The sequence below is a fragment of the Leptopilina heterotoma genome, unplaced genomic scaffold (genome assembly GCF_015476425.1).
Source record: "Leptopilina heterotoma isolate Lh14 unplaced genomic scaffold, ASM1547642v1 Lhet_803, whole genome shotgun sequence".
Classification (NCBI taxonomy): domain Eukaryota; kingdom Metazoa; phylum Arthropoda; class Insecta; order Hymenoptera; family Figitidae; genus Leptopilina; species Leptopilina heterotoma.
Window position 1 is genome coordinate 1,481 of NW_025111183.1, and position 72,089 is coordinate 73,569.

The window sequence follows — 72,089 nt, forward strand, 5'->3', positions numbered from 1 at the left end:
AAATTTTTTATTTTCCTATAGAAAAAAAAACGAGAAAAACGACGATTTTTAAATTTCGAAAAATTTTCAAATTCTTTTAAAAACTTGTTTTTCGAGTATAATTTAGATGGAAAATGAAAAAATTTCATAAATTTAGGCGAAAATCAAGATTTTTAAATTTTCTGTACAAAAAAAAACGAAAAAATCGACCAATTTTTATTTTTCAGAAATTTTTAAAATCGTTCAAAAACTGATTTTTCGAGTAAATTTCTGTTTGAAAATGAAAATAAATAACAAATTCAGTCGAAATTTACAATTGCAAAAATTTTCGGAATCAAAAAATTTGAAGAAATCGACGAAAATCAAAATTTTTTATTTTCCTATAGAAAAAAAAACGAGAAAAACGACGATTTTTAAATTTCGAAAAATTTTCAAATTCTTTTAAAAACTTGTTTTTCGAGTATAATTTAGATGGAAAATGAAAAAATTTCATAAATTTAGGCGAAAATCAAGATTTTTAAATTTTCTGTACAAAAAAAACGAAAAAATCGACCAATTTTTATTTTTCAGAAATTTTTAAAATCGTTCAAAAACTGATTTTTCGAGTAAATTTCTGTTTGAAAATGAAAATAAATAACAAATTCAGTCGAAATTTACAATTGCAAAAATTTTCGGAATCAAAAAATTTGAAGAAATCGACGAAAATCAAAATTTTTTATTTTCCTATAGAAAAAAAAACGAGAAAAACGACGATTTTTAAATTTCGAAAAATTTTCAAATTCTTTTAAAAACTTGTTTTTCGAGTATAATTTAGATGGAAAATGAAAAAATTTCATAAATTTAGGCGAAAATCAAGATTTTTAAATTTTCTGTACAAAAAAAAACGAAAAAATCGACCAATTTTTATTTTTCAGAAATTTTTAAAATCGTTCAAAAACTGATTTTTCGAGTAAATTTCTGTTTGAAAATGAAAATAAATAACAAATTCAGTCGAAATTTACAATTGCAAAAATTTTCGGAATCAAAAAATTTGAAGAAATCGACGAAAATCAAAATTTTTTATTTTCCTATAGAAAAAAAAACGAGAAAAACGACGATTTTTAAATTTCGAAAAATTTTCAAATTCTTTTAAAAACTTGTTTTTCGAGTATAATTTAGATGGAAAATGAAAAAATTTCATAAATTTAGGCGAAAATCAAGATTTTTAAATTTTCTGTACAAAAAAAAACGAAAAAATCGACCAATTTTTATTTTTCAGAAATTTTTAAAATCGTTCAAAAACTGATTTTTCGAGTAAATTTCTGTTTGAAAATGAAAATAAATAACAAATTCAGTCGAAATTTACAATTGCAAAAATTTTCGGAATCAAAAAATTTGAAGAAATCGACGAAAATCAAAATTTTTTATTTTCCTATAGAAAAAAAAACGAGAAAAACGACGATTTTTAAATTTCGAAAAATTTTCAAATTCTTTTAAAAACTTGTTTTTCGAGTATAATTTAGATGGAAAATGAAAAAATTTCATAAATTTAGGCGAAAATCAAGATTTTTAAATTTTCTGTACAAAAAAAAACGAAAAAATCGACCAATTTTTATTTTTCAGAAATTTTTAAAATCGTTCAAAAACTGATTTTTCGAGTAAATTTCTGTTTGAAAATGAAAATAAATAACAAATTCAGTCGAAATTTACAATTGCAAAAATTTTCGGAATCAAAAAATTTGAAGAAATCGACGAAAATCAAAATTTTTTATTTTCCTATAGAAAAAAAAACGAGAAAAACGACGATTTTTAAATTTCGAAAAATTTTCAAATTCTTTTAAAAACTTGTTTTTCGAGTATAATTTAGATGGAAAATGAAAAAATTTCATAAATTTAGGCGAAAATCAAGATTTTTAAATTTTCTGTACAAAAAAAAACGAAAAAATCGACCAATTTTTATTTTTCAGAAATTTTTAAAATCGTTCAAAAACTGATTTTTCGAGTAAATTTCTGTTTGAAAATGAAAATAAATAACAAATTCAGTCGAAATTTACAATTGCAAAAATTTTCGGAATCAAAAAATTTGAAGAAATCGACGAAAATCAAAATTTTTTATTTTCCTATAGAAAAAAAAACGAGAAAAACGACGATTTTTAAATTTCGAAAAATTTTCAAATTCTTTTAAAAACTTGTTTTTCGAGTATAATTTAGATGGAAAATGAAAAAATTTCATAAATTTAGGCGAAAATCAAGATTTTTAAATTTTCTGTACAAAAAAAAACGAAAAAATCGACCAATTTTTATTTTTCAGAAATTTTTAAAATCGTTCAAAAACTGATTTTTCGAGTAAATTTCTGTTTGAAAATGAAAATAAATAACAAATTCAGTCGAAATTTACAATTGCAAAAATTTTCGGAATCAAAAAATTTGAAGAAATCGACGAAAATCAAAATTTTTTATTTTCCTATAGAAAAAAAAACGAGAAAAACGACGATTTTTAAATTTCGAAAAATTTTCAAATTCTTTTAAAAACTTGTTTTTCGAGTATAATTTAGATGGAAAATGAAAAAATTTCATAAATTTAGGCGAAAATCAAGATTTTTAAATTTTCTGTACAAAAAAAAAACGAAAAAATCGACCAATTTTTATTTTTCAGAAATTTTTAAAATCGTTCAAAAACTGATTTTTCGAGTAAATTTCTGTTTGAAAATGAAAATAAATAACAAATTCAGTCGAAATTTACAATTGCAAAAATTTTCGGAATCAAAAAATTTGAAGAAATCGACGAAAATCAAAATTTTTTATTTTCCTATAGAAAAAAAAACGAGAAAAACGACGATTTTTAAATTTCGAAAAATTTTCAAATTCTTTTAAAAACTTGTTTTTCGAGTATAATTTAGATGGAAAATGAAAAAATTTCATAAATTTAGGCGAAAATCAAGATTTTTAAATTTTCTGTACAAAAAAAAACGAAAAAATCGACCAATTTTTATTTTTCAGAAATTTTTAAAATCGTTCAAAAACTGATTTTTCGAGTAAATTTCTGTTTGAAAATGAAAATAAATAACAAATTCAGTCGAAATTTACAATTGCAAAAATTTTCGGAATCAAAAAATTTGAAGAAATCGACGAAAATCAAAATTTTTTATTTTCCTATAGAAAAAAAAACGAGAAAAACGACGATTTTTAAATTTCGAAAAATTTTCAAATTCTTTTAAAAACTTGTTTTTCGAGTATAATTTAGATGGAAAATGAAAAAATTTCATAAATTTAGGCGAAAATCAAGATTTTTAAATTTTCTGTACAAAAAAAAACGAAAAAATCGACCAATTTTTATTTTTCAGAAATTTTTAAAATCGTTCAAAAACTGATTTTTCGAGTAAATTTCTGTTTGAAAATGAAAATAAATAACAAATTCAGTCGAAATTTACAATTGCAAAAATTTTCGGAATCAAAAAATTTGAAGAAATCGACGAAAATCAAAATTTTTTATTTTCCTATAGAAAAAAAAACGAGAAAAACGACGATTTTTAAATTTCGAAAAATTTTCAAATTCTTTTAAAAACTTGTTTTTCGAGTATAATTTAGATGGAAAATGAAAAAATTTCATAAATTTAGGCGAAAATCAAGATTTTTAAATTTTCTGTACAAAAAAAAACGAAAAAATCGACCAATTTTTATTTTTCAGAAATTTTTAAAATCGTTCAAAAACTGATTTTTCGAGTAAATTTCTGTTTGAAAATGAAAATAAATAACAAATTCAGTCGAAATTTACAATTGCAAAAATTTTCGGAATCAAAAAATTTGAAGAAATCGACGAAAATCAAAATTTTTTATTTTCCTATAGAAAAAAAAACGAGAAAAACGACGATTTTTAAATTTCGAAAAATTTTCAAATTCTTTTAAAAACTTGTTTTTCGAGTATAATTTAGATGGAAAATGAAAAAATTTCATAAATTTAGGCGAAAATCAAGATTTTTAAATTTTCTGTACAAAAAAAAACGAAAAAATCGACCAATTTTTATTTTTCAGAAATTTTTAAAATCGTTCAAAAACTGATTTTTCGAGTAAATTTCTGTTTGAAAATGAAAATAAATAACAAATTCAGTCGAAATTTACAATTGCAAAAATTTTCGGAATCAAAAAATTTGAAGAAATCGACGAAAATCAAAATTTTTTATTTTCCTATAGAAAAAAAAACGAGAAAAACGACGATTTTTAAATTTCGAAAAATTTTCAAATTCTTTTAAAAACTTGTTTTTCGAGTATAATTTAGATGGAAAATGAAAAAATTTCATAAATTTAGGCGAAAATCAAGATTTTTAAATTTTCTGTACAAAAAAAAACGAAAAAATCGACCAATTTTTATTTTTCAGAAATTTTTAAAATCGTTCAAAAACTGATTTTTCGAGTAAATTTCTGTTTGAAAATGAAAATAAATAACAAATTCAGTCGAAATTTACAATTGCAAAAATTTTCGGAATCAAAAAATTTGAAGAAATCGACGAAAATCAAAATTTTTTATTTTCCTATAGAAAAAAAAACGAGAAAAACGACGATTTTTAAATTTCGAAAAATTTTCAAATTCTTTTAAAAACTTGTTTTTCGAGTATAATTTAGATGGAAAATGAAAAAATTTCATAAATTTAGGCGAAAATCAAGATTTTTAAATTTTCTGTACAAAAAAAAACGAAAAAATCGACCAATTTTTATTTTTCAGAAATTTTTAAAATCGTTCAAAAACTGATTTTTCGAGTAAATTTCTGTTTGAAAATGAAAATAAATAACAAATTCAGTCGAAATTTACAATTGCAAAAATTTTCGGAATCAAAAAATTTGAAGAAATCGACGAAAATCAAAATTTTTTATTTTCCTATAGAAAAAAAAACGAGAAAAACGACGATTTTTAAATTTCGAAAAATTTTCAAATTCTTTTAAAAACTTGTTTTTCGAGTATAATTTAGATGGAAAATGAAAAAATTTCATAAATTTAGGCGAAAATCAAGATTTTTAAATTTTCTGTACAAAAAAAAACGAAAAAATCGACCAATTTTTATTTTTCAGAAATTTTTAAAATCGTTCAAAAACTGATTTTTCGAGTAAATTTCTGTTTGAAAATGAAAATAAATAACAAATTCAGTCGAAATTTACAATTGCAAAAATTTTCGGAATCAAAAAATTTGAAGAAATCGACGAAAATCAAAATTTTTTATTTTCCTATAGAAAAAAAAACGAGAAAAACGACGATTTTTAAATTTCGAAAAATTTTCAAATTCTTTTAAAAACTTGTTTTTCGAGTATAATTTAGATGGAAAATGAAAAAATTTCATAAATTTAGGCGAAAATCAAGATTTTTAAATTTTCTGTACAAAAAAAAACGAAAAAATCGACCAATTTTTATTTTTCAGAAATTTTTAAAATCGTTCAAAAACTGATTTTTCGAGTAAATTTCTGTTTGAAAATGAAAATAAATAACAAATTCAGTCGAAATTTACAATTGCAAAAATTTTCGGAATCAAAAAATTTGAAGAAATCGACGAAAATCAAAATTTTTTATTTTCCTATAGAAAAAAAAACGAGAAAAACGACGATTTTTAAATTTCGAAAAATTTTCAAATTCTTTTAAAAACTTGTTTTTCGAGTATAATTTAGATGGAAAATGAAAAAATTTCATAAATTTAGGCGAAAATCAAGATTTTTAAATTTTCTGTACAAAAAAAAACGAAAAAATCGACCAATTTTTATTTTTCAGAAATTTTTAAAATCGTTCAAAAACTGATTTTTCGAGTAAATTTCTGTTTGAAAATGAAAATAAATAACAAATTCAGTCGAAATTTACAATTGCAAAAATTTTCGGAATCAAAAAATTTGAAGAAATCGACGAAAATCAAAATTTTTTATTTTCCTATAGAAAAAAAAACGAGAAAAACGACGATTTTTAAATTTCGAAAAATTTTCAAATTCTTTTAAAAACTTGTTTTTCGAGTATAATTTAGATGGAAAATGAAAAAATTTCATAAATTTAGGCGAAAATCAAGATTTTTAAATTTTCTGTACAAAAAAAAACGAAAAAATCGACCAATTTTTATTTTTCAGAAATTTTTAAAATCGTTCAAAAACTGATTTTTCGAGTAAATTTCTGTTTGAAAATGAAAATAAATAACAAATTCAGTCGAAATTTACAATTGCAAAAATTTTCGGAATCAAAAAATTTGAAGAAATCGACGAAAATCAAAATTTTTTATTTTCCTATAGAAAAAAAAACGAGAAAAACGACGATTTTTAAATTTCGAAAAATTTTCAAATTCTTTTAAAAACTTGTTTTTCGAGTATAATTTAGATGGAAAATGAAAAAATTTCATAAATTTAGGCGAAAATCAAGATTTTTAAATTTTCTGTACAAAAAAAAACGAAAAAATCGACCAATTTTTATTTTTCAGAAATTTTTAAAATCGTTCAAAAACTGATTTTTCGAGTAAATTTCTGTTTGAAAATGAAAATAAATAACAAATTCAGTCGAAATTTACAATTGCAAAAATTTTCGGAATCAAAAAATTTGAAGAAATCGACGAAAATCAAAATTTTTTATTTTCCTATAGAAAAAAAAACGAGAAAAACGACGATTTTTAAATTTCGAAAAATTTTCAAATTCTTTTAAAAACTTGTTTTTCGAGTATAATTTAGATGGAAAATGAAAAAATTTCATAAATTTAGGCGAAAATCAAGATTTTTAAATTTTCTGTACAAAAAAAAACGAAAAAATCGACCAATTTTTATTTTTCAGAAATTTTTAAAATCGTTCAAAAACTGATTTTTCGAGTAAATTTCTGTTTGAAAATGAAAATAAATAACAAATTCAGTCGAAATTTACAATTGCAAAAATTTTCGGAATCAAAAAATTTGAAGAAATCGACGAAAATCAAAATTTTTTATTTTCCTATAGAAAAAAAAACGAGAAAAACGACGATTTTTAAATTTCGAAAAATTTTCAAATTCTTTTAAAAACTTGTTTTTCGAGTATAATTTAGATGGAAAATGAAAAAATTTCATAAATTTAGGCGAAAATCAAGATTTTTAAATTTTCTGTACAAAAAAAAACGAAAAAATCGACCAATTTTTATTTTTCAGAAATTTTTAAAATCGTTCAAAAACTGATTTTTCGAGTAAATTTCTGTTTGAAAATGAAAATAAATAACAAATTCAGTCGAAATTTACAATTGCAAAAATTTTCGGAATCAAAAAATTTGAAGAAATCGACGAAAATCAAAATTTTTTATTTTCCTATAGAAAAAAAAACGAGAAAAACGACGATTTTTAAATTTCGAAAAATTTTCAAATTCTTTTAAAAACTTGTTTTTCGAGTATAATTTAGATGGAAAATGAAAAAATTTCATAAATTTAGGCGAAAATCAAGATTTTTAAATTTTCTGTACAAAAAAAAACGAAAAAATCGACCAATTTTTATTTTTCAGAAATTTTTAAAATCGTTCAAAAACTGATTTTTCGAGTAAATTTCTGTTTGAAAATGAAAATAAATAACAAATTCAGTCGAAATTTACAATTGCAAAAATTTTCGGAATCAAAAAATTTGAAGAAATCGACGAAAATCAAAATTTTTTATTTTCCTATAGAAAAAAAAACGAGAAAAACGACGATTTTTAAATTTCGAAAAATTTTCAAATTCTTTTAAAAACTTGTTTTTCGAGTATAATTTAGATGGAAAATGAAAAAATTTCATAAATTTAGGCGAAAATCAAGATTTTTAAATTTTCTGTACAAAAAAAAAACGAAAAAATCGACCAATTTTTATTTTTCAGAAATTTTTAAAATCGTTCAAAAACTGATTTTTCGAGTAAATTTCTGTTTGAAAATGAAAATAAATAACAAATTCAGTCGAAATTTACAATTGCAAAAATTTTCGGAATCAAAAAATTTGAAGAAATCGACGAAAATCAAAATTTTTTATTTTCCTATAGAAAAAAAAACGAGAAAAACGACGATTTTTAAATTTCGAAAAATTTTCAAATTCTTTTAAAAACTTGTTTTTCGAGTATAATTTAGATGGAAAATGAAAAAATTTCATAAATTTAGGCGAAAATCAAGATTTTTAAATTTTCTGTACAAAAAAAAAACGAAAAAATCGACCAATTTTTATTTTTCAGAAATTTTTAAAATCGTTCAAAAACTGATTTTTCGAGTAAATTTCTGTTTGAAAATGAAAATAAATAACAAATTCAGTCGAAATTTACAATTGCAAAAATTTTCGGAATCAAAAAATTTGAAGAAATCGACGAAAATCAAAATTTTTTATTTTCCTATAGAAAAAAAAACGAGAAAAACGACGATTTTTAAATTTCGAAAAATTTTCAAATTCTTTTAAAAACTTGTTTTTCGAGTATAATTTAGATGGAAAATGAAAAAATTTCATAAATTTAGGCGAAAATCAAGATTTTTAAATTTTCTGTACAAAAAAAAAACGAAAAAATCGACCAATTTTTATTTTTCAGAAATTTTTAAAATCGTTCAAAAACTGATTTTTCGAGTAAATTTCTGTTTGAAAATGAAAATAAATAACAAATTCAGTCGAAATTTACAATTGCAAAAATTTTCGGAATCAAAAAATTTGAAGAAATCGACGAAAATCAAAATTTTTTATTTTCCTATAGAAAAAAAAACGAGAAAAACGACGATTTTTAAATTTCGAAAAATTTTCAAATTCTTTTAAAAACTTGTTTTTCGAGTATAATTTAGATGGAAAATGAAAAAATTTCATAAATTTAGGCGAAAATCAAGATTTTTAAATTTTCTGTACAAAAAAAAAACGAAAAAATCGACCAATTTTTATTTTTCAGAAATTTTTAAAATCGTTCAAAAACTGATTTTTCGAGTAAATTTCTGTTTGAAAATGAAAATAAATAACAAATTCAGTCGAAATTTACAATTGCAAAAATTTTCGGAATCAAAAAATTTGAAGAAATCGACGAAAATCAAAATTTTTTATTTTCCTATAGAAAAAAAAACGAGAAAAACGACGATTTTTAAATTTCGAAAAATTTTCAAATTCTTTTAAAAACTTGTTTTTCGAGTATAATTTAGATGGAAAATGAAAAAATTTCATAAATTTAGGCGAAAATCAAGATTTTTAAATTTTCTGTACAAAAAAAAAACGAAAAAATCGACCAATTTTTATTTTTCAGAAATTTTTAAAATCGTTCAAAAACTGATTTTTCGAGTAAATTTCTGTTTGAAAATGAAAATAAATAACAAATTCAGTCGAAATTTACAATTGCAAAAATTTTCGGAATCAAAAAATTTGAAGAAATCGACGAAAATCAAAATTTTTTATTTTCCTATAGAAAAAAAAACGAGAAAAACGACGATTTTTAAATTTCGAAAAATTTTCAAATTCTTTTAAAAACTTGTTTTTCGAGTATAATTTAGATGGAAAATGAAAAAATTTCATAAATTTAGGCGAAAATCAAGATTTTTAAATTTTCTGTACAAAAAAAAAACGAAAAAATCGACCAATTTTTATTTTTCAGAAATTTTTAAAATCGTTCAAAAACTGATTTTTCGAGTAAATTTCTGTTTGAAAATGAAAATAAATAACAAATTCAGTCGAAATTTACAATTGCAAAAATTTTCGGAATCAAAAAATTTGAAGAAATCGACGAAAATCAAAATTTTTTATTTTCCTATAGAAAAAAAAACGAGAAAAACGACGATTTTTAAATTTCGAAAAATTTTCAAATTCTTTTAAAAACTTGTTTTTCGAGTATAATTTAGATGGAAAATGAAAAAATTTCATAAATTTAGGCGAAAATCAAGATTTTTAAATTTTCTGTACAAAAAAAAACGAAAAAATCGACCAATTTTTATTTTTCAGAAATTTTTAAAATCGTTCAAAAACTGATTTTTCGAGTAAATTTCTGTTTGAAAATGAAAATAAATAACAAATTCAGTCGAAATTTACAATTGCAAAAATTTTCGGAATCAAAAAATTTGAAGAAATCGACGAAAATCAAAATTTTTTATTTTCCTATAGAAAAAAAAACGAGAAAAACGACGATTTTTAAATTTCGAAAAATTTTCAAATTCTTTTAAAAACTTGTTTTTCGAGTATAATTTAGATGGAAAATGAAAAAATTTCATAAATTTAGGCGAAAATCAAGATTTTTAAATTTTCTGTACAAAAAAAAACGAAAAAATCGACCAATTTTTATTTTTCAGAAATTTTTAAAATCGTTCAAAAACTGATTTTTCGAGTAAATTTCTGTTTGAAAATGAAAATAAATAACAAATTCAGTCGAAATTTACAATTGCAAAAATTTTCGGAATCAAAAAATTTGAAGAAATCGACGAAAATCAAAATTTTTTATTTTCCTATAGAAAAAAAAACGAGAAAAACGACGATTTTTAAATTTCGAAAAATTTTCAAATTCTTTTAAAAACTTGTTTTTCGAGTATAATTTAGATGGAAAATGAAAAAATTTCATAAATTTAGGCGAAAATCAAGATTTTTAAATTTTCTGTACAAAAAAAAAACGAAAAAATCGACCAATTTTTATTTTTCAGAAATTTTTAAAATCGTTCAAAAACTGATTTTTCGAGTAAATTTCTGTTTGAAAATGAAAATAAATAACAAATTCAGTCGAAATTTACAATTGCAAAAATTTTCGGAATCAAAAAATTTGAAGAAATCGACGAAAATCAAAATTTTTTATTTTCCTATAGAAAAAAAAACGAGAAAAACGACGATTTTTAAATTTCGAAAAATTTTCAAATTCTTTTAAAAACTTGTTTTTCGAGTATAATTTAGATGGAAAATGAAAAAATTTCATAAATTTAGGCGAAAATCAAGATTTTTAAATTTTCTGTACAAAAAAAAACGAAAAAATCGACCAATTTTTATTTTTCAGAAATTTTTAAAATCGTTCAAAAACTGATTTTTCGAGTAAATTTCTGTTTGAAAATGAAAATAAATAACAAATTCAGTCGAAATTTACAATTGCAAAAATTTTCGGAATCAAAAAATTTGAAGAAATCGACGAAAATCAAAATTTTTTATTTTCCTATAGAAAAAAAAACGAGAAAAACGACGATTTTTAAATTTCGAAAAATTTTCAAATTCTTTTAAAAACTTGTTTTTCGAGTATAATTTAGATGGAAAATGAAAAAATTTCATAAATTTAGGCGAAAATCAAGATTTTTAAATTTTCTGTACAAAAAAAAACGAAAAAATCGACCAATTTTTATTTTTCAGAAATTTTTAAAATCGTTCAAAAACTGATTTTTCGAGTAAATTTCTGTTTGAAAATGAAAATAAATAACAAATTCAGTCGAAATTTACAATTGCAAAAATTTTCGGAATCAAAAAATTTGAAGAAATCGACGAAAATCAAAATTTTTTATTTTCCTATAGAAAAAAAAACGAGAAAAACGACGATTTTTAAATTTCGAAAAATTTTCAAATTCTTTTAAAAACTTGTTTTTCGAGTATAATTTAGATGGAAAATGAAAAAATTTCATAAATTTAGGCGAAAATCAAGATTTTTAAATTTTCTGTACAAAAAAAAACGAAAAAATCGACCAATTTTTATTTTTCAGAAATTTTTAAAATCGTTCAAAAACTGATTTTTCGAGTAAATTTCTGTTTGAAAATGAAAATAAATAACAAATTCAGTCGAAATTTACAATTGCAAAAATTTTCGGAATCAAAAAATTTGAAGAAATCGACGAAAATCAAAATTTTTTATTTTCCTATAGAAAAAAAAACGAGAAAAACGACGATTTTTAAATTTCGAAAAATTTTCAAATTCTTTTAAAAACTTGTTTTTCGAGTATAATTTAGATGGAAAATGAAAAAATTTCATAAATTTAGGCGAAAATCAAGATTTTTAAATTTTCTGTACAAAAAAAAACGAAAAAATCGACCAATTTTTATTTTTCAGAAATTTTTAAAATCGTTCAAAAACTGATTTTTCGAGTAAATTTCTGTTTGAAAATGAAAATAAATAACAAATTCAGTCGAAATTTACAATTGCAAAAATTTTCGGAAACAAAAAATTTGAAGAAATCGACGAAAATCACAATTTTTAATTTTCCTATAGAAAAAAAACGAGAAAAACGACGATTTTTAAATTTCGAAAAATTTTCAAATTCTTTTAAAAACTTGTTTTTCGAGTATAGTTTAGATGGAAAATGAAAAAATTTCATAAATTTAGGCGAAAATCAAGATTTTTAAATTTTCTGTACAAAAAAAAACGAAAAAATCGACCAATTTTTATTTTTCAGAAATTTTTAAAGTCGTTCGAAAACTGATTTTTCGAGTGAATTTTTGTTTAAAAAGGAAAATAAATAACAAATTCAGTCGAAATTTACAATTGCAAAAATTTTCGGAAACAAAAAATTTGAAGAAATCGACGAAAATCACAATTTTTAATTTTCCTATAGAAAATAATAATAATAATATTATTATTATTATTATTTAACCAATAAATAAATTAATTGTATTGATGCAAAGGAAGAATATAAGAAACTTAATTTTTTCATTATATTTATAAAAATCCAACTTTATTAATGTGCAATTAAATAAATTATTTTTAATAAATAATAATATTAACTTGAAAGAAAATGTGTTCAATACATAATAATACCTACAATAAATATCACATTAAATAAATATATAAAAAACAGATTATTAATTAATTTATTTATTGTTAATTAATTAATAATCTCTTTTTAATTTAAACAATATATTAAGTAATTATTTATTGACACTTTTCTGCAAATTAAATAATTAAAAAAATGTGTTGTGCATTCAAATTTCATTCAATTATTATTAATAATTACGAAATAAAATCCGTATTTGAAAATTGTTTATTGCCGCGTAGTAATTTTACAATTTTCATTTTAGCTAGTGAGACTTGAAAGCATTTAAGATTTGAGAGTTCCATGCGAGCGTAGCATAGTGGTTAGCGTGCGTGATTTCGGTGCGTAAATATTCGGTTAGGCGTAGGTTCGTACCCCCAAGCAGTGGCGTAGCAATAGACGGTTTGGGGGGTTAGATTGTCCGGGGCCCCGGTGAACTAAGGGCCCCAAAAATGATAAAATTGATTTTTTTATAAGCAATGAAATAGTAGAGTAGCATTGACAGAAGTGGGCCACTTGCCGTTTTTTGTTTTACAAGTGACATATCTGTGAACCGAATTTTTTTTCTTTTGTTATTAACAGAAGGTCGATTTTCAGTTGGTCATTAAAGCGTGCGACGTACAATCTTATAATTATAATTCTTATAATCTTATAATTTAATTATGTTCTCCAGCAATTAGTGCAAAAAATTATCTACTTTTCTTTGTTTCTCATTGTAAAAGTTATAGTTGTTTACATAAGTTATTCATCGAATTCAATCGGGTAAGTAGCCTTTATTATAGTATCAGACCTAATCTTAAAAAATTTAAAGAGACTGTTTTATATTGTTCGTAGGTGTTATGACCACGTTATTTCTCGTCAAATTATGCTTGTGGACAGAAGTGGGCCATTTTCTGTAAACAGAAGTGTGCCACTGCATTGACGTTCCGTTTCGAGATTTAGTGATTTTGAATAAACTAATAAAGTGGTTCTATGAATTAATTTGTATTATTTAGCAATCATGACACAAAGAAAGGCTAAACCGACTGACTATGAACTCATTGTCTATAACAAATTACTTTATACTATAAATCAAATAAAAATTAATAAAATTTCGAAACGGACTGCTTGTGTTTGGTTTTACAATACTATTTATTGCAAAAATTAATCATTTAACATAAACAATCATAGTGCTTGATCCTTTTATTTATTTTAAATGAAAAACTTAGGTAGCCCACTTCTGTCTACAAAATCATGATATCACAAATTTCTCTTTTTTTGCAAAAAGATGTTATATATATATATTAATATATATATATATATATAATATATTAAAATTAAAATTTTTTAAAGGACCACGCACAACTATATGGGAAATCCGGACCTAGTCAGAATTGTCTGTAACTTTAAAAATAATTACTTTTTAATATCCTGATTAAAAATTATTACAGACAATTCTAACCGGGCCGGATTTCTCGTATGATTGTGCGGGGTCCTTTGTGTTTACCTAAAGTTAGGTAACCCCTTTCTCTACAAATCAGGGGCGTAGCCAAAAAAAAATTTCGGGGGGGGTTTATGGAATTTGATAAGAGGTGTACTCAGAATAAAATTATAAATTTAGGCTTTAACATATATGTTTTTCCAAAATTTCGGGGGGGGGGGGTGAACCCCTAAACCCCCTGGCTACGCCCCTGCTACAAATAAACGCAATAAATGTTTAAAAATGTTAATTTCTGAATAATCTAAAACATGAAAACCAAAGTGTGGCCCACTTCTGTCGGTACTACTCTATATAATAAACTGGATGTTTATGTGAGTTTTAATGCTGCCTGACCGCGCAGGCAGTATGAAGTTGACCAGTTATGAATATATATTCTATTATTTTTAGTTTACTTTAATTTTCATATATATATTTGTTGTTCATATATATTTTTTCTTACAGTTAAACCTTTAAAATAAAAAATTTTAATCAATTGATTATTTTTAAAGTTGTCGAAAAATAAATTCTTGAATATTATAATATTTCATGAAGTTAGTCTTAGTATAATAAGCAAGAAAAAATAGTAAAATTGTTACAAAGAAAGATTCATTAATAAATTTCTAATTGAAATAATTAAATACAAATATATAAAAAAATATTTATTGTGCATTTGCGCATATCTCTAGAACTTTTAAACTTTATGTTTCCGTTTATTATTATATTTTAAAAATTATAAAAATAATTTTGCAGTACCATAATTTTATAAATTATTGTGCTCTTTAAATATACCTTGTGTATAATAATCGTTTTAATTAGGTAGGGAACGACAAAAGTAAGTAAAAGTTTCGAAATCGCCAGTTTCTCGTGTGTGACATTGACCGTTTTTTTCAGTTTATATGGTATAACTTTGTTAACGAGTCATTATATATTTTGTGACTTATAGTAGATGTAGTGGGGAGTATAAGGAACCAAAAAATCATTGAGACAATGATGTGCCTCAATTAAGATAAAAATGTTGTACCTTCAAACTTGCGAGACAACTTTTCTTAAATTTTGACAATTTCGCAATTAACTTGATATAACTTTTTTAACGAAGATTTTTAAGTAACCATAAAACGGGGTTACATTGTCTACATAATAAGAAGTAATTTGAACCCTTACAGGAATATGTGCCACTTATACATTTGGAATGCAGTGACTTCAAAAGTTAAATTTAAAAACGAAACTCATAATAAAAACCCACATTTTTGAAGGGCACATGTTGAATTTGACTTTTAATCACTTTTAACTTATTGTAATCTCTTCTCGTGTATTATAAAAGTATACAAAAAAATCGTTAACCTCTACACTATTCCTAAAAAGAATTTATCTAAGAAAGAATATGAGCTTCTACTGTCATAATCATTGCTTCATGGAAAAAGAAAGCATTAAACTCGCAAGTTTGCCTAAAATTTATTATTTATAGGTTTCTGGGATCCTCTGATTACAAATCTGAGGTTAGTTAAAAAAAATTTTAAATGGCGAATCCAAAATGGCGGACGAAATTTTAGAAAAATTATAAGATTTTAATATCTTTTGACATTTAAGAGTTTCCTGTTTTGCTAATTACGAATTTGAAATAATTTAAAAAAAATTTAAAATAGAAAATCCAATATGGTGGATACATTTATGAAAAATCAAATCTTTTTGCATGATTTTTTTGAACTTCTGGTTTATAATGATTTAAATGTAATTCAAAAATTGTTAAAAAAATTTTACTAGACTTTTATAGATAATAGGACTTAAAATTTTGGAAATTTTAACAGTATTAAAGAATTTTAAAGATAACAAGAATTAATCAATTTTAAATTTCATTTTATTTTTATAAGCTTAATTTAATTTAAAATTATTCATTTAATTTATTATTTAAATTTTATTCTGTTTTTAGAATTGTAAACTTCTTTTTTTCCTAAGTTTCTATGGTAATATTATTTTTAATGTGTCAAAATGTTTTGATTGCCGAATTTAGATATTATGTATTTTATTTAAATAATATTAATTATGGATAAAGAAAGAGAAGTAAAACTTTCAATTAAATGTTATTCATTTTTGGTTCATACTGTTTGTACTTTTAATATAAAATAAAACTAGAAATTTTTTTAGAATATTAAAATAATTATATCTCGTGGTTATTCATTTATTTACTTCTATTGCTTTTTAATTATAATTAATCCAAAAATATTTTAAAAACCGTATTTAAAATATCAATCATTTTTATGACATTATGAAACCACTTTTAAAATTTTTAAAAAACTAAATTCAGATTCATAATAATTAGCGACCCCAAAAACCCCTTCATACCCACTTCTGTGCAAATTAAATTATTTTTCAAATTTTCATCCGACATATTGGGTATGCCATTTGGAATTTTCGAAATCCGACTACAGAATCATAATCAGCGACCCCAAAAACCCCTAAATATCCAATGCTGTGGAATTCCATTAATTTTTTTAAAATTTCCTCCGCCATATTGGATCCGCCATTTTAAATTTTGAAAAATTAACATCATATTCATAATCAGCTACCCTAAAAACCCCAAGATACCGATTGATGTGAAAATCCAACTTTATGAAAAATCTATGCATTTAGAAACATTTTCTTGGGGTTAATCTTATACACAGGGGGGTTAACAATGTGTAGAAATGAGTATCGCAAGGTTTTTCCTACTATTTGATCAATGCACAAAACAATAAAATTCATTTCAAGATTGTGCCTTGAAAAGAAAAATTAAGTTTTCTAATACCTAAAAGTTTAAAAGTTCTAGAAATATGCCCATATTTATATAATATTTCCTACTAAAAATTTCCACGTGAGTACAAAATATAACAAAATTTTTTTAAAGTTTTAGGCTTTTGGACATTTTTTCTAAAAAGAAGCATAAAATATTTTACAAAAAAAGTTAAACGCGCGCGTCAACACGTGAATTGTTGCCGGTTATCATTATAATAGTAAATGACAAAAGAACAACATATTAATGTATAAAAATTGCAGTATATACTAAAGATTAATTGTGGGCCCCTCGAACTATTTTGTCTAGGGCCCCTTAATTCGTTGTTACGCCACTGGGCGTATACACACACTCAAAATTCGAACGAAGCGTTTAATTCGCTTGTGTGGCACTTAAATCCAAAATACGTCAATTCCGGCTTTAAAATCATCGAAATAGCGGCAAATTTGGCTGCAGGCATTTTTAATGAGGCCTATGCATCTGTACTGCCCACTATGTGGCTTCTCGACATTGTTATCGGGCAGCAATGCAAAAATTTTGCCGATAATATCGATGCGGATCGCATAACGAGAGAAAACCGGCGCTCGTCATTTTCGAGCAAGGAGGGTCGGACAGCTCGATGAGAAGAAAATCTTCAACAAAATGAGTTCTTCGAGGAAGAGGAAGGACTACTACATAGGCCAGGAATAGCTGATTTAAATTTAATTAGTGTAAGTATCTTAAAAATTGTATTTTTTGGACCTAAAACTTTAAATCGCTTTTTCTCGAATTTTCATTTTCACACGTCATAGAAAATGGTACCAGTGATAGCAAAAAGAATTTTTGTCCGATTAAAAAAAATCAAAGTCTTCTCGCTTCAGTATTAAATTATCTTCTACTTAAACTAAAATATTTGGACAAAAGTATTATTTAAACTATTTTTTTTTGCACCTTAAAGTGAATTTTTTTTTTAAAGTGAACTTTTTTCCAAACTTTGAAAAAATTTGGAATTTTTTAATTTCTTTGGTATTTTTTTAGTTCAAATAGAAAAGACACTTATAAAAAGTAAAAAAAAATTTGATTTGACTGTTTCAGATGCATCGTACGACCTCCATCACCGGCACCGATTTAAAAATACAGACTGCAGCGCTCCACAGAAATCATGGAGTGGTCTATAGCTTTAGCGCATGGGCGCTTCCTTGCGGCGAAAAAACGAACTCGTACGATTGCAGCAAGGCTCCTTACTAAAATAGGGCGAGCTCTTGCTGCAATCGTACAAATTCGTTCTTTCGCCGTAAGAAAGCGCCCATGCGCTAAAGGTATAGCCAATCCATGCTAAAAAGCCCTGATTTTTTTCTCCGTGTACTAAGAAGAATTTAAATATTTTTTTAAAATAAAAGTTGTTTTTTAAAGCTTAAATACAGTAGAATATCACCAAAAAATTTCGTTTACCGCAATCATTTCCTTCCCTTTCAAAAAATTTCCTGATAAAACGCTTTATTTTCGCCTTCTAAAGGAGACTACTGCCTTAATTCTTAGTAGGCAAAAAGACATCTTTTGTATCATAAAAAAATTTGTTTACTCTTTAGGGGAGACTGAGGCGAAAGGTTAACCCCTTGACTGTGGATGACGTATATACACATCATGAAAAAAACTGGCCCAAACAGTGGATGACGTGTATACACGTCATGGACCAAACAAGAAAACATCTTAACGTATATTCGCAAAAATTCTTACTCGGGGGTTTTTGGGGCCGCTGATTACGATTCTGAAGTCAGATTTTCAAAATAAAATTTTTCATCCAAAATGGCAGCCAAAAATTTCGAAAAATTTTAAAAGTAGATAAATTCTTTGAAAAATTCTTACTTGGAGGATTTTGGGGTCGCTGATCACGATTTTGAAATCATATTTTTAAAATAAATAATTTTTTTAAAATAGATCCAAATAAAATAACAGCACAATACATAATTTTTCATCTAAAATGGCCGCCAAAAATTTTGAAAAATTTCAAAACTGGATAAATTCTTTTAAAAATTCTTACTCATGGGTTTTTGGGGTCACTGATCACCATTCTGAAGACATATTTTCAAAATACATAATTATTCATCCAAAATGGCTGCCAAAAAATTTGAAAAGTGGATAAATTCTTTTAAAAGTTCTTACCATTTAAACTTTTAAAAACTAATAACAGATTCGTAATCAGCGACCCCAAAAACCCCCAAATAACGAATTTTAAGCGTATCCAATGAATTTTTCAAAATCGTGACTGCCATTTTGGATCCGCCATTTCGAATTTTAAAAAACTAATGTCAGATTCGAAATCAACGACCACGAAAACCCCCGTTTAACGAATTTTAAGCAAATCCAATGAATTTTTCAAAATCGTGACCGCCATTTTGGATCCGCTACTTTGAATTTTAAAAAACTAATGTCAGATTCGTAATCAGCGACCACGAAAACCACCGAGTAACGAATTTTAAGCGAATTCAATGAATTTTTCAAATTCGTGTCCGCCATATTGGATCCGCTATTTTGAATTTTTGAAAACTAAATATGGCGGTTCCAATATGGCGGACAAAAAAGAACAGATTTCTTAATTTCTATGTCTTGAGTACCTTACCCTTTTGGTTTCAAATGATCGCCGGAGAGGAGCACTTTTTCTCTTTTTTGAAGTTTTAGTCTCTGGTATATTTTTTTTAGCGTCCAACAATAGTCCGCTAACATATACTTACTCCATTTCCCTCGTTAGCGTTTCTGCATATCCTTTAAATCTTGGTGAAATCTCTCGCCTTGTTCCTCGCTGAAATCACCAAGATTTTCAGGAAATTCATCTAAATGTGAATCCAAAAAGTGAATTTTATAACTCATCAAACATCCTAGCTTTTTAAAATTCTCTACCATTTTTTCTACAATTTTTCTATGTCTGTGGCTTTCTTTATTTCCTAGAAATTCCATGCAAACTTCTTTAAAACTTGTCCAGGCTGCTTTTTCTTTAAGTTTCATCGTGTGTACAAATTTTTCCTCGTATAAAAACTTACGTATCTGAGGCCCATTTAACACACCTTCTTCGATTTTAGCGTCAGACAGTTTCGGAAACTTCTCCGCCAAATACTCAAAACATTTATCATTTTTGTCCAAGGCTTTTACAAATCTCCGATACTTTTGCCATGAAGGCATAATTTTAACCTAGAAACTAAGCCGAGAATTACTTTACCACGGGAAGGTGTTCTAGTCGCAAAAACTAATTTTAAATAGGTTAAAAAACTTTTTGAGATTGTAGTATCACATAAATGCGATTAAATTTTAGTAAAACATTTACAGTAAACCATTTCTAGATTATGAAAAATTCAGATTTAAAATTAGCGACTAGAGGAAACACCTGAGTACCAAGAACCAAGAAAATCTGAGAACAATTTCATCGTAAGTCATATTGGATACACCATTTTGAATTTTTTAAACCCAACATCAGATTCGTATTTGGCGACCTCGAAAATTCCCACGGAGTAGCAAGTTTCAATCGATTTCATTCATTTAAATATATTTTGTCCGCCATATTGGATCCGCCATATTGAATTTTTATAAACTGACATCATATTCATAATCAGCGACCCCGAAAAACTCCGAGTAACGAGTTTTAAGTAAATACGAAGAATTTTTGAAAATTTTGTCCGCCATATTGAATTTTGAAAATCTGATGTTAGATTCGTAATCAGCGACCCCAAAAACCCCCGAGTAACAAGTTTCAAGGAAATCTGAACAATTTTTTTTAAATCCACCATTTTAGATCCGCCATTTTAAATCAGCCATTTTTATTTTTTCTTATATATTCAATTCTTATGTTATTAAAGTCACTGAATTAAAAAAAACATTCAGAAGAAGCAAAAATTCAGCTTTATTTATAGAAATTAAGTAAATTCATATAAAAATCAGTTACTCAAACTTCACCCCCCATCCACCAAGCCTGTAAAAAGAGAACACGAACTAACTTTTAGGTTGGACAATGTTTTTCTCTTTAGATACACCTTAAGGAAGAAAACCTACCACATGACAGTCCTGGCAATCCAAATTTTTTTTTGTGTGCCGGTGTTATCTTTCGACCTGAAATAGTTAGAGCATTGCAATTATAAATATAGAAGGGTGTTATCACCCTAAATAAATTTCCGGAGTTATGTGACTGTTCATTTTTTGTGGTGTCTATATTTAAATTTTTTTTTACCCTACTTTTGAAAATTTTTTCGTAAAAGAAAATATCAACTTTCAAGTATATTTTCATTCCGATTTTTTTGGTCCTTATTTGGGTCCCCTGAAGAGATACCTAAAGGAATTTGCTAAATATCTTTAGTCAGATTTTTATATTTGTTGTTTAAGCCAAAAATGCACCCTGGGGCGAAAAGTTAAATGTATTTTTACATGTTTTTAAAAATATTTTTTACATTTTTCGTTTTTCGGGTTTATTTATTTAAAAATTATTTATTTGACATTAGGCAAGTACTCTGTCAAAAAACAAGACCGCTCACGTGAAATAAACCAAAATTTTTTTTTTGTTAAAATTTTAGTTTATTAATTTTATAACTGTTCTACATCTTTTGTTAAATAAACACAGATCTTTTATTAACTAAATTACTTGTTTACGTATACTTTAACTTATCTTCTACTTAACACCTATCAGCATGGGGCGAAAAGTTAAGAAAAACAAAATTTTCAGAAAAGGACAAAACATGTATTTTACGCGAAAATATCAGAAACTTTTTTATTGAAAGTTGTAGAGGACAAGTTGCCCTACAATATTGATATATAAATAATTGCATCTAAGCGTATTATATTGTCTAAAAAAATAATTTATGCAAAATTTAACCTTTCGCCCCAATCTCCTCTACTCTCGAGAATTTTTTTACATGGGATAACTAAAAAATAAATTAATATTTAGTAAAATTCCAAAAAATATTTCACAGATTAAATTTAAATAAATTCTATAAACTATGAATTTTTCCAGTAACACTATTTAGAAAATTTTAGAAGTATTTCTGAACAACTGTCAAAAAATTTCCGAAAAAAATTATTTCGGGAAATCACATACGGAAACTTTTAGGTAGTCACTTCCGAATCCGGAAATCCTTCCACATCACAGTGGTCCAGATCGCCAGAAACCTGGACAAAAGTCGAAGAAATAAATAAATCTTTCTAAAATTCGTTACTCGGGGGTTTTTGGGGTCTCTGATTTCGAATTTGATATTATTTTTCAAAAAAACAAAATGGCGGATCCAATATGGCGGACATAAAGTACAAGAAATAATTTAATTTTTATAGAAATTTGTGCTAGGGGGTTTTTGAGGTCTCTGACTTTGAATTTGATATTATTTATCAAAAAATCAAAATGGCGAATCCAATATGGCAGACATAATGTACAAGAAATAATTTAATTTTTATAAAAACTAGCGCAGTCGACGGCCGCAAGCGGCCGTCTCCTTTGCTATTATGCTATTTCTCAATTCAGTTCTCTGCCTGATTTTTAGTTAATTACAATTTTTCTTTGTATATTTGATTTACAATAACTATTTCTACATTTACTTTGCTACCTAATTTTTAATTAATTATAATTCTTATTCATTCTTGATTGATTAAAAATTAAATAAAAATAATTTAAATTTTAGTAGTTTGAATAATGGGCCGTCCATAGATTACGTAACGTTAATTTTGACCCCCCCTCCCCCATGTAACACACTGTTGCACACATTAGCGCCATTTTTTTGCTTATTGTAACAAATAGCTTCACCCCCCTTCCTCCAAAAAGCGTTACGTAATATATAGAAGATCTCTAACTAGAATATTCAATTCCTTTAATTTTAAATAGGTATTTGATGATAAATTATAATTTTTATTCTTTGTTACTATTTTCAATTACATAAAGTTTTCCTTCTATATTTATTTTTTCTAATTACTTTTTTAATAAATATAAATCATTAAATATATACCATTTTTCTGGTTTTAATTATCTGAGGCAAAAACCCCAGAGTAAGAATTTTTAAAAGAATTTATCGACTTTAAAAATTTTTCAAACTTTTTGGCGGCCATTTTGAATGAAAAATTATTTATTTTGAAAATCTGACTTCAGAATCGTGATCAGCGGCCCCAAAAACCCCCGAGTAAGAATTTTTGCGAATATACGTTAAGTTGTTTTTTTGTTTGGGCCATGACGTGACTACACGTCATCCACTGTTTGGGCCAGTTTTTTTCATGACGTGTATACACGTCATCCACAGTCAAGGGGTTAAAGCGAGGTCCAATGGACCCCGCTTTCTAGCTTACGTAATTTTTTTAGCTTGCCCGCCAAAGGGTTAATCTAAATCACTTAATATTTTTCAAGCTCATAAAAGTTTACAACAAATTCTCAAAACCATCAGACTTTCTGTAGACAAGAATCCGTAGAAACTTTGCTGACGTTCTGTGGACTTTTTTAATTGGGTTTTAAATTTCAACTCAGGTTTAATTGTAAAATTTATTTAAATGAATGAGTAAAAAGGAACAATTTGTGGAAAAATTAAAAAATCATTATGACGTATTATTTACTACTGACAATGAAAATTTATAATTAACAAACCACACCTACAAAATTGGAGAAAATTTTGCAAATAACATCATCACATTTCATTGTAATTATATATAGAGCTATAGATTGTATTGTAACTTTGATTTTTCAGTAAAAAAAAGTATCGCGAATAGGTGAACAATGATTCGTTCACAACGTTTGTTGGTCTAATGGGACTCGTGTGAGCGTGAGCGCGTTAATAAAATGAATTTTCCAATAATGGTCCAATAACCAATAAACGATGTCGGTCGTCGAAAAGGTATCTATATGTTTTTCAGGACTTTCGAATATTGGAAATGGAAAAGTGTGCACGACGAAAACACTCAGCATCAATGTGGATTCATGTGGCTCGATAAACATGAGCTTCAAAACACAAACAACCAACTCCCGAGAACAACGAACATCAAGCGTTTCATAGCGCGAAGAGAAGAAGCGGTATTTCGAGTAAGTCAAATTTCCTTAAAGCCATGGATTCTAACTTTAATTTATTAATTCAATATGAGCAAAATCGTTAATTACTTAACTAATCTCAGACAGCGGGATTTTTTCTAGTTCCGTGTAATATTCTACCCATACCGAACATAATATTTACTGAATATTTCAGTGACAGATTAAAGTATTTTAGTTCAAAGTCCTTAAGACGTTACTGCATTTAGAAAAATGTCCGCCTATGAGGAAAGATTTTAGTAAAAGTTTCATGAATATCAAACTAGTTACGAAGAAGGATTTCGACATATTAAACTTAAACTTCGACTTAAGGGGACATTCCAGTTCAAAATGTCAAAAAAAATCAATTTTTTTTTAATTTCGGATTTCTTATAGTATCAAGAATACTCTCCTAAAATATTATTGCAAAATTCGAAGTAAAACAAAAGTTATACATCCTTATTCTTCGCCATTTCAAAGATGTTTTTGTATGCGGATAAGCAATCGAATAATTTACATGTTTTCTCATTTGCATTTTTTAAAAAAGACAAACAAAAATGTATTTGGTGTTGCTGATCACAAATTAGATATCAAATTTTCAAAATTCAAAATGTCGGATCCAATATATCGGAAAAGAAAATTTTTTTATTTTCATTTTTTTTCGTTTAATTTTTTTTCCGTCCACAATATTGCATTCGCCATTTTTAATTTTGAAAAAATGATGTCATATTCGTAATCAGCGACCCCAAAAACCCCCCGTAACGATTTTCAAGCAAACCCAATGATTTGGAAAAAAAATGTCCGCCATATTGGATCCGCCATTTTGAATTTAAAAAATCTGATTCCATATTCGTAATTAGCGACCTCAAAAATCCCCAAGTAACGATTTTTAAGCAAATCCGTTGATTTTCTAAAAATAATTTCGAAACTTATGAACAAAAACTTTAAATGTGTTTATCTCAAAATGTCTTTTTTTGATCTGGTAAGAGTGATATCTCGAGTTCTTCTGAAGCGATTTTATAAAATCAAACGGCTTTTGATTTAGCGTAATCATGCCTATAAGTGGATCCTCAAAAACTGGAAAATTTCCAACTCCCTCTTTTTTTATAAGAGAAATTCTGAATTCACCTTTTTTTGCATATTTTGGGAAAAATGTACTCTAAAAAAATTGGGGGAAGAAAATACCACTTTTTTGAGGTTCCACACCTAAAGAAATATCTAAGGAAGAGAATGTCACTTCGTTTTTGATTTTATCTGTTTTAGAAAGCTTGGAATTAATCTTACCACCGAAAATGTGCATTTTAAAAAATTGCGTATATCGCCGCCATTTTGAAATAAAAATGAAAATTTTTTTTTACAAATTCTTAAATAAATTATTTATTACATGCAAAAGAAATTTTTTAAATAAATGTTATAGTTATTTTAATAATATGTACTAAAAAAGTCTTCTTTTTGCCTGTTTTGAACTGGCCCAACGGGAAGTTGCCAATGTTAACGATTGGTTCAATAATGGGCCATGCTTGGTGCCCAATGGTTTTTTCTTGGCAAAACAATTGGCAACCATCATTGGACCACCAATGGTTTAAACTTGGGATGATCACGCTACTGCCAATGATCGGTAGCCAAGCATCGGGCCAATATTAGTTGCCAAGGAATTGCCAAGGAAACAAAATCGATTTTCAAAAGCTTGATTTTTTATTGGCAGCCAACAAAAAACCAAGGTTTTAAAAATTGGTTTTTTTTAATTATTAATTAAAATTTATTTTTAAAAAATATATTTTTCAAAAATTTATTTTTTAAAAATATATATTTTTTTAAATTAATAGAACATATTAATTTAATTTGTCACCTCTGGTAAAACAAAGATGAAAGACTGATAAATTCCCTCACTTTATATCTTACAGTGGAGGGATAACTGTGAATGTCTTTGCGAGAGAGGAGCAGGTACTTATATAGAGCCAGTGAAACAGGTCACAAGCGAGAAAAAATCACTAGCATGCACTCTGGCGGCGCTTGTCGGAACTGTTTTCTGGCGCGCATGCATATCCTGACGTTATCGACACAGCGCTTGGCAACCAACGTTGCGCCACTTCCGACAAGCGCCGCCAGAGTGCATGCTAGTGATTTCTTCTCGCTTGTGACCTGTTTCACTGGCTCTATATAAGTACCTGCTCCTCTCTCGCAAAGAATTTCACAGTTATCCCTCCACTGTAAGATATAAAGTGAGGGAATTTATCAGTCTTTCATCTTTGTTTTACCAGAGGTGACAAATTAAATTAATATGTTCTATTAATTTAAAAAAAATATATATTTTTGAAAAATATATTTTTTTAAAATTAATTTTTGAAAAATATATTTTTTTAAAATTAATTTTTGAAAAATATATTTTTTGAAAATAAATTTTAATTAATAATTAAAAAAAATCAATTTTCAAAACCTTGGTTTTTTGTTGGCTGCCAATAAAAAATCAAGCTTTTAAAAATCGATTTTGTTTTCTTGGCAATTCCTTGGCAACTAATATTGGCCCGATGCTTGGCTACCGATCATTGGCAGTAGCGTGATCATCCCAAGTTTAAACCATTGGTGGTCCAATGATGGTTGCCATTAATGTTCCAATAATGGAACGGAGTTCGCCAAGCATGGCCCATTATTGAACCAATCGTTTACTTCCCATTGGGGGAATATCCCCTTAATATTAAATTAGATTTTTCTGGAAATCCAAGATTAAATAAAATACACTGTAGTGATCTAATGGAAAATATTGTGTGATAAGACAATTCTAACTTTATGTACAGTACTTTTCAATTATGCCTTCTTAGTTTGAACGTGTCCCACTCATATGTTTCCATGGAAACATGTGCGACACGTTCGGAAGAGGAAGGAATTTTTGTAACCTACTGTACCTGTATTATTTTTCTTGATCCTTAAGTTTATATTTATATTCTATGTTGACTGTTCAAACTCACATTATTCATTTATTACATTATTATTTATTATTTTTTTTATTCTATAGTTTAAATTTACACTCTATATTGACTGTTTAAACCCATAGTATTAATTATTTTTATAAATGTCCAATTTCACCAATCAATGATTATAGTCAGTTTAACCGCTCATGATTGGTCAATTAAGGATTTAATCATTGATTACCTTTTAACCCTTTAAGGACCAAATGTACAAAAATTTTATCCGAATTTTGGGAGAAATTTTTAGTATAAAAACGGATTGCTAAAAATTTTGCAATAGACATTTCTTAATGCTCAGGAACCGCTCTTTCGAATGCTGCAATAAAAAATATTTAAAGTTGACTTTTTAATAGAAAATATAATATACAGCAAGTGCACATTTTTTTAAAAACCTAACAGATTCGCTTAAAACTGGTTACTCGGGGGTTTTTAAGGTCGCTGATTACGAATATGATAATAGTTTTCAAAAATTCAAAATGGCGAATCCAATATGGCGGACACTTTTTCAAAACTTCATCGGATTCGCTTAAAAATGGTTACTCGGGGGTTTTTGGGGTCGCTGATTACGAATATGGTAATAGTTTTTAAAAATTCAAAATGGTGAATCCAATATGGTGGACACATTTTTTAAAATTTCATCGGATTCGCTTGAAACTGGTTACTCGGGGGTTTTTAAGGTCGCTGATTACGAATATGATAATAGTTTTCAAAAATTAAAAATGGTGAATCCAATATGGCGGACACTTTTTCAAAACTTCATCGGATTCGCTTAAAAATGGTTACTCGGGGGTTTTTGGGGTCGCTGATTACGAATATGATAATAGTTTTTAAAAATTAAAAATGGCGAATCCAATATGGCGGAGACTTTTTTCAAAACTTCATGGGATTCGCTTAAAACTGGTTACTCGGGGGTTTTTGGGGTCTCTGATTTCAAGTTTTGTAGTAGTTTTCAAAAATTCAAAATGGCAAACCAATATAGCGGACATTTTTTTTCAAAATTTCATCGGATTCGCTTGAAACTGGTTACTCGGAGGTTTTTGAGGTCGCTGATTACGAATATGATAATAGTTTTCAAAAATTTAAAATGGCGAATTCAATATGGCGGTTACTTTTTCTAAAACTTCATCGGATTTACTTGAAACTGATTAGGAGGGGTTCTTAGGGTCTCTGATTACAAATATGATAGTAGTTTTTAAAAAAAAAAATTTCTGAGCATAAACATTATTTAGGTTAGAAATTATAAAAATTTGAACCGTTTTTTGCTTTCAAATAATTTGTGTAAAATATAATAGTAATATTAAACTTAATAATAATAATACTTATCATAACAATTTCTTTGTTATAATAATAATACTAATAGGAACTGTTCTTTGTTATTATCTTGTTTTTTCTGTCTTTGAAGCCTCATAATTTAAGATTAATTATGTTTAAGGGGCAAATTTTTTCGAGTGTACCAAAGTCAAAATTGCAAGTTGTTGGATCGGGCTAATATTTTCACAGTATTTAGTAATATGTATGACTAATTAACCACCAAGTAATATAAGATTTTATAAAAAATTGTAGAGAGGGGAAGGGGGTTGAAGATTTTGGGTTAGTATGAACAGTGAGTTTTCTAAAAAATCGTAGCTTCTATACAATAAAGTAAAAAAAAATTTTACCTACATGTTTTTGGTATAAATTTTTTTTGATTTTTTTAAAAAGGACCCTTTTTTTCTTTTCTTTTGTACCAAAATGAAGCTTATGATGTGTACTTATGACTAATAAAAATTAATTAACAAATGAATATCATTTATAAAAATAAAGATAAAGTGTTAGTTTTTTTTAAACAATTGTTTATACAATTTTACTTTTAAAAAAATGTATTCCAGTTATTTACATCGATTGTTTAAATCCGATGAAGTTTTAGAAAAAGTATCCGCCATATTGAATCGCCTTTTTAAATTTTTGAAAACTACTATCATATTTGTAATTAGAGACCCCAAGAACCCCCGAGTAATTAGTTTTAAGTGAATCCGATGAAGTTTTAAAAAAAGTATCCGCCATATTAGATTCGCCATTTTAAATTTTTGAAAACTATTATCATATTCGTAATCAGCGACCCCAACAACCCCCGAGTAATTAGTTTTAAACGTATCCGATGAAGTTTTGAAAAAGTCTCCGCCTTATTGGACTCGCCATTTTAAATTTTTGAAAACTATTATCATATTCGTAATCAGCGACCCCAAAAACCCCCGAGTAATTAGTTTTAAACGTATCCGATGAAGTTTTGAAAAAGTGTCCGCCATATTGGATTCACCATTTTGAATTTTTAAAAACTATTATTATATTCGTAACCAGCGACCCCAAGAACCCCCGAGTAATATATTATTTATTAAAAAGTCAACTTTGAACGCCATTTTTGATCCGCTATTTTGTTTTTTTTTTGAATTTTTATTTCACAACATTTTAGGTTAGACATTTTTGACGCGATATTTTTACCTTTGAGACGTATTCCTTCGCCATAAATAATAAAAAAATTTGATTTTAAAAAAAAATCTTTAAAAAATTGTGTTTTTTGTAAATAACTGTTTGTAATTTGTTTATTTATAGATTTCCATTATTTTTTATTGCAGCATTCGAAAGAGCGGTTCCTGAGCTTTAAGAAATGTCTATTGCAAAATTTTTAGCAATCCGTTTTCATACTATAAATTTCTCCCAAAGTTCGGATAAAATTTTTGTACATTTGGTCCTTAAAGGGTTAATTGGTTACGGTGAAACCGGCTCTTAGTGTTTCATCAGATTCAAACTCGCAAATCACTGCTTTTTTTCTTTTAATAAAAATGTAACCAAATTTTTTTTTATTATTTATTCATTATCATTTTTCATATCCTTCTTTGATCTTTTTAGCAAATTGAGGTAAAATTGATTTTTCGCATTTTTCTTTTTACCACTTCTTACTCTGCGACGAGGTTGATTGTTTTTTGCTAAAAAGAACATGTATATAAATATTTTTTCAAATATATATTACAAACAGTACACATTAATACAAAATAACATGTCTTTTAATATTAAAAAATGTTCTGTCATTTCTTTTTCAAAAAGTAAACGTATTCTCTACTATCTGTATACAATTGGTCATGACGAGGTGAAAAGCGTGACTCAGGTTTGTGATCTGGGTGTTATACTTGATAGTTCCTTAACATTTAATATTCACATCTCGGATGTCATTAGTAGAGCTCTTAGATCTCTGGGGTTTGTCATGAGAAATGCTTCGTTATTTCGTAATGAACGTACTCTAAAAGTACTATTTTTCACTTTAGTATTGAGTACACTGCAGTATGCATCTGTTTCTTCGTTTTGCGGCGAGACAGTTAAATATACCGTTCAATTTTCTAGATCATAATTATGATAATTTGCGTGATCGTCTAAAAATGCCTAAGATCATAACTCGATTTTTATATGCAGATTTGATTTTTATGTTTAAATTTTTGAATGGTTTTGTAAATTGTCCAACGCTTTTGTCAAGGATAAATCTAAGTGTGCCTTCTAGACCATCAAGATACCGCTTATTAATTAAAATTAAACATCACAAAACAAACTATGTAAACAATTCAATGATGATAAGGTTGAGTAGGGAAGCAAACACTGTAAGCGATTCAGTTGAGTTCTTTAACACTTCTTTGAATAGATTTGTAAATGCAATTGCGACAATTGTTGTACCAGTATCATTAATACTATGGTCTAGCCTAGCGTTTTTTTATAACATACCTTAATATACTTATTATGGTTCTTTTTTTTCTTTTTGCTGTATGATTACAGGTAAGTACTTTTGTACGAAAGGGTTTATTTGAAACCCGTTTATGTTCAAATAAATAAATTAATAAATAAATTAAAATACTTACATTTAGAAGTTGTCATTATTCGTCACAATATGCACTTTTTCCTGATTTTAGATCTTCTATATATAGATATTCTATATACATATATGTCAAAACAAGAACAGTCAGAATGCCGGCATCTCATGCTGATTTGCCAGGGTTGTGAAGCTATGTTTACGCCGACATGGAACTGTACCTTTACGTTTCTTTCGATATTGGGATCTGAAATCACGTGAAATGACTCATCGCTGTATCTGCTTTCGGAAACCATCTTCGTTTTTTATCTTTTTTTAACATATGCACCAGAAAGAGATAAAAAGCCAAGAATGCGTGAACCGAAAGAAGAATTTCTTGAGTGTAAGAGATAGTTAGCACTATCCTTCCTACTCTCATTAAATTCATTCATCTTCTGTAATATAAACTTCTTGATTTTAGTTTTAGAAACGTTTTTTCTTTGACATAATAAGGTATTTTAAAAATTTCATGTTCTAAAAACAATTTTTAGGAAATGCATCGTTTATAATACGTTATGTTTGCAACTGTAAAACATTATAAAACGTAATAAAAAAGTTTCTAGAACAAACACTGAGAAAAAGAAAAGGTTAAATATAACCAAGATTTACTTAAAAACTACCGAGCGATGCTGTTAATATAGCACTTGCAATGTGAATTGTTTGCAGTAACCGATCAAATACGATTATAACTTTCGGTTGAAACTTGTTAAGATTACTCGGTTACGGTAGCAACTTAATCGGTTACAGTAACTAACACTTAATAATTAAGTGTTAGTTAACTTACTTGGTTACTATAGTTACTTTAAAAGGTTACAGTAATAATATAAAATTGAATACTGTATTCAATTAATACTGTTACAATAAAAAAACCGATTAATTAATTTGAACCATCCAACTAGATCAAAATACTGTTTAGGATCAATAAAATATTCCCTTGGTGAAATATATTTTCTTTTATCGGAAAGAAATCTATTCGATTAAAAAATTTTGTTTTAATTCAAAGATAACCAAAGTTTTTTATAACTTAAAATTTCTTTTTATAATCAAACAGACCTCTTTCAAATAAAATAAAATATTTAAAAATATTCTCCATTTCACTTTAGATGTTTACTCGGTTAAAATCTTACAACTCAACGTAATTACATATAGCTCGGTTAATATTAATCACATATTAGTTTGTATTCAAAAAACAGATAGGTAACAACAACTACGAAAGTTTGTTTCCATTATGCACATTTCAGATTGGTTAAGACAATCCATTGGAGGATTATTTTTAACAGATATGTTTTAACCATCTCAGCTTGGTTATATAATTATAATTATGAGAGCCAATATTAAAAACTTTATTAAAAGTAATTTAAGTAATTTAATTACAAATAATAAATAAAATAAAACATAAAATAATTAATACAAATTAAAATATAGAAGCATAGTTTCTAAAGTACTCTTATTATATTATCGCAATAGAGTAAGCAAATTTTTGAAACCTACTGTACAAATTTCATTGGAATGCAGTTGCAAATATTAGTGACATGGTTTAAAAAAAAGATACTTACTTAAAAAATATGAGAATGTATTAGTTTAATATATATGAAATTTATTTTAAAGTTATATAAACATTAGGGTGGCCGTTAAAAACGACATTTTTCAATTTTGTCCATTTCCGGGTCTCATTTTGTCACAAATTGAAAAAAATTAGATACGTATTTTTTTTTTTTTAAATTAATATTTAGTGGTAGGGGAACATAGTCTAGGTCGGCCACCTTTTTGACTTTTGTTTATAACTTTTTTTTAAAAATGAATTTGGACAATTGAAGTATATGGTTGGAAAGTCCTGTTTAATAGGAACATTTTTTCTGTACAAAGTAAATTGACAGGTTTAAAAATGAAAAAGTTATAAAGATTTTAAAAAAAAAAATTTGTAGTCCAGGTTGGCCATTACAGTCAAGGTCGGCCATGTTTAAAATTCAAAGGGCATTAATCTTTAAAAAATAAAATAACATGTTTGGCGTTACGGAAAATTGATTCTTTATTGTTTACAGTTTGTAACTTAATGAAATAACAAAATAATAAAAATAAACAATATAAAAAAATAAATATAAATAAAAAAAAATTTTGCACTAAAATATTAATAAAATTAAATAAAAATATTAATAAGATGATCAATTATATTATGAGTTATACAGAATTGCAGTTTTTGCAAATGAAGTAGCTCGTCCTCATCTTTGCGCATTTTAAACACATAGTGGCCGACCTTGACAGTAAGTTGTTACTTACGAATTGTTGTAACCATAAAGAAATACGTTTTGGGATTCGATTTTTTACTTTGTTTTTCTTTCAACCATGAGTCCCACAAATTTTCTGCATACTTGCCTTGACGATTCAATTTGTTTTTTATCTTTTATTAATGGTTTTTCACATTATGCACAAAACTTTTTTTGAGCTTTTTTGTACCGACGTCACAGAAAACACAATTTTTGATTTTCCGAAAATGTAATTGAACAAAAAGTTAGGTTTCACTAAGACAAGCTTCGACAAATATGCGCGTAGGTGGCGCTAGTGAACTTGACAAAAAAACGCGAGTGGCCTACCTAGACAGTAGACCAACCTTGACTACATTCCCCTACCTGTAGGATATTGAAATTTTGCATGTATTTTGCATGGAAAAAAAATTTTTTTTTGTAGATTTCCTGTAAATATGTTTATAACAATAGTAATTGTTAATTTCATTTTTATTTTGTTAAGATTTATATAAACAACTTAATAATTAAAATAATAGGAACGATTAACTAAGCAGAAGTAAAACAAGATCGTGCAACACAGTGAAAGGTATGTGCACTGCAGGACAAAAAATTCGATATTTTGGTTTGTTTTAAAGTCTCCAGGAATTTTTTTTGCAAAACTTCTGGAGAAGATAAAAAATCCAAATATAATAGTTTCAAAAAAATCGAAGGGGTTCTTATGCCCGAAAAAATGAAATCAACATTTTTTTGACATTTTTCCCGGGCAAATTTTTGATTTTTTCTTTTTTAATATTGCACTTTAAATTCTTAAAAAATCAATAATTATTACGTAAAATATAAACAAAGTCTAACTAAATGGATGGCAAGAAAATCAGCTGTTCCTATGCGTTTTTCTTGCCCATGAGAGAAAACGGCTGCCATTTTCATACAAGTCGAACAAGTGAATTACATTTACTCCCTGTCTTCTGCTATCTGAAATCGACACTTTTGTGCATTAGGAATAAAAAATATCGTAAGTAACACGAGGATAAAGGCAGCCAATTTCTTTACGATGATTTTTGTAACACGAGTGGAGGTCTAAGGCGCCCCGAGACCTCCTCTCGTGTCACAAAAATCATCGTAAAGAAATGGCTGCCTTTATCCTCTTGTTGCTTAATATACTATTAATGTTTGATGTCCGGTAAAATCCACAATTTTGAAAATTTTCAAAAATCGGTTTTTCCTCAAACCTTCTGTCATAAAACACTACATTTATACCAAGTTTTACAAAAATTGAAAGACCCATGACCAACTTTGATTTTTTTGAGAAAATTTGACCCAGCTAATAAAAAAATTAATTTTTTTTTTTGAAATGTATACAGTGGTGTAACCCCTTAATGACAGTTTGTCTATGGAAGAAACATCGAATATGTAACTAAACCAAGAAGTAAGTGGATATTTAAGTGAGCGACCAATAGCTTCAATATAATCAATGTTGAGGCAATCTTTACATGCTATATTATAACAATATTGAGCTCAAATCTTATGCTGTTATTTAATCAGATATTTTAGTTTGAGATAACTGAGAATAGAGCAAACAATTTCAATTGTATAATTTTATTATGACTTTGTCTTACACATTGACTTTCAATTTCAGATTAATTTTATAAAAAATAAAAATTTTAGAATAAATACTTCATTTATAATTTTATAGTGCTTCTCTTTTATGACTCTATTATAAAGTCAATTTCAGAGACAATTATAGTAGGTTCATTGTTTTCGTTAAAGGTAAAGGTGTTCTCGATGCTTAACTTTCTGTTTTCCTGGGTGATTTCAAATTCGCCTGATGTTACGTATATTGTCTGCATATATAGACACAGTACATGTTAACCACTCACACGAAATAGGCGTTTGAAATAACACCAATGTGAAGCAAATATAAACAGGATATTTCATTACGAAGGAAACGAGACAAACATGTTGTAATATGTTATTTCATTTTATGAAATAAATAATGAATTCAATCAATTTTGCATTATTGTATGCTGGTCTCAAATCGCTGGGTTTGTAGAAAAAATAACACGTCGCTTTTTAGTAAAAGAAAAGGACAAGATGTAAAGATTATTTTTATAAATCTTCGGTTACACAAGCCTAAAAATAAATAAAAACTTCCGATGTCTGATATTCAGAAGTCCTTTCCCGTAGTTTTTTGTGCGCTAAATCCGAATCTAGAAACGAAAACCTTCCATCACGTCAGGATTTTGAGGTAAGTGGGGGTTAAAGTTACAAAAATTATGTTTCTGTCAGTTTTTGAAAATGTCTACCCAGTAAATCCGACGTGCTAGAGACTTGCCAAAGGAGTCAAATTAAAGCTTGAATTCCATACATTACGAAGATTTAGCGATATTGCCAACATCACATAAAAGTACCATGTCAAAATTGATTTTTTTAACAGTTGTCAATCATAACAATTGACTCACACTGTCCGTAAATCATTGTAAAAAGAATGGTACGAATTTTGTACCAATTCTGGTACTAAATTGAGGGTTCACGTGCAATAAGGGGACGCGCAGGATATTCGTTGTCCTCTCGCGCAGCCGCAGAATCGCCATACGCGGGGACTTTCACTTCCATGCGTATCCCCTTATTGCACGTGAACGCTCAATTGTAATTTGTTTTAATTTTAATATATTGAAATCAGCTCTAATTTAGAACCTGTTTTTACAATGTACAAGTTCTATTTTAAAAAATTATTGGATTAGCTTCGTTTTCAGCGACCCCAAAAACATATAAGACACCAGGTTTGGTCGAAAGAATCCAGATGCCCTTTTCAATTTTTGCATAAAACGTTTCCACTCCACCTACAGAATTGATTTTAACTTAAATCAAAATCGCGTATTGGGCCGATTTTTTTTACTTCTGTTACGTCAAAAACAAGAAACCTTTTTAAATATACCTAAGGTTCCTCGTTTTAAATTAGTTTCATAAATAAATCTAATTTGGGATGAGGATAAGTCAATGAGCCTATTAAATGTATTGAGAGAATAATTTATTTAAAAACCAACAAAAAAGAAAAGAGTTGACAAAATTACAATGAGTACAAAAATTATGAATCTTACTTAAAGAATAACGATTACTGGTGGTGTGATGATAATCTAGTAATCCAATCTCAATGGTGTTGAGAGATGAGCGCTAGACGTAAAGGAGCCTTCCTACTGTTGCCCTTAATGGTTTAGTATTAGTCCTCTTGTTTACACTAATGAGATAGTGTATTGTATTGTGAAAATATCTGCCTTTTTCCAGACGGTTGTCGCCTCTTGAGCAAATTTTGATAGTTCGAAATTTGGAATGTGTTGTTTCAATATTAGACCTTCGTTGATAGTTGAGTATATTTCCAAATTAATATTTTTTTGGAATTTGTTAAAATTTATACATTGCAAATTGGTGTATTATAAGAAGTTGATTTAAAGTTCACTTCAAATTTAATACTTGGGGAAATAGTTCACTTTTAACGATGTACGTTCAAAAATAATACTTAGGGATATACTGTTTACTTTCAAGTTTCAATCAATGTACTTTGAATTCACTTCTAGACGATATGATGTGTTCAGGTTGATTTCCAACAAATTACTGTCTTGTACTAAGCGATGTGTTCTTTCATGTAGCGAAGCTTGTGGTAGGTCGTCTAATTGATGCACGTTCCTTATTCTTTTTACATGGTTCGAAATATTACACTTCTTTCTTTGATTTGTTATAATTTATAAATTTGTTTAAATACATATAAAATATATATTAATAATTACCATATTTATAAAATATACTGAATGTAATAAAATAATATGAGAGTATTTCAAATACAACAATAATAACACAGTGCAACATTTTTGAGGTCATCGAATATGCACTAAGTTCTGACTTCAGTTTCTGAAAGTACTTATCAAAACTAGCAAAAACCTATTTCAGTTTTGCTAGATTAGCTCGGATTTGAATTTTTTCGATATTTGAATTTTTTTGAATTTTCACTTTTTTCAGTTTTCTGATACGGGCGGATGGGAACACTGGCTATTAAAAGTTTATTAAAAAAATTCGCAATGGTCACAATTTGAAAAGCAATAATCCCTCTTTAATTACAGAGAAAGAAAAAAAATTTGGTCGAAAATTGTTCCAGTTACGAATTTTTTTTGGCTTTTTTTACATTTTTTGGTTTTATGAAAAGGGCGGGTGAGAAAGCTGGCTATTAAAAGATTATTAAAAAAAATTTCGCAGTGGTCACCATTTGAAGAGCAATAATTCCTCTTTAATTTCTGACATTGAAAAAAAAATTTGGTCGAAAATTATGTGAGTTATGAATTTTTTTTTGTAATTTTTCAAATTTTTCGGTTTTTCTAATACGAGAGGGTGGGAACGCTATCTATTAAAAGTTTATTACACAAAATTCCCAATTGTCAAAATTTTAAAAGCAATAATCGCTCTTTAAATTCTGATAAAGAAAAAAAATTTTTGGTAAAAAATTGTTCGAGTTATGAATTTTCTTTTGACTTTTTCACATTTTTCGGTTTTTTGATAAAGCGGGTGGGAACGCAGGCTATTAAAAATTTATAAAAATATTTCGAATGATCACAATTTGAAGAGCATTAATCCGTCTTTAATTTCTGCCCAAGAAACAAAATTTGGTCAAAAATTGTTCAAGTTATGAATTTTTTTTTTTACTTTTTTTTAATTTTCGGTTTTCTGATAACGGAAGTGGGAATACTGAATATTAAAAATGTATAAAAAGAATTCGTAATAGGCACAATTTAAAGAGCACTAATCCCTTTTTAATTTCTGCCCAAGATAAAATATTTGATTCGAAATATTTGGTTTGGAAAAAAGTAAAAAAAAAATCAAAACCCTTAATTGCACAGGACCGCGGGTATACAAATGTACAGAAATAAATAAATAACACGAATAATTTTCTACCAATTTTTTTTCTTTTATCAGAAATTAAAGAAGGATTAATGCTCTTCAAATTGGGATCATTCGAAATTTTTTTATAAATTTTTAATAGCCTGCGTTCCCACCCGCCTAATCAAAAAATTGAAAAATGTGAAAAAGTCAAAAAAAAAATTAATAAGTGGAACAATTTTTGACCAAATTTTTTTTCTTAGACAGAAATTAAAGAGGAATTATTGCTCTGCAAAATGTGACCATTGCGTTTTTAAAAAAGAAAAATTTAATAACTAGCGTTCTCACCCGCCCAGATCAAAAATAAAAAAAATTTGAAAAAGTACGAAAAAAATTCATAACTCGAACAATTTTTGACCAAATTTTTTTTTCAATGGCAGAAACTAGGAAGGAATTACTGCTCTTCCAATGGTGACCATTGCAAATTTTTTTTATAAACTTTTAATAGCCAGCGATTCCACCCGCTTTATCAAAAAACCGAAAAATATGAGAAAGTCAAAAAAATTCATAACTCGAACAATTTTTGAACAAATTTTTTTTTTCAAAGTCAGAAATTAAAGAGGAATTATTGCTCTTCAAATGATTACCACTGCGAAATTTTTTTTAATAATCTTTTAATAGCCAGCTTTCTCACCCGCCCTTTTCATAAAACCAAAAATGTAAAAAAAGCCAAAAAAAAATCGTAACTGGAACAATTTTCGACCAAATTTTTTTTCTTTCTCTGTAATTAAAGAGGGATTATTGCTTTTCAAATTTTGACCATTGCGAGTTTTTTTAATAAACTTTTTATAGCCAGTGTTCCCATCAGCCCGTATCAGAAAACTGAATAATGTGAAAATTAAAAAAAAAATTCAAATGTCGATAAAATTTAAATCCGAGCTAATCTAGCAAAACTGAAATAGGTTTTTGCTAGTTTCGATAAGTACTTTCAGAAACTGAAGTCAAAACTTAGTGCACATTTTATGTGTTGCACTGTGTAATCTATATATATATAAAATCAGACTTTTGTCTGTACATTGCTCAGAACTTTAAATTTCTCACATAATTATTCGTTTTAGGCATCAAGGATTTCAAATATACCAATAAAAAATTTCGTGTATGTATGTATGTGTTTCGGTATGTCACAGAATCTTTGTTCGCGCATCACTTGAAAACTGCTGAACCATTTGAAACCAAATTTGGCAGAATGTTAGACCTTGGGCCAAGGAAGGTTTATAAATTTACAGATTTGGAAAATATTAATTAGAACGAGAAATATACAATTTTTTCGAAAAATTCAAAAATAAAAAATTTTCAAATTTTACATTTTTTTAAAAAATGCTTTCAAACTTTCTATAATTGAGTGTAACATGTTATTTAGTCACATTTTAGAATAGTTTTGCCAAAAATAATGTCCTATAACTAAGATGTAAGTATAAAAATTTTTGTTTTAGATTTTTTGCCAAAGAATGGAGACTAGTAAATAAGTAAAATATTTTTGAAGAGCACAAAAATAATAGAGCTAAATGCCATAAAAATAAGGAAAAATGTTGAATTTTAAGAAATTCGTTTTTTTGAATTTTTGCTATTTTTCCATAATTTTAGATTTTTTATTAAAGGGTAGAGGCTATTAAATAAGTAAAGTATTTTTAAAGAGTACAAAAATAATGAAGCTAAATGCCATAAAAAAGAAGAAAAAATGTTGAATTTTAAGAAATTCGGTTTTTTGAATTTTTGCTAATTCTCCATAATTTTAGATTTTTTACCAAACATTGAAGACTTTTAAATAAGTAAATTATTTTTGAAGAGCACAAAAATAATTAAGCTTGATGATATAAAAGAGAAGAAAAAATGTTAAATTTTAAGAAATTGGGTTTTTCGAATTTTTGATAATTTTTTATTTTTTGCTAAAAAGTGCAGACTATTCAAATAGTAATATTATACTTACCGAAATAGCTATTGGTAACTAATTATTAATTTTCCGGTCAAATTAAATTTTCGGCTTTTTTCTGATTTTCCAGATTGGTAAAAACATTGTTAAATGTATTGGTAGAAACTAAAACCCGTCGAAGACGGGTACGACAGCTAGTATAATATATAGGTAAAATTAAAAGGATATAAACATGTACAAATATTATAGTTATATTAAGTATATATGAGCGATTCCACGTCAAGTGATCAAGGGGTCTTACGGTGCAATGTTTATTTTGATAACTTTTTACTCTTAAACAATTAAACATGAAAATTTGTCCGAGTACAGTTTCGAAAGGTTTTTTCATGCTCTTTCGATTGGAAATAAGCATTAAAAAAAAAAAATTTTTGACCTAAAAAATCAAAATTAAAAATAAATTTTAATTTTTGGGGGGGAAGGATAAGATTTTTTTTTTTAAACGAAAGCTAAGGTTTTTTCCTAAAAGAACATATATATGCAAAAGTGGGACTAGAGTGTTTAAACATTGAAAAAAAGAGGTTTCTACTGATCGGAGTGCTCAAAACCCGGTTTTTGGCTCCATTTGTTAGAAATCTCTTTTTTTCAGTGTTTAAACATTCTAGTCTCACTTTTGCATATATATGTTCTTTTAGGAAAAAACCTCAGCTTTCATTTAAAAAAAATAAATAAAACGTATCCTTCCCCCCCAAAAATTAAAATTTATTTTTAATTTTGATTTTTTTGGTCCAAAAAATTTTTTTTTCCAAAATGCTTGTTTTTATTTGAAAGAGCATGAAAAAACCTTTCGAAACTGTACTCGGCCAAATTTTTATGTTTCATTGTTTAAGAGTAAAAAGTTATCAAAATAAACATTGTACCGAAAATACAATTAAAGTTGAAAAATTCACTTTTTTACTGAAATTTTTTTTGCTTATTTAGATTCATATTACTGTATAAGAAAATTTTATTCTTTCTATTAAGAGGAATGAACTTTATTTTATAAATATTTAATTGTATTAAAAATAATTTAAGAATGAAATATATTTATCGTTCATGCTTTCTCCACGGGGAAGCAAATTTTTTTTGCTGATCGTAAAGAGGAAGCAAAATGTTCATGTAATGAACATCTGGATTTACAACTTGTTTACATTTATGACGCATTTTACATTTCAATTTTTAAATGTTTCTTTATTTCTTATATTCCAACGCTTTTAGTTATTTCATTTATGCAATTTTCTTTCGTTTTTAAGTTACATTTAGACATAAATCATTAGATGTTTGAAAAGGAAAAATTTTTTTTCGAGTTTTCATGATAATACACATTAGTCAATAATAAGCTAAAATTTGTTCAAATTTTTGGGGTGCACTTCCGAAAGCAACATAGCTCCGATTTTTTTGAAACTTGGTATACTTACGTAATTTTGTGCCCTGATAACGAAAATCAAAGTTAAAATTGGCGACTAGGTCTATTTTCCCCTAAAATCGTTAGTTTTCGAGAAAAATGCAAAAAACAATAAAATACCATAAAAATTGGTTAAAATATACTCTAAACTAAAAGGACATGTAATTTTAACAAAATAAAGTTTCTTTATGTATTTCGGTATGCTGATTACGAAAATCATAGTGAAAATTGGCTACTCGGTCATATTCATGGTAAAAACCATAAAAACACCATAAAAATATGGTTTTTTGCGTTTAACTCGCAGAAAACGCAAAATTTCAAAAAATGTTTCATAAAAAAGTTGTAGGTCCTAGTAAAACACATCTTTTCTCTACTATACATTTTTTTCCAATACTAAATACTTTTCGAGAAAATCGTAAAAAACCAAAAAATATCATAAATTTGTCTGAACCATAAAAAATATCATATGACTGATGCTTTATAATACATTTACCGGCTTCGCTCCTGTCCTCGTCCTTTTTTACGTAGAAAGAGAGTCAAATTGACTTTCTTGTTCGTATTAGAAGGTACTCAACCCGGACCCAATGCCCTTCCAACGTTTCCCTTTATAAAAGCCCTTTTTAAAGTGCCCAGTGGGACGGAACATCACGGAGCTGGGCTATCTAAGTTTCAGTCTGATCAAAATTTGAGTTTGGCCCCACCTGGTCTTGATCAAGCACGCTTAAGCCAGACTGAACCTTTAACTGGTTTCCTGTTTCGAACCGGGTTACGGCCAGGGTCGGTAAATGTATTATAAAGCATCAGTCATATGATATTTTTTATGGTTCAGACAAATTTATGATATTTTTTGGTTTTTTACGATTTTCTCGAAAAGTATTTAGTATTGGAAAAAAATGTATAGTAAAGAAAATATGTGTTTTACTAGGGCCTACAACTTTTGTATGAAACATTTTTTGAAATTTTGCGTTTTCTGGTTGGTAATGTCACATTGAGTGGACCACCTGAGCTTTTAAGTTATCTGACAGCGGAAACATGAAATAAATAAAACGAATAGCAGCACTGCACCTAGAAACCGTAAGAAATTAAGTTCCGCGATAAACATGTACGTTATTGTTTGATGTAACGCATTTTAAAGAATGCAAACCAAAAAAGAAGTCGCTCTTACAATGAGTAAAGTGATTCAGAAGTGTAAAAGTAGTGTAAAATTTAAGTTTTAAAAGGTAACTTATTTTTTTCCTACTACTTTGGACATTGAAATTGATTGTCTTAGTTTAATTAAGTGATAATTTTGACTCAAAAAAAAATTGTGGTGGCTGCCATAAAAAGTTGTATTTCACTATGAGTGGACCACTATTTATAATCATGAGAGGACTGCCTGTTTTTTATATTTTTAATGTCAGTTTACCATTTTTAAAGAAATAAATTGACAATAAATTGGTTTGAATCTATGTTTTATGTTCTTTATTAATTTTTTTGTGATATTGATGTGATATGTGCCAAAATTATTAAAAGTGGTTTCACTTGTAAACATTGCGACACAATCATGGTCTGAAGCTGCATAAGCATAAATTTTGTTTTAATATATCAGAAATTTTAAGTAAATTAAAGAAAATAGAATAACTTTTACAATTTTTTAGGAGTGGTCCACTCAAGGTTACACTTTTTTCATTCCTTAAAAATTAGCTATTTTTTTAAAGTCAATTATTTTTTCCAAATAAAAATGAAACAAAGCTATTATGGTGTAAACACTTACCTAGTGATCTATACTAAAGCATGGAATAGAAACCTCCGATTAATTTGCTTTCATAAAGAATTTTTTCGAAAAAAAGCTTAGGCGGTCCACTCAAGGTGACATTACCCTACTTCATCTCCGAGTTTGAGATTTTACGGATTGCAATTTTTGTCATAATAATAGATTTTTTCATTTTTCTTTTGCAAAAATTAAATTTTCTCTAGCGATGTTTCTCATTTCATGAAGTCTTGTTATTAAGTCTGTTAAATGTTGATCGTAAGTTTATAATTTTTCGTGTTCAATTGGTGAATCGCTTGATGGTAATCGTGCTAATTTTCCAAAAATTAATTCGTATGGAGTACACTTTGTGCCTTCATGAATGCTTGTATTATATGAGAACATGGCTAATTCTAACCAATTGTTCCATTCTTCATTTTTATTAATAAATTGTTTTAAATATTCTCCTAAAACATGGTGAGATCTTTCGATTGATAAAGGCTTTAATTTTTCTTAAATTGTTGGTCTCCCCGGGGACATAAAATGAGAGTAGGGTAAAGTGCACTAGTTTCTGTGGAATTTCAGCCAAGATATATATTTGCATTAAAAAAAATATTTATGGCAAATGAATTAAATTAAAAATTTATTAAACTAATTGTTTGTATTCTTAAGAAATTTTTACAACAATTTGATTTGCACTTGATTAAATTTAAATAATTCAAAAGTGTATCAAAAACGTCTACTCCTGCGCGCTGTGTCAATTGCTGCGCGTCAGTTTCTGCGGCCAAAATAACATGTACTTAGATGTCCTTTTGCCCGCAGCAACTGAAGCCCATGTATTTCACATGAATGTTTTAGTTTCTGCGGCAAGCAGAATTAAAAGTTGAATAATTAAACTAATTATATTTTAAATGTATATCTTTTTAGACAATTGTACAAAATATTGTTCAAAATAATTTTTTCAATGTTTTTTAAACATTAATATTTTCTTAAGTGATAAATAATTACACATTTCACAAACGCGTAGCAATTGACACACCCTATTTTCATCCCAATTCATAAAGTCTAACTATATTTTTTTTTGCATTTTTCACTTTGTAAAAAAAAGTTTTTTGGCCATAACTTAAAAAAATTGTTAGGACACCTATAAATGTTTTTCTTTAGTCTTGTAGAGTTTTTTAGACGCATCTTTTAAGCCTTCATTGAACATTTTTTGTTCAAATTAGCCAGAGATATTAAAGTTTTAAAAATGTAAATTAAATCTAATCGAAAATAATACTTTATTGAAAATTTTGTTAACAAATGTAAAAGTAACTATAAAAGTATCATTAGCAACTTGTAGAGCATTAAAAACGCTTCGATTGACCTATTTTTGAACCTGATTCGGTCAGAAATTATGAAATTACTAGCATTAGATACGCGCGCTAAAGCGCGCGTGCACATTCTATTTTTATTATTATTATTATTTTTTTTTGCTTAGGGACTTTTGGGAAATCTGCCTACAGATACCTTGGATTCCGCACTCCAAGGTTATGTGGGGTTGGTATGATAAAAAAAACAAAAGGAAATATAAAAAAAAGAAAAATAAATAGATGTTATAATAAATTTAACAAACTGGCGACCTACTATCAGCCCGACTCACTAAAACCCGTAACCCTTCTTTTGGAGCCCTTTACCCTCCCTCGGAACTGTCGTAAGACTTTAGCCTTCGAGGGTGGCGCTCCAACTCTGTCACTAATGCGACTTTCTGCTTTTCTCTGCGGTCATCCTGCGTTAATAGTTAAAAAATTAAAACTATTTCAATATAAAAGCGGAATTAACAGCACAACAATAATAAAAAAAAATGTTTAATTAAGTGTAAACAGTCAAAAGATAAAATTGCAAACGGATATATAAAAAAAAAAGAAAAAAAAATAAACGGGTATATAATATTAAAAACATAAAACGGAATAAATTAAAATTGTATAAGGACAAATAAATCACAAAATAAATTAATAAAAAACAAACAAAACAAATTAAAAGCTGTTTAAATTACGCTTTTTTGGCGGCCGTCGAGATCTTTCCTCGACATAACCGAGATTATGAAGTTCTCGACTTGCCGCCAATTCTCTTCTGACTGGGTCATCAGCGATACCATGTTCTCCGGTGTAACTTGACTGTTTACACCTTCAAACATGGCCCGCCTCTCCAAGTCCCATTAATTGCATGAGAAGAGGGTGTGTGTGTTCCTCAGGGAACTGGCAATATGCACACACCTCGTCCTCGCGTAATTTAAAGCGACACAGGTACGAGTTAAAACACCCGTGACCTGTGAGCGCCTGAGTCATATAATAGGAAACCTGACCGTGTTTCCTATTTATCCAGGTGGCGAGTGCCGGGATAAGGCGATAAGTCCATCGACCTTTTTCCTCACCATCCCATCTTTCTTGCCATCTTTCTATGAGCCTGTGCCTCGCTTCTTTGCGGATCAGGCTCTTGCTTGGTCTTATTTCCTCATCCAAGGAACTACTTTCTTTAGAAAAGAGAAGCATTTCTTCCCTTTCCCTCGCCAAAAGATATGCTGGCGGGACACTTGCAAGGACCTGCACAGCACTCGTAGATACCGTCTTATATGCAGAGATGATACGCGTTGTTATCGATCTCTGCGCCAACAGTATCTTTTCACAGATGGTAACACATCTTTTGCTCCACAGGGATGGGGCCCATGCTGGTGCTGCGTAGAGCATTTTAGCATGGGCGACACTCGCCACCAGTCTTCTTTTTTGTTCACGGGGTCCGCCAACATTTGGCATTAACCGTGAAAGATTAGCCGCACACTCGATCGCCTTATTTGATGCCGTAGCCATGTTGTGGTGGAAGTTTAACCTTCCATCCAACTCCACACCAAGGTATTTAATTTGTTTACTCCACTTGACCTCGAATCCGTCTATCACGATTCGTGGGAGCTCATAACCACGTCTGTCTGTGACCAGCAGTGCCTCGGTCTTTTCCAGGGCCATTTCAAGACCTCTGGTATCCAGCCAGCTTTTTGCTAGTCGCAGACATTCGTTCATCAATGTCCCAAGACCCTCCTCACTCTCGGCAGTGCACACGAACAACGCGTCGTCCGCAAAGCCGATGATCACCGCACCTTCGGGCAGATCCATTCGCAGAAAATCATCGTAAGATACATTCCATACAAATGGACCAACCCTCGAGCCTTGAGGTGCCCCACGCTGCATCTCTTTCCTGAGAGTGCAGGTGTCTCCCTCATATATAACCCACCTGTCGCTAAGATAATTATCCATTATCCGCAACAAGTAGGGCGGCATGTTTTTCTTTTCCATCGACTCGATGAGATCTTTCCATCTTGCGGAATTAAACGCGTTGCGTATGTCAATTGCTACCAACGCGCAGAAGCTCTCCTTTTTCCCAGGTCCCAATTTGTTTTTTCCTGCTTTGGCTATGTCCACAACTGCCTGGATGGCATCAACCGTGGACTTACCTTTACGGAAACCAAATTGATGATCGGACAGACGATTCTCTTCGGTCAAGTGGCTTTGCATTCTCTGCAGAACCATATCCTCTAGAAGTTTACCCATCGTATCTAGCAGGCATATAGGCCTGTACGATGAAACCTTATCTAGAGGTTTTTCACCTTTCCTTAGGAGGACTAACCTCTGTCGCTTCCAGTCGCGGAAGAACTCTCCTCTCTCAAGAGACCCAATCGGAATTGTCCAGGCCGGGGGTCTTTTGCCTCGTCACTAATTTCTTAGTTACGATTTTAAAAGCCAGACCCCATGGGTCCTTATCGACTTTCTTGATTAGGTCCTTCCAGCTATGGCGTCGCGACTTCCGGATCTCTTTCTTGAGGTTCTTTTTCGTCTTCTTGAAAGCCTCTTTCAGCAAGGGATCTCCCTTAGATCGGGTATATGTCCTTCTTGCTTTGAGGCATTCCTTTCTCAAGGAGGCTAGCTTCTCTGACCACCAGTGCAAGGATTTTCTTACGGGAGTGGCGCCTTTGCGTGGCATTGACGCATTGCAAGCGGTGACTATCATGTTCCTCACCGCTCGCACCTCCCCATCCAGACTGCTCGGCCTCTTCACCCAGCCCAAGTCCTCAATTAAAAGGGCTTCTCTTAGGGACCGGCCGAACTTTTCCTTGTCGAGTCTCTTCATATTCCACGAGGAGGTTTTGCGACTAGGAGCATTCTGTCTTTTTCCTTCTCGTGTGTCTCTCATCGAGACTGAGAACTCAATATACTGGTGGTCACTTGCGGTATATTCCTCAGAGACCCGCCAGTCAGTTATGCGGCTAAATAGTTTAGACTATGCGATTGTTAGATCTATAATTGATCCGATCGCACCTCGTCTAAAAGTCCATGTATTGCCTCGGTTCACAGCTAATAAGTCGTTTCTGGAGATCATTTCTCTAATACGAATTCCTCTCTTGTCGAGTCTCGTCTCACCCCACTCTGGCGACTTTGCGTAAAAATCGCCAGTGATGATGACATCCAGCCTGGATTCTGTGCGGCTCGCTTCTAGGTCTTCGATATTGGCTTCGAAGTTTGTCAGTGGTTCGTTGGGTGAGAAGTAGCAGCTATACATACGTATATTAGCTACCTCTATCCACACGAACCCACTGCTCGTCTCCAGAAACTTGTCAACCCGCAATTCTGGGTTGCACAGCTTTATGGCGGCTCTCTTCGCCTTATCCTGATACCAAGGGGCGAGGTCGCTTCCTTGATACTGCTCACTGCAGAACAGGATATCGACCTCATTTTCCCTTGCTGTTTGCATTAGGAGCAACTGTGCATCCTTACTTGTATGCAGGTTGACCTGCAAAAATTTTAAGGATTTGCCCTTTTAATCTTTTGCAGTTCTTTTCTGTAAACCGGGCAGGCTCTCTTTCCGTAACCGTGATCTGTCTCTGGCTTCCCCAGGTCCAAGCACGTAAGGCACTTGGGCTTAACTTTACAGCTCTTTGCGAGGTGTCCCTCTCCGCCGCATCTCCGACAGTTTTTACTTCTGTCGAGGCCTTTGCAGGTTCGGGTTGAGTGTCCGTATGCTAGGCACTTTTGGCACCTAGCTACTTCAACATGCTCGCGAATTGGAGCATTTATCCAGCCGATTTTTATTTTACCAAGCTTTAGCAGAGTGTTACTTTCTGCCTCTGTCAGACGTACCAGAGCAACCTTAGTTCCTCTGTAGCGCGGCAAAAGTCGACACTCCATCTTCAGGTCGGGTTTACCCAGCTTTTCTCTTAGTGCTGAAGTTACCTCATCCTCTGAGGTGGCTTCGTCCAAATCCTTAATCTCTAGAGACCTTTTATTCACTAGAGGTGTGACCTCAGCTTTACCATGCAGGGCCGAAGACAGTGCATCTGCAAATTTTAAGGTCTCTCCGCCCTTTTTCACTATCACGAGAACCTCCTGTTTAAAAGTTCTCCTGATTTTCCGGATCACGGTACCCGTATCTTCTGGGTTTACCTTTGCTTTTATTAGCGGCAAGATACCCTCATAAAACTTTGGGTCGCTTGCCGTAATTTTAACAGCTTCCGTGCTCCTTATTCTTATTATTATTATTATTATTATTACTATTATTATTATTATTTTTATTATTATTATTTTTTTTTTTGCTTAGGGAATTTTGGGAAATCTGCCTACAGATACCTTGGATTCCGCACTCCAAGGTTATGTGGGGTTGGTGTGATAAAACAAAAGGAAATATAAAAAAAAAAGAAAAATAAATATATAAAATAGAAAATTTAATAAACTGGCGACCTACTGCCAGCCCGACCCACTAAAACCCGTAACCCTTCTTCTGGAGCCCTTTACCCTCCCTCGGAACTGTCGGAAGACTTTAGCCTTCGAGGGTGGCGCTCCAACTCTGTCGCCAATGCGACTTTCTGCCTTTCTCTGCGCTTATCCTGCGTCTTTAGTTAAAAATTTAAAACTATTTAAATAAATAAAATAAATAATTAAAAATTATTCGCTCCTTTTAATATTCCTTATTTACTTTTAGTCCTTGCGAGAGTCTTCTTCGCCTCCTCAAGGGCCGTCCTGAAGACTCCGCATCCTCCACTTCCTGCAATATGGGTGGTTGACACCTTGTTGCCAAACTTTTCCTTGCATAAAAAGCAACTTGGGCTCTTCTTACAGTTGGAGAATCTGTGACCGGCTTCACCGCACTTAAAGCACGCAGCCGATCTGTCCACCTTTTGGCATTTTGCTCCAATATGGCCGTATCCCAAGCATCGATGACACCGGACTACTATTACTCTTCTTTTGATTGGGCAACACATAAAACCAATTTTTACGTGTCCCAATTTCTCCAGCCTGTTCGCCTCTTTCAGGTTGGTGACTACAACCGCGAGCTTCATCCCTCGGCGGTTGGGTCCTAAGACCGTCACTCTCCTGTTTACTGGCTTATCCATTGCTTCAGACAACACTTGTTGCACCTCAGCTTCTTGGGTAAGGCAATCCAAATCACGGATCTCGAGTGTAACTCTTCGATCCAATGACTGCACCTTACTTATGCTTCCAACCGCCTTGGTGACCTCAGCGGTGAAAGCGTCCTTATCGGAGTCTCCTCTGAACTTAATCAGAAGGTCCCCCTTGTCACCCTCTCTCTTCCGTTTCTGTGCATCTCTTAGGGTGCGATCCCATGTGAGCAGAATACGTCGACCGAAAGCAGAAAATTATGAGAGTGAAAAGAACAACAATATCTACCTATCTCTTTTGCACTCATGATTTTCTGCTTTCGGTCGACGTATTCTGCTCACATGGGATTGCACCCTTAAGACGCTTTTGAGATTACGCCTATAGAAACGCTCTCTCTCTTTCTGACGGTCCTTGCGGTTGCATTCCGCACCGCTCAGAACGCATGCCAAATCGACGTCCGACTCATCGGCCGCGGCATGCATTGCCCTTGCCTCCTTTAGCAGGACGTCGATGACCTTGAGTCCATCCTTTACCGTCCTATTGACGGTCTTCTGAATGTCGCAAGATTTTATCATCTTTGCGACCTCCAACTCCATTTTTTCGAGACAAGTCGCCTCCTCCTTTCTGAGCAGCAAGCATATCTCGCGAGTCTCTTCTATCGCCTCGTCGTCTACTTCTGAGTGGATAGCGCTATGAACGGTTTTTCCGCTACTGCAGCTTGACACACTCAGAAGGCTCGACGTGCTTCCTTTCCTCGTTTTTTTATTTTCCACGATGTTCTGTGGATCTACCCTTTCCACGATCACTCGTGGCACTGCAAGAAATTGTGCGCCCCCACAATCCGCGCGCACTTGAGCATCGTTTCTGGGACCGATGGTGAGATTTCCCGTTTCCGGCCTGCTCACATGGGGTACCTTCTCAGAATTTTTTGAATTCATTTTTTCTTGCTGTTTGGTTGCCCTTTAGTTGAAAGCCCCGCCACCACGACAAGGTCTACCGAACATATCCATGATGTCAATCATGTCTGGCAGTGGATATGCATCCACTTCTCCCACCACATCGAAGACATCGATGATGTTCGGCAGTGGACAACCAGCGGCGGAGATTATTATTATTATTATTTTTTTTTGTAGTCGGAAGTGGAAAATCTGCGAATTCAGATACCTGGGTAATGAATTCCAGGTTATGTGGGGGTGACCGCTCTTGTTCTGGTCTACCCACTAAAAACCACTCCCGTCTTAATTTGGGACACTTGATCCACCTGCGGAACTACCGTCAGGCATTTAACTTCGCAAATGGTGGTCCCCTTGTCCTACTCCTTAACTGGGCCTTAATCCGCTCTAGAGTTGTGGGAACGTGGGTGGGAGGAAAACTAAATGATTTCCTCCCCCCCACACTCACACACAGCTAAGCACTGGACTCCTCTGGTCAACATCGTCTTCCGTGTCTTGCCGCTCTTGTTCTGGCATTATTTCCTCCTTGTCCTTGACAAAGTCTTCTTTGCTTTCTCGAGGGCAGTTCTGAAGACCTTGCAACCTCCTGATCCGGCGACATGCTGGATATTCTCCTTCTCGCCGAACTTTGCCTGGCATAAGAAGCAGCATGGGCTCTTCTTACAATCTGCTGCCTTATGGCCAGCTTCTCCGCACTTGAAGCACGCAGCTGACCTATCTACACCTTGGCAATCTCTACCTAGATGGCCATAGTCAAGGCACTTATGACACCTTGTGACCATAGTTCTGCTTCTTATCTTGCAGGAGACGAACCCAATCTTTATGTGCCCAATTTTCTCCAGCTTATCAGCGTCTTCCTGATTGGTGACCACGACAGCGAGCTTTACTCCCCGCTTGTTTGGTCCTAGAACCGTCACCTTCCTACTTCCTGCTGGTACCGTAGAAATTTTCTCCAGGGCACACAGTACGTCATCTTTTTCTGTAAGGGCATCCATATCGCGGATTTCCAACGTAGTTCGCCGGTCCGCCATCTGCACCTTACCCAGATCGCCGATCACCTTTGTCACCTCTTCGGTGAACAACTTCTTGTTTGAAGACCCCCCAATTTTAATGAGCAAGTCTCCCTTTTTAGTGGGTAAAGCTCCCACAACCCTTGTCTGACTGGCCTCCAGGTCAGCCTCTTTTCGAACTTTCGCCAGCACTTCGGCGAAGGTAGCTCCTTCAGCCACTTTGACGACCACTGTGGCTCTTCCCTTCTTAACTGGATTTGGCTTTGGTGCCGGTTTGGTCTCGTTACCTTTAGACCTTCTAGAAGGTCCCTCCTCCCTCTTCTTTTTTGGGTCCTTCGCACTCTCAGGATCACTTCTCTTCCGCTTCTGAGACTCCAGGACAACGTTTTTAAGCATTACTGCATTAAAACGGTCACGTCTCATTCTTCGGTCCTTTCGTGCATCCTCTGACCAGGCTAACCCCTGGTAGAACTTCTCACCTTTTCTGGACGCTGCTGCGTGCTTCTCCTTCACATCCCGTATGAGCGATGTTATGCTTCTAAGTCCATCCTTAATTGTCCTATTGACATTCTTCTGGACTTCGCAGGACTTCAGCATCTTGCTGACCTCTTCTTCCATGGTACTTTCCACTGCAACCAGTGGTACTTTGAACATATAGTCACAATAAAGCAAAAACAAACTGAGAACGCGCACGATTATCATGATAGGCTCCAAGATTTAATCAGCGGAGCTCGCCAGGCCTTAGAGCCAAAATATGGTAGGTTATATCAAGAAGTAACGAATGACGAAAGAGATATTAGGCGAAGAGAATGCGATATTATTCTCCAACCAATCAGGGAATGCGCTTTAGACGCCTTTGTTAAAGGATTACCTACAGAAATATCAAAATTTGTTGATGCCCGTAACCCCCATAATATGGATGAGGCGTTGGAGTATGCTCTCCATGCAGAAGACCGTGAAAATTATTCGGAAAAATCACGCTCCACCTCATACCATATTAGTAGGATAGAAGAAAGACCTCGTTCTCCTAGCCCATACTCGAAACAATTGGAGCAACACAGCTCACCGGGAAGTGTAGTGGACTATAGGGCCCTAAACGAGAACATTGTGGGAGACGCATTTCCGCTTCCCAGCATCATTTCCGCATTCGATAAGCTAGGCAGTGCGCGATACTTTACTGTGTTTGACCTCGCAAGCGGATTCCACCAAGTAGAAACGCACCCCGACGACAGACACAAAACTGCTTTTTCCTCGCGAAATTGCCATTTCGAATATAAAAGGATGCCGATGGGCATTAAAAATGCTCCCCCTACCTTCCAGCGATTGCTTAATAGCGTCCTGAATACCATGTTAGACGCTGAAGCATTTGTTTATCTGGATGACATAATAGTAATAGACTATTATGTCATCCAGATAAATAGATACCCTGGAAGAACATGACAAAAGAGGCCGTAGGTTATTCAATAGATTAAGAGACGCCAACCTCAAGCTTCAACCTGACAAGTGCGAGTTCCTTAAACCAGAGGTAGCCTACCTTGGACACATAATAAGCGAGCAAGGCGTGAAACCTAACCCAAATAAAATTCTAGCGATAAAGAATTTTCCACAACCAAAAACGCCGCGAGACATCAAAAGCTTCCTCGGTCTGTCCGGTTACTATAGACGCTTTATAAAAGATTATGCGAAGTACGCGAAGCCCCTCACCGAGTTGCTACGAAAGGGCGTTGCGTGAAATTGGGAAGCACCCCAAAAGGACAGCTTCTTACGACTGAGGCGTTATTTGTGCAAAGAACCAGTTCTCCAATACCCAGATTTTAGTGCAACCTTCAAACTAACGTGTGACGCTTCTGAACATGCTGTGGGGGCGATTCTGACCCAAGAAAAGGACAAAGTGGATCTACCTATCGCATACTACTCCAAAATCCTTAATGCAAACGAACAAAAGTACCCCAAGGCAGAAAGAGAATGTCTCGGCATATTATATGCAATGGAACATTTTAGACCTTACCTTTACGGACGAGAATTTGTTCTGGCCTGTGATTTCGAACCGGTTCACTGGATGACGTATATCGATAATCCTGGAGCAAGAATTCAAAGATGGAGAATTCGCCTTCAGAATTACCAATATAAGTTTGAATGTAAGCCAGGAAAAATTAACAGAATTGTTGAGGCGTTATCCAGCAATCCTGTTGATCAGCAAGAAATTTTGAGAACAGATTCTGATTGGTCCGAGTTAAGTGATGTCAAAGACCCTATGTTAGATTCAGACACCCTTAAAAAATCAAGTGAAGTGAGCCCTAGTGGTGAAGCCCCAAATGAACCGCCAAAACGATATCGTGCCTTGCCTATCACTAGCTCGTCAGCTAGTAAGGAAAAACGAAGTGCGCGAGTGAACCCTAATGGCCCTAACCCCAAGGAGAAAAAGGCGAAGAAGTCCACAGTGCCCACTTTACTACCTGAAGGAACGGGAAGCCTTCAAGAAGGACTGAAGTCTAAGCGCCCAGAGTCTAAAGCAGCGACTGAAACCGGAACAAAATTCAAGATCTTCGATCCAAAAGTGACTAAAAAATCGACAATGGCCGGAAGTTATCCAGGGCAACCGTCTACGAGTCAAGGATTGCGACCAACAATAACAATTCTAAAGAGACCTGAGCATATGAAGATAGACAACAAGATGCCAAAGGTAAGCAACACAAAGAGTCAACTGCTTAAGGCCCATGCCAACCCTAAGAGGGAACCCAGAGGCGTGGGTAGACCAGCAGGAAGCACCAAAACTGCAAAGCCCAAGGACGATGAAACTTTCCGTCCAACTCAGAAGTTACAAATAGATCCATTGGATCTATCCCAAGAACACGGATTCTTCCTCATCTTCAGAAGCCGAAGTGTCCTTAGGAGGAGAATCAGAGAAGAATACCGAAGAAGATTCCGATCCGCCTGTGTTTCGAAGCAACTACAGTGCTTTTCCCCATCTTTCGCCCAACATTCCGCCAGTTCAACCTCCCGCTTTCAAGAAAAACACCCCTGATGCCTACACAGATGTCTACGTTGCTGGCGCTTGTTGTGAAAATGGAGGATTTAGCCCGAGAGCTGGAATTGGCGTTTCAGATCATCCCCTTAACGTCTCCCGGCGTTATCGAGGCAGGCAGACCAACAATGCCTCAGAAATCGAAGCAGCTACCATCGCCGCTCGACAAGCCAGAAAAGCAGGAATTAAAAGGTTAAGAATCAAGACAGATTCAAAGTATCTGGTGCAGAGTGTCGAAGAATGGGTACCTAGATGGCAACAAAACGATTGGAAGACTACAGAAAATAAACCTGTAAAAAATCGAGGAGTTTATGAGAAACTAATGAAGGCACTCAAACCATTGGATGTAGTTTGGGAACACGTTCCTGGACATGAAGGAATCCCGGGAAATGAGAAAGCTGATGAACTAGCAAAAGAAGGAGCCCTAAAGGACCCCGAATCATCATCATCCTCGGAATCCGAATTAGAAGAACCTCCCCACAGATAACACCTTGTTTTGGGATTATGAAGGTCTGGATCATGCTCCCAGAAGACAGTATGTTTCTGATGGCGAGAGCGATCAAGAACACTTGAGTTACTTGAAAACTCTAGATCCAGCAACAGAATCTCAAGATGCACTTCCTGAGAGAGTAAAGAAATTTCTGGATAGTTTCAACCGCAGTCGTGCTGAAAAACAAGCTGCAAGAGGATCAGAAATATACTCTGAAAATCAGTCAACGGCTGTCGTCGCAGCCACTTCAAAAGAAACTCCACTAACAAGTCATCCTGTGTTACCAAAGAACAGGAGAAGTGTTGTAAGATTCAAAGAAGTTCCAGAAGTTTTTGCACAGTCTGATGACGATTCCCAAACAGCGCGAAACATGTTTACTCCTGGAATTTTAGTCGCTCCTTACGCACAATCTACACCATTTACCCCGTTTAGAAAACAAGAGGGTAATGTTGAAAATCAACCAACGAACAGAACGGCAGCTATGAAGCCAAGAAGGATACAAACAATCGATGAAAATACCTGTATAAATGATCAGCCCTTTGAAAGGACACTTATAGACATTAAGAAGCCCTATCTTGACCCTCCCTCCATTCAAACAGAAAGCGATGAGGAATCAGAAGGCGGCAGTAGAAGCGAAAACGACACTGGTTTTCAGAAGCCCAAAAATCCCAATGACGAAACAACTGAGTGTGTCAAGAATCAATGGACAGAACCTCTGACTTACCAACGTGACAATTACGCACATTTCATTTCTGAAGACTGCGAGCCTACTACCTCAATATCCAAGCTTTTAATAGCAACCGAGTGTATTGACCTCCAAGATATAAGGGATAGTAAACCCGTAAAAGGACAAATATACGTTACGCAAAACGGAAAATACAAGGTTTACTCCATTATAATAAAGAGGTGTCATTTTGACGAGATTTGTTGGAAAGATGTGTTACAAGGACTGACAAATTTAAGAAAAGCCTTAGAATCTGACCATCAAAAATCTTGTAGAATGGCAAACACCGGAGATTTGTTAGGTGCGATTCCGCAAGGAAAAATTTCTGAACTCGTTACAGGAATTTTCCGCGGTGGCGATATTACTATCACCCTTTGCCACGGAAAAATAGAAGTACCCCCAGTAGACTTGCGCAGTAAAATCATTGCCGAATTTCATTCTAGTTTAATCGGTGGACACAAAGGTATATCCAAAACCTACCGTAGAATTCGGGAACGATATTACTGGCCACGCATGCGCGATGAAGTTACGCAATACATTCGCGTTTGTAAAAGTTGTTTCGAAAATAAATTAGTTAGGGCGCGAACACGGGAACCTATGCTGATAACCGACACTCCAGCAATGCCTTTTGACAAGGTATCGCTGGATACAGTAGGAAAACTACGAACCACCCCGAACAGAAATCGACATATCTTAACGATGCAGGATAATTTCTCTAAGTACTGCATCGCGGTTCCCATCCCCAACATTGAAACCAAAACGATTGCCCATGCAGTGGCAACGAATCTTTTTTCTGTCTTTGGAGCACCTCGATGTGTGCTAACTGACAGAGGAGCAAGTTTCGTGAGTTCGCTGATGCGTAAATTGGAAAAAATTTTCGGCGTTAAGCAACTCACCACTTCTGGATACCGACCGCAGACAAACGGAGCACTTGAAAGGAGTCACATTGAATTGACGGATTATATTAAGCATTATGCTAAGGACTTCGACGATTGGGATCGTTTGCTTCCGTTTGCCATGTTTAATTATAATACGTCATTTCATGAGGCTACGAACTTAACTCCGTATGAACTGGTGTTTGGTCACTTGGCAAGAGCGCCCAGCTCTTTACCCCAGGGCCCAGAAGTTGAAACGTATGGTTCCTACCTAAAAGACCTTATTACTCGGATGAACGAACTACAAAACCTTGCGGCTAAATATTTGGTCCGATCCAAGGAAAGGTCAAAACAGATCTACGATCGCAAAGCCAGACCACTAAAGGCTGAAATCAGCGATCAAGTTTACGTTTATAAAGAAGTTCGAGCAAGCAAATTTGATAAACGGGCAGACGGACCATTTATTATTGTAGGATTCACCGAGAACAATAACGTGATATTAGAAAACGAAAACGGCGCGAGATTCTCGAAACACCGGGACAAGGTCATGGTTTCTAAGCGATAACACCCTTATGTCGTATATTAACAGACTTTTCTCTGTAACAGGTTAAAAGGGAATACCATGCCAGCCGATGCGATGTCACGCACTATAATCCTGTTGTGCCTAATTTCCAGTTTGAGAGAGTTAACGGCGCAGCCTGGGACGGACTCCCCAGGTTCATCCACGGACTATTCCAGTTACCAGAACATCCCACTTAGGACCAGCAGCGGAGCATACTTTGAGTACGTCGGTTTAGTAAGGCTGTCAGTCAGCAACTGGAGGATCGCCATATTTTTGGACATTGGCAAGCACTCCCGATTCTTCGACGATCTAAAGGCTAGATTGGTGCGCCTACAACAACAATGCAAACCTGAGGAAGAGTGGTGCAACGAATTAGTAAACAACTATGAATGGGAAGACCGATGGGAAATGGCCTCGGAACTGTAAAAACAGTTTCGAGCCCAAATCGAGGAATTAGAAAACACCAAAATGACCTCACCAAGAAAAATGGCCTCGCAATTGCGAGCCAGACGAGCTGTACCATTACTGAGATTCCTTAGAAAGATTGCTGGACCCATAGCTGGAGTTTTGACATACGATGACGGAATAAAATATGACGCAGTTATTCAAGATCTCAACCAAGCTCAAGCTAACTTATCTCATCTGGTTGGGAAGCAGACTCATATCGTAAGATCACAGCTGGACTCTTTGCACTCTAAGGTTTAACAACACGGCGTCATGTTGAAAGGACTCCAAGAAAATCTTCAAGCCCTGCTGGCAAAGGAACACCTCAAATCCAAAGATGATTTAGTACGGATGAATTTGACATACGCTGTTGCAAGGGCATTGCGATTAGGTCTGGACCATAACATTCGGGCAATAACTACAATGCTAGATGCAGTCCACGATTCCAGAAAAGGCCAACTACATCCGGGCCTTGTGACCTCTGAACAATTGGAGCCAATATTACGGGAAGTTCAGGACAACTTAAGGGACGTCCTTTTTCCACTATCTGGACCAAGAGTCAGTTTAGATGAACTGATGCGAATTTCCACCGTCTCCATCCTTTGTGAAGGCCACCAGCTCAAGGTTCTCCTCGATATCCCACTCCTAGAAAAATACAACTATCAGTCTTTCAAAATACATTCTCTTCCGACTATACAGACCTCAATTGGTAACGGCACTGGAAGAGCGTATGTTAAATCTGATTTCGATTACCTTATTGTGGATGAAGACCAACGAACATACTTGTTGATTAAGGAAGAAGACTGGAATTCATGCAAGGCCACGGCGGCGTACCACGCACGTTTAAAGGGTGCCCCAATCTACGATCTCCAGAAGCGGCCATCCTGTGAAGCTCAACTATTAACCAACCCCACCATCACCACCTTAAAAAGATGTAACATTAAAGTAACGACGAATACAGAGTCATACTGGAAACCATTAACAACAATAGGCGGATGGATATACTCACTTGCTGAATCAGAATCAGTAACAATGGCATGTCACTCCACTAGCCCTACCAAAATTTTGCTAGAAGGCACTGGAATTTTGAAGCTAGCTCCTGGATGCTCCATAAAGGCAAGAGATGTCATTATACCAGCCACTACGTCAGAAGCCGGGATGTCGCAGTTCATATTCGAATCAGAATTGCTCTTAAACCTCACCCGACTGTCCCCACTGCTCGCAAAACATGGACATCTACTGGATCAAACACGGATGTTCGAAGAAGTTGGAAATAGAATCGATCCAAGATTCTCTACATTCGAGGCCAACTCTAAAACCTTGGATGAACTAGAGCAGCAACTACAAGACTTCGCATTCGAACGACATCTAAGAGAAAATCATCAAACTATGATTTACGGTTCTTATGCAGGAGTGGGCCTTCTTAGCATGATTTTCATCCTATATTTTTGCCGTACATCAATCCGTGCGGGAGCTAACAGGTTGTCCAAGTCACTGTGCAAGGAATCAAAATGGAAAAGTTTTGACCTACCAACGCATGGACAGTCCAACCCTAAGGCCTAACCAAGACAGAACGCTCCAGTCATATACGAAGACATCTCCCCATCTACTAGTAAGGCAATCGTCTGTAAAAAAGAGATATCGACGAAGCCCAAGAAGATGACAACATCCGATGTTCACCAAGGTGAGCAGAAGTCTGCAACGACCGAAGATAAAACACCACTAAAGATTAGATGACTAACCGAAGGCTTGGATTCGCTAATTCTTGGACCTCAGGAAGAAAACCAACAACATTTCCAACGACCAAAAGCACCATTGAACTCAATCAGAAGACAACAATGAAGACCCTCATGAAAAGGCCAGTACTAATCACCTTAAGAACTATCAAAATTGGTTTTTGGAGTAATAAAAAAAAAAATTTTTTTAATAATAATAATATATAATAGTAAAAAAAATTATATATAAAAAGAGGGTATTTATTGTAACTTGAACTTTAGTAATTTAATTTTAAAAAAAATGGTAAACTTTAACTTATAAATATAAAAGGGATTTCTTACTATTTGTATAAACAATGGTTACCTATGACAATTAAGTTAGTTTACTATCACTTTAAACGTATACATTAATCGAACAAGTACACTAAAACTAGATAATAATAATTTGCTTATAAAATACGATTTGTTGCAGAACAATTCCGCTAAGCGCACATACAGGACTTACACATAAACTACTTACAGTAAATTATACTTATTTTGGTTTTAAAGGGCTAATTTCAAAAAAAAATACAAAAAAAATAAATATAAAAAAAAATCTTATTGAATCCTACTCCATAAGTGAGCCTTACACTCTCCTAGCCCCCTCACATAGTGCCTGTTCCTTGGCCCAGGTACACGACGATCGGCCAACCGCAGAATGTGTCTGTAACTCCGACACTTCCACACGTACGGTCTCAATCGATTTATCACTCTTCGTGGAAGATCCTGATACACGTCCACCTTAAGGAACAAAGTTAAAGATAAAAAAAGGGTAATATATATTGTACTAAAAGAGGAATATTAATACAAATCAGTCCTTTATACCATACCTGGTAAGGACCCATTCTGTTTACTCGGTCCATCTCTTCTAAAAATGCTCCGGTGTGGGTTACACTCTCAGCATCTAGTCGATGATAAAACAATTTTACATGTATCATCTCATGCAAGACTGTTTCCATCAGCTCTCGCTCAGGAAGCAAGCTGTGAATCTCCCAGCTTATTCTGACCTCACGTCGGCGTAGGTCTGTAAAACCTGACGTGGAAGTCATCTTTATTCCCCACCCCACCACATATCCTGCTCCTGCAAGCTCTCCATCGAAGTACCTTTTATCCAAATCCTTAAATATTCCGTTCAGGTCGGGTCTTCCATCCGTAGAACGCGAGGGCTCGTAAAACTGCAGCCCTGACTCCAGGGGTTGTTGTTGGGACCGGGTTACCCTTCGGCTCATCTTCAAAGCGTTTGTGTACAAGTGGCTATTGCATTATTAAAAAAAAAAAAAAATTTATGTAGGGGAAGTGCGCCGGTTGTGGGCACCCCTACGTAAACTTCGACGGCAAGCAGACTTTACTGATCTAAGTATTGCAAGTCGTGTTCGTTGACAATACGGACTTTTCGTATTGATAACGAAACAAATATATGCATTTGTGTAATAGCTGTGAGCATAATAAAGAAAATTTGCATTAAATAAATAAAAAAGTAATTTTGTATTGTATTCGAAGAGCAACATATGGGTGTAGATTCGTTCAGAAAAGAAGGGTTTAATTTTTTTTTTGCAGTGTTGTCATTATATTTTGTGATTTACCTTCGTGTTTAACCAAAATCCTGCATCACAAAATGTGTTGGTCTTTTTAAAAAATGACTGTCATTCCCGGTTGTGGGCACCTTTATGTTAAGGAGGCTCTACCATCTGACAATGATGAGGACTACTGTCTCATCTATCTAAACTTTCTGCCAAGGAAAGTGACAGCCGCAAACCCCATTAAATGCGATGAATATAGTCGTTCAGTGCATTAGAAGTGCGTTATGGTTTGCGTACTAGCTACTTCACATGCAAGCATTATGCTTTTGTTAGCGATGAGCATAGTGTGAAAACGTGTCATCATTTTTGTTCTTTATCCCGGCAAATTCTCTTAAAATAAAGAACTTTCATTTCTTCTTTATTTGTGTTGGTTTCCTTTAATATTTTTCCATTTTTAGCGGATTTTTCAAGGCTGCCCACAACCGGGTACAAAATTTTTGTTGTCAAAAAATTCCCATTTCACTAAATTTCTAATAAAACTTTTTTATTTAAAGGAATCAATTTAATTCCTTTACTGACAGTCACCTTAGACCTCTAGCTTAAAATTCGTACACATATATTTGTATAATATGCACATGGACAAATGTTATGAGGCAAAAACAAAAGGGTGCCCACAACCGGAACACTTCCCTTACGCATATAATTATAAATCGCACGCTTTTACATTAAGCCTCTCGGCTACGTAATCGATGGGGGAAATTTCCTATTTAAGTGAATTGACCTTAAATGAAATGTATAATTAATTATTCTCACAGCAATATTTAATAATTTAATGAACTTAACTGCACTGCATAATAGTTGAGAGTAGTAAGAGTAAGTGAAACGGTAAGATAAGTGAACGACCATTAGTGTGAGAAAGAGAGAATAACTTGTGGTTTTCGAGTAGGTATCTACTTTATGTGCACGGCGTTCATTTTTCGAAAGAACTGGACTGAGTACTATTTGTTCAATATTCGCTTCTATTATTGACTTGTGTTTTGTACACTGCCGCGTTCTTTTAACAATTACATGAGAAAGTAATTTCTCATTACAATTTTTTATACTCTTATTCCCTCTTAGACTATATAAACAGTCTTGTTTAAGCTGATGAATGGGATAACTTGTGTTGAGTCCCAAACTGTTCAGCTATGAAACTTCTAATACTATAGTGTGTACCTGTCACATATTATTCTATAAAGGAGTACTACACTGACTACATAAATCATTTTTCCATTTTTCTCCGTGTTGTTAATTAATATTGTTTATAACAATTAAAAGTGTAGTTTTTGTTAGGGGCGTTGTAAAAAATTCTTGGCCATTTTATAGAAATTATGATAATTTTTTTTATCTACTTCTAAAAAAATCAAAATTTTATTAAAAATTATGTTTAAAAAATTAAGAAATTACTCAAATTTTTAAATTTTTTTTAATAACCTTTAAATTTTTGTTAAATTATTTTCGACTTTTTTTAGAAATAAATAAAAAAAAATATAAAAATTCATTTTGTCAGACAGAATTTTTTAACAACACTTATTTTTTAAAATAGAAAAGAATGACAAAATTTGCTCTGTTAAAAAAATAATATTTTGATTTTGTTAAAAAAATTGTGATAAATACATAGTGTTATAGTCAGCAAAAATAATATCCCCACCTGTATCGTTTCATATTCGACATGAGCTGCAAAACGTTTTTGCAACTCAGTCTCATTTCTACCTTTGAAGTGTATTATTAATTTCATTAATAAATTGTCACTCTCAGAAGTGATATAAAATAAACTTTGTCTATTTTATAAATTAGACCATAACATTTTGGCGATCCTGCCAGGATAGCAACAAACGACGTAAAAGTAATTCGTCAAACTGTGCTATCTTCGAGTGTGAACCTGATTTTCTACGGAAAATATAATTGTTCAACCAAAGGAGGAAAGGCTCCGTGGGTACTCTACGGATACCTTCGAGAAATTTAATACGTCATAGTAATTGAGGTGCTTGAGCTTGTCGATCTAGACAATAAGACTCAGAAGAAGACGACTTCTGGAGGAATTTCATCCAACTGGAGAACTAGGCAGATACGTCAGCCACTTACTTGGAGGTGTTTTGCATCAGTGTCTACGGCCACTCTTCACACATCACCAGGGTCCAGAAGAAGCAGAAATACGTAAGACTTATTCAACGAATGAATCATATTTGATTTATATGTTTGATTTATTAAATGGTAACTAGACTTACACCCGAAACAAAATAATTTTTATACTGGCATATCACACTTATAGGGATTTCAAACACACAAACTCTACATCTGACACAGACTCTGACTCGACTGACGTTAGTTCAAAAATGGAGAATGAATTTAAAAATGCCCTTAACTCAACCGAAACATCAACACCGCGAAGTACGGAGGAGATTCTTGCATCTGTAGTGGATCAACTTTCACGATTAAATGTAGGAGTTACGAGATTAGTTCGAGAAAATGATAACCGGAAAGAAGAGATAGGAACATTAGGAAGAAAATTAGGGTTACATCCTACAGAAGAAACAGATAACGACTTTGAAAATGGATCCGATAACGCAAGTCAATTCGGTGATAAAGAATCTCAAGATGGTGCTCAAATCCGAACAAATACAATGAATGATGGAGAAACATTACAAAATCAAAATTTAGGAAAAATCGCAGCGAAAGATATAATTAGCCCTCTTACCACACACAGGTGCGAATTCGCACTGGCAAAATTTTCAAGTTGCTGGCATTTCACGTTGACACTTTCCCAAGGTCTATCCCCAACACGACAAATATGTAGGACCCCTCTCGTGTCTATTGTCGTTGCGTGCGTGCTTATTTACCATCTAGAAGCCGAAGTAGAAGGTTTTAAATATCAAGTTAGTGCAAATTCGCACCTGTGTGCGGTTAGTGAGTGTAGATTGTTAAAAATTAAAAACAAAGAAAATTGAATTTTGCGCGGAAAATCGAGTTAAAAAAAACGTAAGTATAATCAATCATGTTTACAGTAATATTTGACTATTATTATATAATTATTTAACTTTTTGTTAGTGAAATTCAAAAATAATTCTTTTTTATTACCATATTGTAAATCGTGCAGCTGTTTGCGTAGAGTGCGAACAATTTTTCGAGCAATAAAAAATTGTTTTGTAATTTTGTATTTTTTATATGTTCTTTTATAATAAATGAATTATTTGAGTGTATTTTGTTGTTATTTGTTGCTTTATTACCATATCCACTCCAAAAACCGCTATGTGCCAGAATTCCCCTTTTGAAAAATACAGTAACTTCCGAGGGGCGGGAAAAATACTCAAAATAATTGAAATAAAGCCTTATATTTTTTTCTTAAAAGAGGATATATTTAATTGACAGAAAACGTTAGTTTCATTCAATTAAATGAAAAATTGAAAAAAATATTCGTTTTTTATGTTTTTTAATTTTTTTAACAACAGCACTTTTTTAATAATAATTTTTCAACAACAAAAAATTTTTTTTGTAAAATTGAATTCCTCCATTGTATTGTACGGGAAATTTCACCCCAAAATCATATATTATTTAATATATTTACAAAGATTTCTCTATCCTACATCGATTATTAAAAATGCGAAATCCCAATTAGCACTTGTGTGCGGTATATGGGTGCTGGATAGGAGTGTGTGGTAAGAGGGTTAGAACTATAAAAACATTAACGGGTCAAGATGATTGTGGAGTTGAAGATTTTGTTAGAAACGTTAAAAGAGCAAAAGGACAATGTTACCAACCAGATCTATTATTAGATTTTATTATTTCTGAAAAAATAACCGGAAATGCAGAAAGAGCAATACGATACTTAGATATAGCCAGCTATGCAAAACTTTTCGAGGCTTTACGTGCAAATTTAACACAAGTCGGTTCAGTGTCACTGCTACGATCAAAATTATTAAATTGCAGACAAAATCCTCTTGAAGATATTCAAAGTTTCAACAACAGATATAGGAAAATTTGTCACGAATTAAAATACGCAATTCAATTGGAATACACAAAGCCAATTCAACGAAAAATTGCTATAGAAAACGAAGAAAATGAAATTTTAAAAAGATACATGATGAACATTCGTCGAGATATAGGATTACAGATAAAGGCTCAACGACCGCTTAATTTGAATGAAGCTCAAATGCAAGCCACGGAGTTAGAATTATGGTTTAAGGAAAGTAACGTGCATAAAACACAATTAACAAATAAAATTTTACCGAGATTTCCAATTAGACCTAATACATTAAACATAACATCTAAACCTTTAACAAATTATAGACAGTTGACAAATAAAATGAATACACCTGCAGCACAAGAGTCAAATATAAGACCGGTGTCGTGTTACAAGTGTGGAAAGACTGGACACATGGCAAAAGAATGTACAACATCAGCAAATTTTCGCGACGGTTGGTTGCCAAAGAGACCTCCGCAAGCAATCAGAATGACACGCGAAGACCAAGAATTTTTAGACTCTCAGACAATGACCGAAGAAGAAATTCAATATCACGAGGATTACGAAAAGAATCCCGAGTATCAACCTTGTGTGGACGACTACAATCTGTATACGGAAGAGGTGATAATGGAGGAGAATACAGATTATTAATAGACTCAGGAGCATCAGTTAACATAATAAAAGAAAATAAAATACCCAGAAACAATTACACGACTTTTAAAGTGAAAAATAATTTTTGTATGGGTTAAGATAAGTACCAATCAGAATATGCTGTTAATTTAAATTATTTCGGCAAACAACAACTGTTTCATATTGTCGATGAAAATTTCCCTTTACCCGAGGATGGAATAATTGGATTACCATTTCTACAAAAATATGAAAAATATGCTATCACCCCAAAATTCCTTATCATAGAAAAGTGGAAGACACCTTTACATGAAGATGGATATTTTGTAGAGCAAAATAAAATGCGGATTTGCAACATCATAATGAATAAAGAAGATGGTGATATTTTAGTAGAGGATCATCCAAATATTCCCACCGGACTTTATAAAATACAAAACGGAATTATGAAGGCACCCGTTTATAATTATTCTAATCAACCCTTGGAAGTTCCGAACAAAATTGAAGGAATACCTATAGAGAAAATTGATTATGACGTTACAAACGATACAAAGTTCGGAAATGAATCAAAATTAAAAACTGAAGAACTGCCTAAACGATTAATAGAATTAAAAAATAAAACAAGGTTAGATCATTTGGACAAAAATACAAAAGAAGACATTTGGAGAATAATCGGAAATTATCACAGTAATTTTACATTAGATAATGACGAAATTCCCTGCACTAATTTAACCAGTCACAAAATTATATTAAAAAGTGGAAAAATAATCAATGTAAAATCTTACAGACCCCCTGAATTTCACAGAGAAGAAACCAACAAACAGATAGCCGATTTATTACAAAAAAAGATTATTGAACCGTCTGATACCCCATTTAACTCTCCAACCTGACACACAGAGGTTTGATGACACTCTACAAACGAGCTATAATAAAAATGACATTATAACCGAATAAAATGACGATTCAAATATTTTAACGCAATATTTTGAGGACTGGAAAAGGAATAAAGAAATTGGAAATGTTACAATAAAACCTAACGCTCAAGGAAAATTATGGAAAACAATATTAAAAAAGGATTTACCCCCATTCAATAAAGAAAACTGGTTAAAATATTTTGAAAATCGTGTTAAAGAATTTATAGATAGGAAAATGGTAATAGTTCGATTTTAATTAGGGGATCCTTTGATTTCACCTATAGAAAAGGCATTTATAAAAGAAGTTATGGAATTTTTTAGTAAAAAATATGAAGATCGATCTTTCCATTTATGTTTTAGTCAAATAAGAGAACTTACAAAAGAAGAAAGAAAATCAATATTAAAAGAAGCTCATGGATCTGTTGTAGGTCAACATTATGGGGAAAATAAAACTATTCAAAAAGCAAAAAGATTAGGAGAATGGAAAGGTATGGACGAAGAGATAATTGACTTTGTTAAAAAATGTTCAGTTTGTCAATTACAGAAAAGCACACGTATTAAAAGACAAGCAGAAGGCATTATCCCTGATATCCCGTTAAAACCAAACGACAAAATAGCAATGGATATTTTTGGCCCTTTACCTAAAACGAAACAAGATAACGAATTTATACTAAGTATCCAAGATCAATTAACAAGATATATCATGCTTATTCCACTAAAATCAGCAACAAGTGAAAACATATTAGAAAGTTTATTAGAACAATACATTTATATATTTGGTTCGCCCAAAAGCATTCTTACCGATCAAGGAAGAAATTTTGTTTCTGAATTAGTTGAAAATTTCGAAAACCTTTTTCGAATTAAACCAATAAGGACAACTACATATCATCCACAAAGTAATGGACGAATAGAAACAATGCATTCTACATTAAAAAATCTTCTAAAAACGGCAATGGAAGACAATCAAAATGGATGGGACGAGAATTTAAAGATTATTAGTCTTGCACATAATTCAACTACAAACGAAACAACAGGATTTACACCTTTTGAACTCACATTTGGAAGAGAAGTAAACCTCCCTTCTACTCTTGAAAATTCGCCAATTCTTAAGTACCCAGAATTAATTCAACAATGGAAAGAAAAGCATGAAAAGTGGTTAACTAAAGCCAGAGAAAAAATTAGAATTCAACAGGAAAAATCTAAAAGAAGATTAGACGAACAAATAGTTTTACCGCAACCAATATATGAAATAGGAGACCTTGTAAAATTAATTTATAATCATCCAAGTAATAAATTATCTCCAAGTTGGTTAGGACCAGGAACTATTACACAAATTTTTGACAACAATAATTATGAAGTATTATGTAAAAACAAGAAAAGTAGATTTCATGATAACCAGTTAATGCCATATTACGATTTTTCAGATGATGAAAATGATGATCAGCAAAATTCTACTGATAATTCTGAAGATTAGTTTATCATATGGAAATATCAATATAACAGAATTAAAAGGAAATTTGTATATAGAAGACATAGGACCTGTACACCAGTATCATAAAGAATGGCGATTAATAATTGGAATAAACGTCACTAATGTAAACAGTAGATTTGATATGATTGAGAAAACAATTCAAATAAGTGAAGCAGCATGTTCTATTTATTGTAGCTCTGAGAACGAAATTCATTTAATAAGAGGACGATTCGACAGGTTAAAAAGTAAACATGATTTATTAAATAAATTGTTAGGAGGACATCGAATAAAAAGGGGTTTAGCCAATTTTGTGGGAGATATAGCAAAGCCTTTATTTGGAATTATGAATGATGCAGACTTGGTAGCTATTAAAAATCAATTTGATGAAGTTCTTGATGATCAAAATCAATTAGCGAATATATTAACTAATCATACAAAAATTATAAAACTGATTCTCGATTCATCATCATTAGATCACGAACTACTTCAAACACAAACTAATCGAGAACTAGAATTAACTATGAATCTACGAACGACAATAAACGAAACTATAAAAGAAAATTTTATTAATTCAAAATTAGTAATAGTAACACTTCTGATTGACGAATTAAACGAAGACATTAATATTGCAATAGATGCTTTTAACGACGGAAAACATGGAATAGTTCATCCCCAACTACTAACACCAAAAATATTAAAAAATACTATAGAAGAATTCGAACAAGTCCATAGAACGAGATACCATTTTGAAAATACTGAAGAAACTTATCAATATATTATTGACTTAAGTGAAGTGGAAGTAGCAATAATAAAAGGGTTATTGACTTACATTTTAAGAATACCAGTAATCGAGAAAGAAGAAGGAAATATTATTCGACTAATACCAATCCCAGAGAAAATAAAGGACACTTATTTAGGGTATACACCTGAACATGAATATTTCATAAAATATAAAGGATCATACACTCCATTAAAAAATGACTATCAAACCAATTGTAAAAACATAGTAGAATATAAAATCTGCAAAAGAAAACAACCAAATTATTTACTAGGTAAATCTAACGGATGTGATGCTACTTTATTAAGAAGAGACGCTTTTAGCAAATTGTATACTATCCCCATATTTATTACATAAAGAAACATATATCTCTGTTACCAATGGGTACATATTGCTCCCACTCCGACAAATAACTATCGACATTAATTGTGACGACGGACTTGAAACTATTACAATTCACCATGCTAGTTTAATACAAGGTTCAAGATGTAAAGTATTTTTAGAAAACACAGAATTGTATCTTCCAACTACACAAACATTAAACAAAATTGTAAACATTAATGTAAGCTACGTATTATCATTTGACAAAAATGAAATAGAGAATCTTAGAGATAGATTAATTCCGTTACCTCAAAAATTAGATCAGCAAACATTAGCAAATGCTAAATTAGGATTAGATAATACATTAGATTTATTAGAGCAAATAAAATCACGTACTCGAATCAATAATTGGAAAGAAAAGGCTGTCGACATATTGGACATCGCTGGTTATAGTAGTTTGACTATTATAGGAATTTATGTAATGTATAAATGTGGATTGTTTAAAATCATACGAAAATGTTTACCTAAAAAGTTATGTTTATTCTGTATTAAAAACCAAATCACTAATGAACCCGTCGTTGTAACCTACGAAAGACAATCACATAGTGAGTCAGAAGTAGACATTAAACCTTATTTAAATAAAAATGTAAAACTTAGGCTTTAGGGACTAAATCCTATCTAGCGAGAGGGATGTTATAGTCAGCAAAAATAATATCCCCACCTGCATCGTTTCATATTCGACATGAGCTGCAAAACGTTTTTGCAACTCAGTCTCATTTCTACCTTTGAAGTGTATTATTAATTTCATTAATAAATTGTCACTCTCAGAAGTGATATAAAATAAACTTTGTCTATTTTATAAATTAGACCATAACAATAGACATTATGCAAAAAAAATACTATACAAATTTTGTAAAAGCAATATGATTGGCAAAATTAATTACAAAATAGAAGTTTTTAAAAAAAAAGTTGATGGTGATATATAAATAGTCCAAATTTAATTATTTTTTTCTTCGATTTTAAATAAAGAGAAAGGAATTATGCAAATTTTTCATTAATTTCTGAAAGAAACTGAAATTAATTCATTTTTAGAAGTTTCAAAAATTAAATCTTATTAAAGAAATTCTCCAAATGAAATTAAATTTTGCTTTTTTACTAAAAAATGTGAATTGTTAATAGCCATGATTGTTAAATATTTATTAACATTAGAAAGAGAAACTACACCCGCGTTTTTTAGCTATGTAAAATATAGAATAATCTTTATGCACATAAAAAAATAAAAATTGTAATTATGAAATTCACAAATTCTACCTACAAATTTTTTTCATTAATTTAAAAAAGAATAAAAATTGTGATTAAAGAACATAAATTACACAAATTTTTTTCCAAAAGAAACTAAAAATTTTAAAAAATAAACAAAAATATTATTGATAAATCAACATTACGAAAATTTCTTACCTTATTTCATAAAATAACTATCTTTTAACCTTTTTTCTTCGTAAACAATAAAAATTGAGATTGACAAATCGAAAAACTGTATAATTTCGATCTGTCAGGCAAAGTGGTTTTAAAAAGAAAAAACAAAAGCATACACAAAAACTAACTTCAAACTGCGGACAGAATGAATGAATGAATGAAAATACGAAGATTACTATATGTAATTGGTATTTAAAAAATCAAAAATTGCGGAAAATATCATTTTTCCAACATTCTTGTTTATTTTGTTAAAAGTCAGTTTTTTGTTCTTAATACAATTCTTGTTTTGAGGTTTAGGCCTATGTTAATATGTTTGTCAACATATTTATTATTAATATAATTTATTGTCTCGACGATTCGATGGTAGCCACCATCTTTTTCAAGAGAAAACATTCCAAGAAATTACATTTAATTATAAAAATTATAAGTTAACCGATTTCATTTTTCGATCGCTTGATCATTTAATTGCGCAACTTTTTCCCAGTGACACATATACTTTATCTTTTATTGTTTAGTTGCTGTGTTAATATTGCCTACAAAGTTACTCAGATGTTTTTATTTTTATTGTCATTGGCAACGAGAAAATAATTATTAAACATCGAAAAAGTGAAAAGGTTATTTCACAAAAGTGTAAAAATCTACTAATTTCTTCGAATTAAATTCGCGTTTAGTTTACTATTATCTATTATTATTTTACTCTGCAGTACTAAATAAAGTTTTCTTAATATACAGACAAAGAAAATATGTTATACTTGCTTTTTTAATTAATTATAATAATTTGTTTTATAATTGCCCCAAATGCGAGGCAATTATGGAGCAATATTTATGTTTAAATAACTCCGTCAAAAAATTTTTTTTTGTAAATGGAAATTGAAAGAAATCTTTGGAAGAATTGAAAGAAATCTTTGGAAGAATGTTCACAATATATCTGAATAGCTAATAAAATTTTTTTGTACACTTTAGATTTTTTGTGAAGAAGATACTCAAAAAATCGCGTTTTTTTGTTCCATAATTACCCCTGTTGACGGTACTCGAATAAAAAAACCAAACATGAATTGTCAAATTCTATGCAATACCAATGCCATTTGGCTTGGTATTTTTCCGGCACGTGAGACAATCTGAGCGGGAGGTTTGACGTCGAGGTATAATGATGTGCACCGTCGATTATTGTCTGGTACACACCATTAGAACTCGACTGTCGATAAACCGGTTGTACTCAGGAGAGGTTTTCTACAGTTTACCTCTGCACTGGCGAGAAAGCCCATTAGACGGGTGGTCCAGGCAAATGCGAGTACTCCTAATTTCCAAGTCGCTCTGTAGGCGCAAAAACTTAGTATTAGGAAAATGTATATAAGAAATATTATGTAAGAGAAAATGTAAACACACTTGTATAGCTAGATAAGCTTAAGACGGGTGTATAAAACCAAATAAAAACTATAAGATATATATGATGATATATATGATGAGAGCATTTTAACAATTAACATCCTGCAAAATGTAACAATTTAAAAAAAATCGTAACTCCGATCCTATAAGAAATAGAATGATACTTCAACAACGGATTTATTCAGAATATACAAAACACTTTCTATTTTTCAAAAACTAAAATAAAAATTTTTTTCGCGATATTTTTTGCTAAAATCTGACTTTAGAAGGTCATAAATCCGGAAGATTTAATGATAAAGCACTCTATTTTTCTTTATTTTCTTCAAAATTTTATACTCTTTAATTCTTCTATAGGTCAGCTATCTAAAAGCGCCATTTTTGTGCATGTGGGATAAAAATAATATTATGATACATGATATTTTTTGTAAACGAATATTAAATAATATTAATTTAGTATAGATCAAGAAATCT